Source organism: Thamnophis sirtalis, unplaced genomic scaffold (assembly GCF_051295495.1).
Source record: "Thamnophis sirtalis isolate CommonGarterSnake01/CBP01778 unplaced genomic scaffold, rThaSir2_p1.2 scaffold_7, whole genome shotgun sequence".
In the NCBI taxonomy this organism is placed as follows: Eukaryota; Metazoa; Chordata; class Lepidosauria; order Squamata; family Natricidae; genus Thamnophis; species Thamnophis sirtalis.
Genome location: NW_028261387.1, coordinates 73,095,348 through 73,167,436, shown reverse-complemented (window position 1 = coordinate 73,167,436; position 72,089 = coordinate 73,095,348). Strand labels below are relative to the sequence as shown.

The window sequence follows — 72,089 nt, the reverse complement described above, 5'->3', positions numbered from 1 at the left end:
CTATCCGTTCTGAACTGCAGTGCTCACCCTGATCACTTCCAACTTGCTTTTCTCATTTGGGGATGGTTTCAGGATCATTAGCTACTCGTGGTCATCAATATTGTAGCTTAATGCAATCTTTGGCAACTTGGAACGAGAACGCTTACATTCATTTTGACTTTTCTCACTTTCTCCAACCATTTAGCATTCACAGCTCTTGGAGACAGATGCATTAGTTTTCCATATTTGCTTGCTGTTGAAAAAAAGGCCTGCCCTATCATTAAATGAAGCAGTAGATTTTCCATAACCTATTGCTCCCAAGATATGTTGTGCTTTTGGCTACCAACTGGGATTCTGAATATATTTTGATTGCATTGCAGGGGCAAAAATGGGAGGGTATAATATTGGTCAAAATCAGAGGTGGTATTCAGTAGGTTCTGACCAGTTCTGGAGAACCAGTAGCGGAAATTTTGAGTAGTTCAGAGAACCGGTAAATACCACCTCTGACTACTCCCCCACCATCTATTCTCTGCCTCCTGAATCCCAGCTAATTGGGAGGAAATGGGGATTTTGCAGTAACCTTCCCCTAGAGTTGAGTGGGAATGGAGATTTACAGTATCCTTCCCCTGCCATGCCTACCAAGCCATGCCACGTCCACCAAGTTACACCTACAGAACCGGTAGTAAATCTTTTTGATTTTTTAAAATCATAACTTAATTCCAAGGCTAGAAAGTATATAGTTGCAGAAATGTCCAACAGTGAGAATCCATGGACAGGAAACAAAATGATCTTTTGGCACAGGTTTCTGCTAAAAGTGGATCTTCAAATTAGCAGTGGCTAAGAATCATCCACTCAATTTCCAATATACATTTGGAGAAGCACCCAAGTAGCAACATAGACATTTTATTGAATTTATTCTTCTCACTTCTCCCTTTCATTTTTATTCCCAGCTTCCTCCTGGTTAGGTTGTGACCTTTGTTACAAAATTTGTTGTCTCCTACGCTTAGCTTTTAGTGCTTCAATTTAAACAGGGTAGATCTTGTAGCTGTACATATTACAGTTAAAATTCAGTCATGGATCTTTCTCCAACATTTTCTGGTTGCTAGACAATAGCCAGTTCCCCGATAAACAGCAATGTTTCTCAACCTTAGCAACTTTAAAAGTATCTGGACTTCAACTCCCAGATTTTCCTAGAATCCTCCCTCCCATGTTCTCACAAACTGGACCCATTGTGATTCCAATTCCTGCTCTTGAAATGTGGTGCTAATTCTTTGGATATTATCTCTTTTTCCCTGCCCAATGGATTTGCAATACATCCACTGATATCCTTTTTTCATTTTTAAGTTGAGTTGGCATTGGCAGAGCATTGTTAATGAATGCAAAGGGAGCTCTGGGAAGGGCTTTCCTGAATCAAAAATCAGCTCTCTTGAACAACCCAGTCCCACAGGTTGTCTGTAAGGTAAAAGGTAAAGGTTCCCCTCACACATATGTGGTAGTCATTCCCGACTCTAGAGGGTGGTGCTCATCTCAGTTTCAAAGCTGAAGAGCCAGCGCTGTCCGAAGACATCTCCATGGTCATGACTAAACGCCAAAGGCACATGGAACACTGTTACCCTCCAACCAAAGTGGTTCATATTTTTTTATTTGCATTTTTTACATGATATATTGGCAAAAGCTGAGACAAGTAACAGGAGCTCACTCTGTTACGCGGCTAAGGGATTCGAACACTGAATTGCTGGCATTTTGATCGACAAACTCAGCGACTTAGCCACTGATCTACCGCATTCCAGGTTGTCCTTAGTAACTCAGAAGGAGGACATGGAGACAATAGCTATTCCTTTAGTCATCATCATGAGCTGGATGCCTAGATATTCCTTACAAAAGAGAACTCTTTCTTTTAAGGTGGTAATAAGACAAGTGCCTTTGGCCCTTCACCAGAGGAAGAGTGATCCAAAGCAAGTTCAATATTTAAAAGAGTTGGAAGAATTCACATTTTTAAAATGGGAGGCAGAAAAAAACCCGAACATTTCTAATTTATTCCCAGGAGTTATTTCAATATTTTTCATTCTGTCCCATTTACTGGACCATTGATTTCATTAGGAAAAGAAAATAACAAAGAAATAAATCATAGTGAGTGGTGGAAAAAAAAGAGCGGAGAGATGCTCAGATATGTATGCTATTCCTGGGCTTCTCAAAGCCTTATAAAGGCTCTAAGAGAGATGTCTGTAAATTGTTAATATAAGGGATGAAACTCCTGCTTTTCTTAGGTAAAGGTAAAGGTTCCTCTTGCACATATGTGCTAGTCGTTCCTGACTTTAGGGGGCGGTGCTCATCTCCGTTTCAAAGCCAAATAGCCAGTGCTGCCCGAAGACATCTCCATGGTCATGTGGGTGGTATGGCTAAATGTCGAAGGCACACAGAATGCTGTTACCTTCCCACCAAAGGTGGTTCCTATTTTTTCTACTTGCATTTTTACATGCTTTCAAACTACTAGCTTGGCAGAAGCTGTGACAAGTAATGAGGGCTCACTCCATTACACGGCACTAGGGATTCGAACCACCAAACTGCCGACCTTTCTGATTGACATGCTTAGCGTCTTAGCCACTGAATTGTATGATAAAAGCCGAGGTGGCGCATTGGTTAGAGTGCAGTACTGCAGGCCACTTCAGCTGACTGTTATCTGCAGTTCAGCGGTTCTAATCTCACCGGCTCAAGGTTGACTCAGCCTTCCATCCTTCCGAGGTGGGTGAAATGAGGACCCAGACTGTGGGGGCGATATGCTGACTCTGTAAACTGCTTAGAGAGGGCTGAAAGCCCTATGAAGCGGTATATAAGTCTAACTGCTATTGCTATTGCTATTGCTATAATATATATACCGGGACAAGTAATGGGAGCTCACTCCATTACTGAGTGCTAGGGATTCGAACCACCAAACTGCTGACCTTTCTGATTGACAAACAAAGCATCTTAGCCACTGAGCCACTGCGTCCCTGCTTTTCTTACAACTAAGTAAAAACAGAAAGCAATGCTAGATGCATGCCAAAATGTTCACGGTAATAGACTTCTCCTCAAAATCATATGTAGCCAAAGAGTTCAATTTATGCAAACATTTACTGCTTTGCTTGAAGGTGTGACCCTTTTTTTGCTGGCCCTGATCAACATGCGTCACAGTGTCATACATCTCCACTTCTCACCCACTCATCATCTTTCCAGTAGCTTAACAAGCTCTTCTTCAGTTACTACCCTTAAAAGATTTTTTGTCATTTGCAGGATGTCAGCAACCATAAAGGAAGAAAACAAAGACGGCAATGTATGAAGAACCAACTCATCCCCAGTTTATAAAAGTATCTCTGCCCAGTTGCCTGGAGACAATTTTTAATTGCTATTAGGCAACAAGGCAAGGGTTGTTTAATACAACTGCTTCTGAGCAGGTAGAGGACAGAAGGGATGAGTAGGAAGATATTTTCTCGCCTCAGATCATGCTGAGTTGCATGAGAATGGCATAAGAATCTAGTTAAAACTCACATCCATTGCCATTTACTTTTGGGAAGTTGAAAGGTAATCAATTTGGGACTTTTTACATGAAGTTTATAATTTCAGAACAGTGCTAGGGAGAATTGTTGCATTGGAGATAGTACAGATACTTCTAGAAGAATCCAGTATTAATATAATGAGGAAGCAACTAGGTATCATGGATTATCAAATTATTACTGTGAATTGATAGTGGCGAGGATTTGTATTTGGGATCATCACTTGAGTAATTAGCAAAGATTGCATGGTCTTCTTCAATATCAAAAGAGACTCCAGGAAGACTAAAATATCTAGGGCTGTCCCTCATCTTGTTTATTTAGAAGCAGAAGAAGCTGCCTTACATGGAAGGTTGGTTGATTCAGTGTTGGTTAAATCAAGACTGTTGGTTGATTCAGATTATATTATTGATACTGTTGAGATCTTCCCTATCCCTGCAAGAAGTTAGCAAAGTTTGTGCCGGGATATCTACTTGCAAAATGTTTTTTTTTTAAACTAAACTAAGCACTACCAGCAGTGCCTGGGGTTTAGGAGAATAGCAATAGCACTTAGCACTTACTTACCGCTTTATAGTGCTTTATAGTTTAGTTTAGTTTAGTTTCCTTTATTTGTATGCCGCCCTTTTCCCTGGGGGGACTCAGGGCGGCTCACAATTCAAAAAGGGGGGGGGGAAGACAAACAGTAGACAATACAACATGTTAAAAAAAGAGCACAACAGTCACACAGTTCGGGTGGGGCTACAATCTTAACCCCAGGCCAGCCGGGACAGCCAGATCTTTAAAGCGGCGCGGAAGGACTGGAGGGTGGTGAGGGTCCGAATCTCCACGGGGAGTTCGTTCCAAAGGGTAGCCCTCTCTAAGTGGTTTACAGAGTCAGCATTGCCCCCAACAATCCAGGTCCTCATTTTACCCACTCAGAAGGATGGACGGCTGAGACAACCTTGAACCTCGTGAGATTTGATCTGCCAAATTGCAGGTAGCCAGCAGTCAGCAGAAGTAGCTTGCAGTACTGCACTTTAGCCACTGCAACTCTTGTGGAATAGTGGACATTGCTTCTTTAAATCAGGGCAGAGAATATCCTAAGTGAGCATCTAAATTTTCCCCAGTAGAAATAGTTTATTTTGTTCTGAAAAGTTTGCATTAGATATGGATCACCGAAGCCATTATGCAATTTGTTCTTTTATAAACAACAGTCCAAGGCTTTGGTGAATCATGATAATATGATTATTGTTCATCTAGGCTTACTCAAGCGTTTCAACCAGATAGGAAGAAAAGAAAAATATTTTTTCCTCGGCTAGGCAAAGAGTTTGGGTTTGTCTGTTTTCTTTCAGAGGTTGAACAATCCAAGGCAGAAGCCTGGGGCAAAGTAACTATATGGCTTCCCCAGGGACATATCAGGAGGGACTTGTCTTTCCCAATCAATGAATTGTGTTGATCCACACCTCCACAAAAATGCTGAATTTTAGGTCAGCAGAAAAAAGATGGGGCTGCAACTGCACTGCTAGGTGAAAAGCAGAAAAAAAGAATAGCATCACATAATAAAACCATCCTGTGCTTTGTTTAATGACAGGGAGACATGTTTGTGGCTTAACATGAAAAGACAAAGCTCAAAACAAATTAACAAGACCCAATTTAGGTCAACTTTCAATTTAGATGAAAGAGCCAGCTATTCCAGCATTGTGTCTCACACAGCATCCCACACCCTGGAGGCTCACAAGCAGGAGAGGGAAGTGATGGTTTTCAATTGTTGCTCCTCAGAACATGGGATTGTAACAATCATGCCTGTGATTTACAGTTTAGAATGCCAACATTAACACAACAGACAAGTCTGCTTGTGATGTGCTGAAACCTCCTGGCATATGCTACACTATTGGGTAGCATAAATCACACTTGGAATTATTCCCTTATAGAGTTCTGCCGCTGCTATTTTTAATTCTTGCCTAATCATTTTATTATTTCATGATTCAATTGAAAGCTCTAAAACTCTACAACTTTAAATGGCCCTTTCCCAAAGGACTTGCTACCTACCAGATCCTGATGGTAGATTGGATTAAATACAGTGGTGGGTTTCAGGCAGTACGCCCCGGTACGTGCGTACTGTAGCCAGCCTGGAGCACCGGATACCATTCCGGTACGGTGCTCCGGAGGGCCCACCCACCCGCCCAAGCTCCTTACCGGTGTTTAAAGGCTTCTTACATGGTGAGTACACCATCTGCGTGATGCTCCGCGGAGCAGCTGGAGTGTCGCGGAGGTGCTAAGATGTATGCGTGCGCTGCATGTGTGTGCCCACAGGCTGCACGCATCCATGAGGACACTGGCGGCCCTGTTCCAAACATACCAGTTGGAACAGGATTTGAAACTCACCACTGGTTAAATAATAGTATACTTGTGGTAGTAGCATCTATAACATGAAACAGCTTCTCAAGTGGGTTTTTGCTAAAGTATATAACTGCTTGCCTTCTTCAATCAGCAAACTTCTCCCTTCGGTCTTTATTCCCTTCTCTCTCCCTTTCCATCTCCCTCTCCCCCTCTGTGTGTCTGTCTGTGTGTCTGTCTGTGTGTCTGCCTGCCTGCCTGCCTGCCTGCCTGCCTGCCTGCCTGCCTGCCTGCCTGCCTGCCTGCCTGCCTATCTATCTATCTATCTATCTATCTATCTATCTATCTATCTATCTATCTATCTATCTATCTATCTATCTATCTATCTATCTATCTATCTTTCTATCTATCTATCTATCTATCTATCTATCTATCTATCTATCTATCTATCTATCTATCTATCATCTATCTATCTATCTATCGATCTATCTATCTATCTATCTATTCCAGATTTCCCCATTTTTTCATTATCAGCATGACTGGGTTGTTTATAGATAAAGGCATAAAAAGTATATACAAGCCTAATAAATACCAAGTTCAGGAAAATGACAGCCACCTAAAAACCAAGATAAAATAAAAATTAAAAGTTAAAAATTAAAATCGCTTTTAACTTTAATGTAGAGCCATCTGGCTTTGTAAATTAATGGCTCATTCTCTTGATTTTAATAGTTTTGTTCTAATCATGGTTTTATTATCCATTTAGGTTTTGATGGATATCTCGATTGTGTTTTTTATAGGCAGGCAAGAGATAACGTATTAAATAAATGAGTATAATTGCTTTGCCTGCATTTGGGAGATCACAGAAAGTGGCCTTAGAAATTGATTATCAAACTTAACTTCCACCATGAGAATACCAAAGAATGTAGGGATGAAGAATTATTTTATGTAAAGATTTGGGAACAATAGTTTCATACAAAGCAAGCCGTCCATCTTTTTATTGCTATAGTAACACTAACAAATAATTGAAAAAAAAAATTGAAATACTCAGAAAGAATAGCAGAAAAAAAGTGTAAATTATAGAGGGGAGCCTGCACAGGGAAACAAGCTCTATTGATTTGTCTGATTTTCAAGAGTTCTTAGTGATCTTTTAAACTATTCTTTAACTAGTTAATTTTGTTTGCTGTGGTGGTTATGGCTTCTAATCACTGAGGAGAAAATTATAATGACCATATTATAACTTACAGTTCTGTTGGATTATATTTATATAATTTGCCTTTGACACCCAAGGGGGTCAGGTTTATTCACACACAATGCCGTTGTCCGTGACTTATCCCATGACATTTGATTAATGAGGACTGTGCTATTTGGGATATAATGATAACAAGATGCACTACTTATATTACTATCTTGCTCATCCCCCTTATTCAGGCTGGGAAAGCATAACCATGTTTTTCTGGTAACAAAGATCCTGAACTATGGAGGACCTGGTGTGTTAAGGACTTAGGAGACTGAAGAGGCAACTTGCATGAGGAAACTAATGTGATTTTGATCAACTAAGCATATTATTGAGCTGGGTCAAGATGTAGTTATAAAGAGAGTACACCCACTGAAATTGAATTATGGTGTCAGGCCTGCAGTTATATCCCTTTTAGGATCTTTGGCCTGCCACATTCTCTTTTATTTCAATATGCTGTTTCATTAGTGTAGTTGTTGGGAGAGGGGAATAGAAAGGAGTAGAATTGTGGAATGTGTTGTTGTCATTCTTTTCTAGAAGCCCAAGGTCATCTTTTGTCTCTGCACCTCTGCATATGATCGGAACCAGCTGAGTGGAGATGCCAGTGTGGAAGAAGAAGATTGGACCATGTGATGGATTTGTGGGTGTGGGGACAAGATCATGAACTTTCAACTGGGTGGGAATCTGATGTAACTTCCAGAATTGGGATTCCACAGATGTGCTAAGATGTCTGATTTATTACATTGGAACTTTAAGGATCGTTTTGCCTTACACTCTGATTTAATTCTACATGATACTTGGAACGCTAACATATGGATTCATATACTGAGCTGGAACTCATTGTGCCTCACAACCTCAATATTCTGCCTCAAATCATACATATATTGGAATTGTTGTGGCCTGCCAGCAGCCACCAGAGCTGGCAGCAGATTTGGACAGTGAGGAGGTTGGGGAGGAACATGGGCCAGCGTTGGAGTCTGGGGAAGGCTCTGACAAGTGCTCTGCATCGGAGACAGAGATGGGGTCACAGATATCAGTGAGGCAGATGAACAACTGGAGCCTGTTCCCAGTGTGCGCATGCGCAGAGTTGCCAGATGAAGGGAACAGCCAAGGAACAAGTGTCGACATGGGAGTAAGGCCACAGGTGGATGGTGAATGGCCCCTCCCATAGGGAATAAAAGAGTAGCGAAAGGAGAGTGGTGTTTGCAGGAGACAATTAGTTCATTCCTGCATTCTTGTCAAGTATTGTGCCGTCTGAAAGATATCAGCTTGGTTACTCTCCAAGCCTAATAAAGGTCAGTAATTGAGAACTATCTTGAAAGACTGTGGCGGAGGAAAGACTTTGTTGGAGAGGAATTCACCATAAATTAAATAAAAGGGGTTTATAGGGATAAGGACTCTGTTTTGTGCTGCTGGGGAAGCCTAGGTCAGAACAGGAACCATTATTTTCATGGTGGGTGAGCTTATACCTTTTTAATACAACAATGCATTAGAAGGTCCAAAGTGAATACTTAAACATACAAGAGGATTTGTTTGTCTGTGTATAGTCCCTCACATTAAATACACAATTATATTTTTTAAGAGGTAATACAATTGCATGAACCCGGTCTTTGAGACAGCTACCTGGATTATACTATTTGTTTTGCTTCACTCATTAGCCCACCACTAAGTGCTCTTCCTTATTGTTGATATAAAATGCTGATCACCAATTCTTGAGCCAGCAGAAAATCATATTCTCATAACATTTTCTGTTCCTACTGGCAATTCCTCTGCTGCAATAAACAATGCCAGCAAATACAAGATAGCAAATGGTGCTAACATAATATACAGAACATGTTAAACAAAGCGATTGGTGGATTCCCCCAGTTTTATTTTCTTCCCCCTCCACCAAATATCACAAACCAGCAGAATATGGGATGGATGTGGGACTGGAGGGGGAAGCATGTTTTGACAGACAGCTTGGCACCTATGATTGATTAGCTTTTAAAATTAACTCTGTTTTTGTTCAAGTATTTTGGATAGGTGCAAAGTGAACCAGTCAACTGATAGTTGAATTTCCATGTTCAGATTGAGCTAAACATAGATATAGTGCTATGCAGACTACTAAACCTATGTTTCAAATATGAGCAGGTTTGGCAATATTCCAGAAGAGCATTGGATCTGTGCTGAACTTGAGAGACATGGAGCCACAGAAACTAAACCACATCTCATCCTCACCTTCATCTGCTTCTGTCAGGTCCACCTTTTGTCCTGCCATTCTGTTGGAAGTGGGGGGGGGAGGATGGCTTGCTGCCATTTTTTCGCATGCTTTTGCTGTAATTGCTTGGGAATTAGAGAGCGGGATTGTCTTTGGAGATGGAACAGGCTCCCTCCCAGCCAGTTTCCAGTCTGGTTCCAAGGCCGTCATACCCTGAGAGTGAACTATTATCTGTCTAGCATCTTGGAATTCTTAAAACAACCTTACGGCATCACATTGGTTGCTGGTGGACTGGTGTGGGTCTGTGTGTGTTGGGTTTGGGGATGAAAGAATTGCTTTGTACTTTGTTTGGGTTTTTTTCAGATTTTGACTGACTTTACTGCAACCACACTTTCTCAGTAAATGTTCTTTTGATTCAGCTCAATGAAGTCAAGAGTCTTGCTTTCCTGAGGGACCAGCTGCGGCAGGTCCTTACAGCTGTAGTTTAACAGATTAACAGAGTTGGAAGGGACTTTACAGGCCATCTAGTCCAACCCCCGCTCAAGCAGGAGCAATAGCAATAGCAGTAGACTTATATACCGCTTCATAGGCCTTTCAGGCCTCTCTAAGCGGTTTACAGAGAGTCAGCATATTGCCCCCAACAATCTGGGTCCTCATTTTACCCACCTCGGAAGGATGGAAGGCTGAGTCAACCCTGAGCCGGTGAGATTTGAACCGCTGACCTGCTGATCTAGCAGTAGCCTGCAGTGCTGCATTTAACCACCATTTAACCACTGCGCCACCTTGGCTCATTTAACCACTGCGCCACCTTGGAGACCATTTCTGACAAATGGCAGTCCAATCTCTTTTTGGAAATCTCAAGTGATGGCGCTCCCACAATTTCCGAAGGCAACTTCTGTTCCATTGATCGTTCTCACTGTCAGAAAGTTCCTCCTTACTTAAATGACCCAGATCTCCAACCTAGGGAAAGGTTTGCAGAGTACAGAGGGAGAGTCTAGTTTGAAAGAACTAGATTCTCCTCCTGTCCAAATTTAAACAGCCCTGAAGAACAGGGCCTAGATGTCTTAAGGCGGCCCAGTTGAGAATTATGGATAAGATGAAAACAATATTAAGTGAACACGGCAAAAAAAGACAAGACTGCTATGGCACGTTAATAATGTAGTTAGGTGCAAGTGAAGAAAGGCTGTCAGACTGATAATTGGTGAGTATTTTTCAATGTAGCACCAGCACTTAGACTTATATACCGCTTCACAGTGCTTTACAGCCCTCTCTAAGCAGTTTACAGAGTCAGCATATTGCCCCCAACAATCTGGGTCATTTTACCCACCTCAGAAGGATGGAAGGCTGAATCAACCTTATACAATAATACAATAGCAGAGTTGGAAGGGACCTTGGAGGTCTTCTAGTCCAACCCCCTGCCTAGGCAGGAAACCCTGTACAGTTTTAGACAAATGGCTATCCAACATCTTCTTAAAGACTTCCGGTATTGGGGCATTCACAACTTCTGGAGGCAAGCTGTTGCACTGATTAATTGTTCTGTCAGGAAATTTCTCCTCAGTTCTAAATTGCTTCTCTCCTTGATTAGTTCCCACCCATTGCTTCTTGTTCTACCCTCAGGTGCCTTGGAAAATAGTTTGACTCCCTCTTCTTTGTGGCAATCCCTGAGATATTGGAATACTGCTATCATGTCTCCCCTAGTCCTTCTTTCTCTTAAACTAGACATACCCAGTTCCTGCAACCGTTCTTCATATGTTTTAGTCTCCAATGCTCTAATCGTCTTTGTTGCTCTTCTCTGCACTCTTTCTAGAGTCTCCACATCTTTTCTACATCGTGGTGACCAAAACTGAATTCCGTATTCCAAGTGTGGCCTTACCAAGGCATTATAAAGTGGTATTAACACTTCACGTGATCTTGATTCTATCCCCCTGTTTATGCAGCCTAGAACTGTCTTGGCTTTTTTGGCAGCTGCTGAACACTGCTGGCTCATATCAGGATCAAACTGCTGGCAGTCAGGAGAATTAGCCTGCAATACTGCATTCTAACCACTCTACTACCACACCTCTTTGTGTAACTCCAAGTGTAATTCCTCACATGGGTTTATCCTTGGCAACTCTATCCAGCCTACTCTTGTGTATCTTTAACTAAAGACTTTTTCCCTGACAAAGGTTTCTGTCATGGCCCCATTGGATCTTGATATGGAGGAGTTGGAGTTCATCCAATGGGGATGGCACATCTCCCCTAATGTCTAAAAGAGTCCAGGGGCTGAAGACGATGCTGTCCCAGGGCCCTCCAGCATTGGGGGAGATGGTCAACTGGAAGGGCAGCTTCACAAACACAAGGGAAGATTGACTGCAGACAGGCAGTGGTGATGACAGGCAGATCGCCCCTGATGAGGATCAGCTCTCTTCCCCAATTGATCCAAGGGCACAGAGAGAATAGCAGAGGGAAGGTCAGAGGTCTGTGAAGTTGTTGGTGAGGAACATCAACACCAAGGAACATCTGGCTTGAGCTGATTTAATCAGGCTGGGGGAGGGTGACTTCATTGGGAACAATTGTTTTGTTTTGGCCTGCTCTTGCCCAACCTTCAGATCATGTTTCTGTCCTGTGGTCTCTGATTTTGCTTGACCTTGAACCGTGTTTATGACTTACACACCTTGCCTTGTGGATGTTGTGTCTTGTTTTTGGACTATGGACTTCCTCCTTGCCTTCTGAAGCAGCTCTGGTGACTATTGGCTACAATTTGTGGGACTGTGTTACATTGTCTTTACTAGCCATTGTAAGGCCATTTGTTGTGGGATAAAGGACTTTATTGAAGCCTGCATCTGTCTAGCCCCAGGCAACCTGGGTCGTAATAATTTAACATTGATTTTGTTTCTGGCATTTCTCATAAGAGTTTAATCTGTTCCTCTTAACATTGTTAAACAACAGCTTTCCTCTAGTTAAATATATTGAATTAAATAATGACTAATTCTAAATTAAAAATGTGTTGAAAGATGATTTTGCTGCAAATATTGTGGCTGAGACACAGATGGATCAAATATGAAAACAAAAACAAAAACTGATATATTACAAAGCAGTGAGACTGAAACAGAAAACTTACCTGCCAACAGACTGATTTAATTTTCTTGCTGAATTCCTTTTCCTAAGGTATTCCACACATTTATACAACTATTTTTGAACCAATATGGCACCCAGTGAAAAACTGCATTGGCTGTAATTTCTTAGCAACCAGTTGTAATTTGAGGACGATTTGTAACTCAAAATATACTGCACCAAAATTGTTCAGTGTTTCAAGACATATATGACTTCTGTTTTCTGTAAGACTCTAAAAGACTTAACTCTTTGAGGATATCTTTCCTGACAAGTTTTGTCCTCTCAAACTATTATACTCAGTTACTCTAAATTCTCTCTGCCATATACTGTAGCTATTAAAGGCAGAATATTAACCATATCCAGAATGAGACATCAGAGCAAAACATCCAAATGTAAGCTACTAATAAGTAGGAGGCTACCATATGGCTCTTCCATTTCTAATTATTGAGATTGGGAGAGGCCATCTTTTGGCAGGCAATGAGATAGAAAGCCACAGGGAGAAGGCATGTGGTATGTACAGATGGTGGTAGTTTGAAGAAAAAATTATGTGCAGGTTGTTGTTTTTTTACTTTTATCTGTGATACAGGTAGTCCTTAGTTTACAACCGCAATTGAGTCCAGAACTTCGATCACTAAGTGATGCAGTCACTGAGTTCCACCCAATTTTACAATCTTTTTGCTGCAGCCATTAAATGAAACATTGTGGTTGTTAAGCAAGTTTGGCTTTACCCATTGACTTTGCTTGTTGGAAGCTCTCTGGGATGGCAATTGTGTGACCCACAATACTGCAACATATATTCATGCCAGTTGCCGAGCATTCAAATTTTGATCATGTGACTGTGGGGATGTTTCACTGGTCGTAAGTATGACTGGCTTGTAAGTCACTTTTTTTTTCTGCCATCTTAAGTTTGAATGATTGCTAAATGAACGGTCATAAGTCAAGGACTAACCTGTATGTCAATTTTAATGCTCAGGCCTCAATTTGCCACCTCAGGCTAGCAGGAAACTAAATTTTTCATGAATCATGTCCATGGTGTGTTAGCAGGCCTGAGGATCCTAGAGGAGTCTGAAATTTTAAGATGGCCCCATCATTATTAATATCTACTCTTTTCTGAGCCTGGCGGTTTATGTATGTTTAAATTAATGACTGTCTTATATTTTATAAGAGCTGAGGTGGCGCAGTGGTTAAAACGCAGTACTGCAGGCTAAGTTTGTTGACTGCTGGCTGCCTGCAATTTGGCAGATCGAATCTCACCAGGCTCAAGGCTGACTCATCCTTCCAAACTTGGTAAAATGAGAACCCAGATTGTGGGGAGCAATATGCTGATTCTGTAAACAGCTTACAGAGGACTGTAAAGCACTGGGAAGCGGTATAGAAGTCTAAATGCTATTGCTATTGTTATTGCTATTTTGAATGATGGCTTTTATGCATTTGTTTTATTTCATTCTGTTATGCTGCTCAGGGTTACTTTTTGTGAGGTGAGGGGGAGGTTACATAAATGTAATAAAAAAAATCAATCCATAGGGACATACAAAGGAGATAGAAAATATGCAGGGTACATATTTGAACGTCTTGTCAGAGGGGCAAAATATGAAATATCTGAACAGAAATGAAAACACTTATTTTCAGTGGGCAATATGCAGCACGTAGCAATTACAAATGGAGAAAATACTTTCTACTTTGATCAGTAAACAATTACATAACTCTAGGACTCATATTTGTGAAGAGAAACCAAACATCTTTCATCTAATTACCTTTAGTGAAATTGAAACGTTTTCCCCATCCATCACATTGACATAGTTTAAATTCATTAAATTAGCATATACCCTCTAATCTATTTTAAGATTATTGCAAAGGGTTGACTGTAGAACTTTATAACTCACAGTAACAACTTTCCTTTGTTTCCTTCCCTCCCTCTCTCCCTCCCACCCGCCTTGTGCATATTTTTATATAAATATTCAATTTTAGACAAGTGTTCACTTTGAAAATTGTTGGAAAACAAATATGAATTTTGGAGACATTTTCACTGGTAACAGGATAACATTTTTGCAATTAATAAATACCGGATAGCCAAAAGGTGTCTATGGATATCTTGACTTTGATGTCTCCAAAGTGCAGTCTACCTCACTTCTGACATCTCTCCCACTTCCATTGAATGCCCAGGGAAGAAACTAGAACTTCTTTCCTCCCCCACCTTTTTCCCAAGCAGGAAATTTCCAGTATAAATAATGAGTACTGGAAGTTTTAACATCTCCAGTGATGAACTAAATGTATTTCCTTAAGGAAAGGCAGCACCATCACTTAGTTCCTGGTGAATACATGGGCGAGTCCATCTAATCATTTTGGTAATAGTAATGAAAGGATGTGTTATTACTTTTTTCCAGGAAATCTGTGTATTTCTTTATCTATCCTGTGTAGTCTGCCTAGTTTGGTCTAGAGGCCTGGGATGCCTGGAAGTGTCTCCCAATCAAGTACTAACAGGCCTGATTCTGCTTAGCTTTTGAATCCAGACAAGTTGGACAGTGGTGACACCTGCTGAGACTTATCAAGTTATCTTATTCTGTGTAGAATAACAATCAAGTTATAAACAGGAATATACATTGGTGGAGATGATAGATTACAAAAATGCAGAAATTATGTCCTTCTAAATATTAGACTACAAATGCCAGCATTATCCTGATGAAGTAGAATGAATTGGAATCCAGTAACATCTGGGAGGTCCAGTTGTCCATTCCTAACATAAGAGGTGTTGGGATGATCAGTATCTTCCATTCTTACTCTACGTGACTATAATAATGAGGGATACAAGACCAGTTAGATCAAACTAAAGGCTCTTGTCATTCAGCATATTTTTCCTCATAGTAGGCAATCAACTATTTCCAGGAAGCTCATAGTAAATCATAATACAGATAAATCTATCTTGCTATATGGATTTGTCAGCACTTTACTTCTTTTCCAATCACTATGAGTGCACTTTTAGTAGCATCCCATCCCCAAATTAGTGCATCGTAATAGAAAAAGTACATCCTTTTAATCTGTACCCTGAGATTACCATCAAAGAATTTTATTGGATGGCAATGAGAACAAGGTGTGGAGAGGGAAATGGGAGAGCAGGAAATGGAAGGAAAATATTTATACCATCCTATACATCATGCATAGATTTGTTAAGAGTTGGGAGTGCAAAATCAGCCATAGAGAATTATGTAGCATGATCATGACTTATGCTCCAATTCCTCTTCAGCACATCAGTCATTACAATCTCTCCTATTTATCTTCTATCATCATTGGATTAATTTAAAACCTTTCTAGGTTATGCTGGTAGCTTCCATGGTTTCCATCAGACAAACATTTATAAGGCAAGTTAGAAGTTCTTTCACAATTTCAGTTGTGTGGAAGCCACAAACAATATTTGTTATAACTTTACAATCAGTATTTCATTTCTTTGGCAATCTTTGAAGATAAATTATGAATCGGAACATTGAAATGTCTGGGGTAGAAAACAATACTGAATATGAAAAAGTTAACATTCAGTATGAAAATATTTGGTTGCATGAAGACTCATGATATGTGGTGAAGATTAGCTGCAGCTACTGAATGTCAGCTGAAATAAAGCTATGTTTTAAAAGTATAATTTGCATATTTATTAGATTCCATACTTGAGTTTCCAGCCCAATCCAGGTGCTTGGATGTCTGCCTGTAAATTACACTGTGGGAATTGGGATGCTAGGACTATTATTGCCAGCACAATACTCAGACAGAAAAGCTTGTGTGGATGAATCTACTTCCTTTTGTTGCATTGAAGGAATGGAAAACAGATGGAATCTTAAACTATTTTGTCCATTTTGCTCCAGATGTCTCTTGGCAGACTGAGATTTGAATTAGTTATAATGTATACTGGCTTAGAAGAATGCTGAAAATCCAGATGTGTAAGGTCAGTGTGTATTCTGCAATGGCTCAGGAAGAGGTTACTTCATACATGCTTTTGGAGCAGATCACTTGTAATGAATAAATCCATAATGGTGTAGTTAAGGGTTTTGTTGATCATCTTGCTACCAATTTGCCTTTTTTCTGACACCAAATACATTAAGTCTTCAATTCCCAATCAATCAGTAGACTGGAAGGATGTTCCTGGTGAGATCTTCATCTCTCTGGTAAACTTCACTAAAAGCATCAGATTCTTGACTTGGGTAATTCTCAGAGTCCTCTGGTTTCTTCTTGTCACTGTTCCGCACAGCAGCTTCAAGGGCCTTTTGCCGGCGATAGAAATGGGAGAACTTATTGAAGATGATAGTGATAGGCAGTGCCACAACCAAAATCCCACCCAGGATGCAACCAGAAGCTGCTAGCTTGCCGGCGACAGTCACCGGTACCACGTCCCCATAACCTACAGTTGTCATGCTAACTGTGCCCCACCACCAGCAAGCGGGAATAGTGTCAAAGCCAACATCTTCCTCCTTTTCTGCAGTGTAGGCTACTCCAGAGAAGACACACACCCCAACAGCCAAGTATAGGAGAAGAATTCCCACTTCTCTGTAGCTATGCTGAAAAAGAAAAGATAAAAAAGGAAAAAATATGGAGGTAGGTAGTTAAGATCAATAACTAAAAATAGTATGAAAAGAGACCTCATTGTTTCAATGCTGGGTTGCCTCTACACTTTGAGTTTTATCCCTTACTAATTCTATTATATCAGACTATAATTGACTAAGATCATGATTGAAACTTAGAACAGAACAATATTTTGCCTTCACACATTTCCAATAATCTTTCATTTAAAAAATGGCACGAAACAGAAGTACTTTTAACAGCATTATTTATCAAGTTTCTTTCAATGGTATGTGCATAAGCACAACTGGATTAATACCCTCCAGATGCTTGGACTGTGATTCCTAGTCAACGACCCATGTTGCAAACAATGGAGGTTGTACTCCAACACATCTGTATTGGGCACAGCTAGTGTTCATTTATTGTGACAGACAACAATATTCCAGAGTTTGAGGAACAGATTACTTGCAGGTAGACTCTAAAACTTCAGCATTCAAAATAGAGATACCCCTTCAGTGAGTTGCATTAACAAAAGGAAGTCAAGAGATCTTGCCTATATCATCAATTCTGCTGTCAATACAACCAACATTTCAGAGCCAAAATTGAGGGGTAGGGGAAACAGATAAAAATTACAATTGACTCATGTTGTCTTTGCAAGGAAGAATGGCATACAAAATAAGGTTTAAGCATCTTCTCACCATATTTGACCTGTACTCACCACTTCATCTCATATAAGTATTTTTCTTAGTAATATGTGTAGTTCCATCTTTATGATGTGACTCCAAAAACATACTTAAAATGTTTATTAAATTCTTCCTTGGTACTTCCCATATAAACCTAAGTATAGAGTTTCTGCATGTGATATCACTGTTACACAAACTGCACTGCTTGCCAGTTTTCAGGACCCCATTAAATTGGGGGTGCCTGATGGGATAGAGAGGATTCTCACCCCCAGGCTCCCATTCATCTTGGTTTTTAATTTTTAAATTTCTGTTGTACTTTAATTGGTTTTTTTTGCACTTTATAACTTTTATTATATTGTAAACTGCCCAGAGTCACCGTATTAGTGAGATGGGTGGCACAGACATCCAATAAATAAATAAACAAAAAGATCAAAGGTCAGTGATCTCCAGACAGAAGTTACTTTCTAGGCTCCATCCATTCCTATTACTTTCAGCCCTGAAGAGCCTGGGTTGTGATATAAGCACCAGTTATTTCACACAGTTGAAAGTTTTATAATGGTAATATTTGAAATTACTTACAGTGTGTGGGGGTGGCTGAGATTTTTATAGTTTATAGCTTGTTCATCACTGCTGCTCTGTGCCACTTTACTTTGGAGTAACCTTCAACAAGTTCATTTGGTTTTACTTCTGAGCAGATATGTCTAGCAGTGTGCTATAATTCTCATTTAAGTGGGATTCACTCATTTTAACTGAATGGAGGATTGAGACTCATCTGCTCCCTACTGCACCAGGTGATATATTCTTCTCAAGCAAGGCAACTTTCCAGATCAATGACCTTCTTTTAGTATCTCTCAGAATATAAAACAAAGTATTTTTCTGTGCAACATTTCTAGGACTAATGCAAACTCTCCAGATAACTTATTAATGCTTTGGTGCTTCTTTGAGTCCCAAGGACAGAAGGGCAGAATGTGGTGATGGCAATGATCACTCTAATATCTGCTTTTAAGGACAAAGGCTGTTGCTGAACTCTAGACTGGCGCCATCAGTCATATCTCAGTTTGTACCGAGTCAAGATCTGCATCTGGCAAGCAGAAAGATGGATTTCTTAGTGGAAAATAAATATCTTTCATTAGCCTATTTTATAGGTTTAAAGCAGACATATAAAATGGGGATGTCTACTCAGTGCCTTCAGAATGCAATACGATCCCTACGCAGCTGCAAGTAAAATCAAGACATGGACTGATTTCAGATTTAGCATCTATAGTTTTACAAGAGATAAATAACTGAGGAACAAATGTGCTTCTGCTGTCCCCTTCCATAGGCTTCCCCTTTTCCTGGATCAAATCTGGCAATCTTTCTCTTTTATGCAATGAGATTGAATATCCAGAGTCAGTTCTCAGGACACGGGATCAGAAGAAGCAGCCCTTCCAGGTCCTGAGCCAGACAGAGGTATCAAGCTTCTTTAGTTGCTATGGTCCCAAACAAAAAAATTATTTATCACAACTGTGCTGTCATTGGAGATTCCTTTCTATGTTGTTGACAAGTAGTCCGTCTTCTGCCTTCCTTGCTTTCCCTGTAGCATAAAAATCACAACCACCATCAAAGCATGTGATTAGGGAAGACAGAAGAAGCTTTTTAGAAGAAAGCTGCAATTATCCTGGCAAATCACTCTCACGAGCCCTTCAGCTCCAGGCTTCAATCTTAACAGGATTTAAAGAGTCACAATCCTAATTTACTTTTTTATTATTATTTACAAACAGACATTTCCTTTAGCATATGTATAAGAAATCCAGCTCGGAGTTGATTGGATTTGTAACTTCCAAGACCTATTTGGACAAAAATCTGCTATTTGTCCAAAACAGATACCAAACTATAATTGTTCTGAGGATCAGCAGGAAGATGAGACAAACTGTTGTTAGAAGTGAGGCTGATATAACCAAGGCCATTGACAAAAGATACCAAGATGACCAATCAATGTTAGGCAGGCATGGTAGGTGGGAAATGGAAATTCCTTTTCAAAAACATACAAGGAACCCAACAGATGCAGTAGATAGATTCAATCCAGAGTAGAACAAGGACTGTCAGAGCTGGGTATTTATAGGCATGGCACAAGTGACAAATAGAAAGAGACAACACAGTACAGTCAGACACAAAATGAAGCTGCCAAAGAAAACGACAGCCTAGCCAGTCAAAATGTATTCATTAAATTATACGTAAGAAAGAAGCAGAGGAACGTGGTCAAGCTGCAAGAAGAGAAGAAAATATAACTAGCTAAGGACTAGGAAGTCCAGTGCTTTGAATAAAGAGAAAATGATGTGCATAAAGGAATTAGTCACAGACTGAAATGTGCAGTTTACACTTGAATAGAATGGGTTGCAGCTCCTGGATCAATAATACATTTCCCACTTTTCAGGCAAGCCATAACATTTATTTTCATCCTCTCACTTCCCTGGCTGCTTCAATCGAAGGGAAAGAAATAAACCGAAACGTTCTTGCAACATTAAGGCAGCGATAAGAAATGCACTGCCCAGGAAGCCGGTGCCTCATGCATGCTGCATGCTCTCTATTTTCTCTATGAAGAAGCCTGTGGTTTGATCTCAATAGAACTTGCCAGTGGCATCTCCAGCACTCCTGGTGTCTCTAATGAAACAGTTTGGATTATTTGATGAAGCCAAGCATAATATATTAATTAGAGTTAGCAATTTAACTCCCTTTGTTTCTTTATGAAGCCATGTGTTAGTAAGGGAAGGAAGTGGGCTGCTCACTCCTAGCCCTATAGAATCAAAGCAAACCTAACAGCAAACCAAAGCTCTCCCCTTGGCCACCTACTACAGCTGGACCATAAGCAAGTATCAGTGCTAAGATGATTGGCTAGGTCAGTGGTTCCCAAACCTGGCAACTTTAAGACTTGTGGACTTCAACTCCCAGAATTCTCCAGCCAGCAGAGCTTAAAGTTGCCAAGTTTGGGAACCGCTGGGCTAGGTCTAATCCAGATTCTGTCTTACTTACTGCAGGAATTGGAGCTTCCTTCAAATGAGACATTGATCTGATTTGTACAATGCTCTAGTCTATAATTTAACAAAGCTTTATTAAAACTGGATTGCTTAAATTCATATTATAAGCAATATCACCAGCATGTGTTTGTCAGCAAAATGACGAGGTTCATTCATAAAACTAAATTATAGTCAAAAACTCCATAATTTTGCTTAGCGCTGGGTGTGAAATTAATTACTGGAGAAAGAAAAGAAGAAAGCAAAGAGAGCATTTTGGTTGTTTTAGTATTTTAACAATGTGATGGTGGTTTGGGTAACAAATTATTACTCAAACACCCAAATCTATTTTCTCTTACTGTTTTCTCTTTCTCATATACCTCATGCTCTCTCTCATAATCAGTTCTTTTATCCAATGCCTCATATTCCACAAAACCTTTGACTTAAAACCTGTAATTCATGGATTGGCAATACAATGTCTTTTCAGTTTACAACTCCCATCGATCCAGTTAACATGGCCAATGACTTCTGACAGCTGCCCTTCAAAGCCCTTAGCTGCTTACTTGAAATTTAGTTGTAAATAACAAATGAGCTGACATTTAGATTTTTCTAGCTATATTTATATATGTTTATTTCAAATCTATAGACTTAAACTAGTCATAATGCATTTTCCAAAGTGTAAACATTGCCTGCTGCTTAAAAGACAACAAGGTAATTCCAAACAGGTCGAGGAGAAGCCTTTTCTGCTGTGACCCCCTCTCTCTAGAATATTTTCCTAGCAGAGGTAAGATCTGGCCCTGCATTCCTGGTCTCCTGGAATAGTCTAATAACTTGGCTCAGCTGTTTGACCTGCTAAATCAGAGCTGGCTGATGGGGTAGAGAAGATTCTCACCCTCCAGGCTGCCCATCATCTTGATTCTTAACTTTGAATCTTTCTATTCTAATTTTAATTGTTTTAGCATCGTTAACATTTATTATATTGTAAGCTGCCCAGAGTTGCTGCATTAGTGAGATGGGTAGCATAGAAATATAATAAGCAAACATTTTTGTATATTACATTTTTCTGGGAAGCCAATTCAATAACTGGGATGTTACAATGAAGAGAAGACATTTATCTTATTATCCTTAGCATCCTTTTCTCTTCTATTAACTTTCTTCCCCTTTGAATTTATATTGAAACCATCAACACCGATTATGTAAATACTGTGTCCTGATTAGGGTTGGAATCAATGTACTGCACCTTTCTTATATGACTGTTTACTAAGTATTTTATCCTCTTTAGGAAAATGAAAAACACAAAGAAAAAGGGTCTTTGTTAAAATATGAGGAAGCCTAATATGAGTATTATTGACAACCTCATATTTATACATGGGGTATTTCTACTTACCCTTACTTAATCTCCCAACAGTATTTTGAATATAACTGATGATTCTACTGATTTGCAGAGCTGAGTCCAAGGAGCAGAAATTTCTACTCTGCTCTAAGTGAGCCGGTCTCACAATAACAAAATAGTTTGACTTCTAATCTATGCAAAACAAATACAATAAATAACTTGCGTTGCTTTTCCACATCCACATTCTTATTTCACATTATGTGTATTCATATGATCATGTGCCACTATATATTTGGTTAAATTATTTTTAAACCTGAATGGGGTAAGAAATTGTTATTGTTTTAAAAATGGATACACCACGCAGTTTGTACGTGTGCCAGTCGGCATTTAAACTATCGTAACATGTATTTCATTTTGTTTTAGTTATATGTAGGAACTTATCCCATAAATTCTTCACAACCCTTGTCAGCTCCTAAATGATCTTGCCTAGTTCCTGAAGGACTGGATAGAGAAACAACTGGGAATGACAGAGCTGTCAGAATGAGAAACCCAATTAAAAAAATAAGTAATGGCAAATCACTTCCATAATTCTGCATGAAAAATATACAGATATGTTCACTAGGAGCTGAGTTTGATTTAATGGCTTTTTTTACCCCAATCACAAAGTGGTATTCAACCAAATTAATGTGTACATGGTGTGTTTAGTGCAAGATGCACAGTCATTTAAAGTATTTTGTTCTGCTTCCTTATTCCAAAACATGTAAAGCAGCTCACAGCTCTTGTAAAGAAACAGAATCAAGGGAGACCCATCCTTCTTACTGAATTGAGAGGGAGAAAACTTTTCATTTTCTATTAAAAACCAGGATTAAAGAAGGAAACATTTTCAGTGTTGAGGTTTATCATTAAAAAATGATTAAAAGATGTTCTTTTTCTCATCTAGGCAGTTTCGTTAACGACTGATGAATGAGGATAATGGCTGAGAAGTAGATTGATAGGGTATGCCACTCAAATTCCCATACTATAACTATCCCCCCTCCAAATCAAACAAAGCAGAAGCACTAATCACTTTCCATGAACACATATGGATCATGCATGATTTAAACAGAGGTGGCATGGCTTCCCATTTGTTCCTTTTCCCATTCATATCACGCTCTAGATAGCCTATCAAACAGACATTAAGCTTGAGGGTGTTGATTCCATCTGGTTTGTGAAAACCAACTATTGGAAAAAGTTAGTTTAATAAAATTTAACAGCCTCACTGGGGGAAGTGAGTTGGGAAAGTTAGGCCTGACTGCCCTCTTCTTTCAAGAAGGGCAATGAACATTTCTAGTTCACAGTGGTCTGTGACATTTTTATGAATATTTACTGTAATTCTAAGGTCCCCTAGCATTGTGGCCCACCAGTGGCCAGTGGAGCTGGTGGCAGATTCGGACAGTGAGGAGGTGAGGGAGGAACATGGGCCAGTCCTGGAGTCTGGGGAAGGCTCTGATGAGTGCTCTGCGTCAAAAGTGGAGATGGGGCCAGGGCTGTCTGACAGTTATCAGCTGCCTTTGGTGTCAGGATATCAGTGGGGCAGAAGAACAGCTGGAGCCTGTTTCCAATGTGTGCATGCACAGAGCTGCCAGGAGAAGGGAACAGCTAAGGAACAAGGGCCAACTCAAGAGTAAAGGCACAGGTGAATGGTGAATGGCCCTTCCCATAAGGATTAAAGAGGTTTGAAGGTTTATTTTATTTATATGCCGCCCTATTCCCTGAGGGACTCAGGGTGGCTCACAAACCCAAGGGGGGGGGGAAGGTAAACACAAGGAAACTACAACAGAAAAGGTACAGGGGAATTTAAAAGACAACCAACAGTCACACGATTCGAGAGGGGAAGGAAACTCATCAACCCCAGGCCTGCCGACACAGCCAGGTTTTAACGGCTTTTCGGAAAGGTGAGAGAGGTGAGGGTCCGAATCTCTGCGGGGAGCTCATTCCAAAGGGCCGGAGCAGCCACAGAGAAGGCCCTTCCCTGGGTAGTAGCCAGATGACATTGGCCAGTAGATGGAACCCGGAGGAGGCCTAATCTGTGGGATCTAATGGTCCTTTGGGAGGTAATTGGCAGCAGGCGGTCTCTCAAGTACCCAGGTCCAATACCATGAAGGGCTTTATAAGTGACGACTAGCACCTTGAAGCGTATCCGGAGACCAATCAGAAACCAGTGCAGCTCGTGGAGGATAGGTGTAACGTGGGTGTACCGAGGTGCACCCACAATCGCTCGCGCGGCTGCATTCTGGACGAGCTGAAGTCTCCGAATGCTCTTCAAGGGCTGCCCCATGTAGAGCGCATTGCAGTAGTCCAGTCTTGAGGTCACAAGGGCATGAGTGACTGTTGCGAGTGCCTCCCAGTTCAGGTAGGGACGCAATTGGTGCATCAGGCGAACGATGAGGTCAAGAAGCACTAGGACGGAGGCATGACCTCTGTCCCTGGCTCTCCAGAGATCATCGGTCAGTGCGACCAAAGCAGTTTCTGTGCTGTAGCCAGGCCTGAATCCAGACTGAAAGGGATCCAGATAATCGGCTTCATCCAAGGACTGTCGGAGCTGAAAGGCCACCACTTTCTCAACAACCTTCCCAATGAAGGGAAGGTTGGAGACTGGACGGTAGTTATTCAAAATGGCTGGATCTAGAGATGGCTTCTTCAGGAGGGGTCTCACCACCGCTGCCTTCAATGGCGGGGGAAAGAAGCCCTCCCAAAGGGAGGCATTCACTATCGCCTGGATCCAGCCCCGCGTCACCTCCTTGCTGTTCGCGACCAGCCAGGAGGGGCACGGGTCCAGTGCACACATGGCGGCACTCACCGCTCCCATGGCCTTGTCCACTTCATCAGGAGCGAAAGGGGAGGCGAGTTTGCAGGAGACAATTAATTCAATTCATTAGGGTGAAGATCTGTTCCTGAATTCTCGCCAAGTAATTGCTACAGAGTGGCATTTGGAAGCTATCGGCCTGGCAACTCTCCAAGCCTGATAAAGGTCTGTAGTTGTGAAACACTGTTGTTGGGACTTTATTGGAGAGGAATTCCCTTTAACCTAAATAAAAGAGGTTTTATCAGGATGAGGAGTCTGTTTCATGATCTTGGGAAGCCTAGGTCAGAACACTTAGATAAGGTTGTAGCTCACCTCTGGACCTTGAGTTCTTTGAAACCAGGCCATGGAAGCAGTGGGCAAGTGTGCCTCTGGACATCACAAGCAGGCAAGGGAGCGTGTGTGTGCACACACTCCATTTGCACAAGTGGTAGACATGCGAGCCTGCCGCTCGTGCAAATGGAGCTACGAGTATGTGTGTGCTCGGCACTCATGTGGAAACATCTCCTTCCCCCAACACCAGTCCACAAAGATAAAAAGTTTGGGGAACTCTGCCCTAGAGAAGGAGAGATTGGCTTCCATTCCCATATGAGGGTGGGGCATTTAAAGGGGAAGCAGTGTATGCTGCTTGCTGTTTCACATCCTGCTTCTATATTCTGGCTCAGGGGTGAAATGCTCCAGTTCAGACCGGTTCGCCCGAACCGGTAGTAAATAATGCTACTGGTTCGGGCAAACTGGTAGCTCCAACGATTGGCTGTGCGACAATTAGCTGTGCCACCACGATTAGAAATTGTGCGGCACAGTTGATCATCGCACAGCTGATCATTGGAACTACCGATTTGTCTGAACTGGTACCATTTTCTTACTACCGGTTTGGGTGAATAGTGCACGTGTGTGCACAAAGCAAACCAGTAGTGAAGCGAACTGGTAGCAGACTTCATAGCATTTCACCCGTTATGGATGCATTTTGGAAATGATGTTCCACTAAGCTTCTTGGGTAGGAAGGCAATGAGAATGGCAAGTATATATGGTGAGAGAAAAAACTAACAAGAAACATACATATAATAAACAAACAAACAAATAAAAACTTTTCTGAAGGGCCTGAAACCTTACAAGGATTTTTTGTTGAAAGAAGGGAAAAAATGTTATGATGTTATTGATTTGAGGATTAAAAAGATGTGGACAAGTTGGAAGTTCAAGGCATTTGTGCAGCATTCAAAGCGGAGAGAGAATTATAAGACTGTAATTCTCTGTTGAAGAGAAGATCAGAAGCCATTACATTTTGTACACTCATTTTCTTTTCTTTTTTCTTTTCTGGTACCTTTTTCCTTCCTTCTTTTCCCTTTTTAATTTTTTTCTTCAGATTTGACTTTTACTATATGTAAAATTTTAATAAGTAGAAAGAAAGAAAAAAGAAAGAAAAAAGAAAGAAAAGAGAAAGAAAGAAAAAAGAAAGAAAAAAAATCAATGAATCAATTTCAGGTATATGATTGGGTGAAAGAAATGGCAGTTCAGGTTATCAGAAACTACACAAAGGAGAATATTTAGTGGGCATTGCCCAACAAATTGCACAAAGTAAACATAAATGTGAAGTAGCATAAAACCAATTTTCCCCCTTCATCAAGATTGGAGGCATCTCAGAGGCTAAGAGAGAACTTGTGGAGTTGAAGTCAGAAGGAAGACATTCATAGTTACTATCTTCAGCTATTCTTTCCAGTTGTTTGATGCTTATAGCCTCAGACTACAGCAATCCCTTGGGACTTTCTGGAATGCCAGATACAGCGTATTAGCCTTCTAAGCATAATATCTGGATTCTATACTAGCTAGAGCCTCTCTCTCAGAATTCATTAGCGTTCTTTGAAGCAGATATGACTTTTCTAGACTTACTGAACATTACAAGCAAAGAGTAAAAATAAAGACACCAAAATTAATTTCAGCCCCTTAATATCTGCTCTGTGCCATAGGAGATCACCCTTCTCAATCACCTGTTCTGACAACCAGTCACATGTACACATCAGCTGGCCCTGAAATTTCTGGTGCCAGATGGTGCTCTTGCAGGTGAGCCTTAGGCTGCCTGGCAGCAAGCTGATAAATAAATGAGCTACAATCAACCAAGCTGAACAAATAACGTAAGTTTTAGGAATCAAGATGGAAAGTTCAAGGTTTGCAAGATTTTTCCCCCCCAATGCTGTCTGCTTTCTTCCTCCAAATCTTCTTTTTTTACGGAAAGGAACAAAAGCCTGAACATAAACACAGCAGAGGACCACAACAGAAACCTGTCACTGAATTCTGCAGGGTATAGGAGCTCAATATGTATACATACTGCATTTAAAACAGGCCATGTTAACCCATATTCCATGCCAAGAGCTTACTTTTGCCATTACATAAATCAAACAAAGAAAGCTTTTGGAGGCCAGACAGAATACAGGAATATTTCACATTAATTCCATATATAGAGGCAAGGAGAGATATAATTGTACAGATTGCTATGCTATGCTATGCTATGCTATGCTATCCTATCCTATCCTATCTCATTCCATTCTGTTTTGGGAAGTGTTGCAGTGGAGATGATGCTAGATAGATATAAATAAAACTGAAGGAAATATAGATATTGAGAATAGGTGGGAATTTTTGATAGGAACAAGGTTTACTATGGAAACAGAAGATAGTTTTGTCTCTTTGGCAAGGAATATTGGATTTCCAACTCAATTGGGCTTTCTAACTCTGCATGCTAATTTGCCAGTAACTGCCAGCAAATTCGGAGAATGACATAGCAGCAACTGATTGGAAGAGGTCAATCTAAATACCAATACCAAAGAAGAGACTTAACAGAGTATGTACATTATCATACAATTCAGTGGCTAAGACGCTGAGCTTGTCCGTCAGAAAGGTCGGCAGTTCGGCAGTTCAAATCCCTAGGGCTGTGTAATGGAGTGAGCTCCCGTTACTCGTCCCAGCTTCTGCCAACCTAGCAGTTCGGAAGCATATAAAAAATGCAAGTAGAAAAATTGGGACCTTTGGCGGGAAGGTAACAATGTTCTGTGCTCCTTTGGCATTTAGTCATGCTGGCCACATGACCAGGGAGACGTCTTCGGACAGCGCTGGCTCTTTGGCTTTGAAACGGAGATGAGCACCACCCCCTAGAGTCAGGAACAACTAGCACATACATGCGAGGGGAACTTTTACCTATAATTTCACGTACTAGCAAAATAATGCTCAGGATCATTCAACGTAGATTAGAGCCCTACACGGAAAAAGAGAAATCGAGCATTTGAGCTGGAGTTAGAAAAAGTCAAGGAAGATGAGACATTATTGCTGATTCATGCTGTATAATTAAGAAAGGCAAAGAATACCAGAGAGAGATCACTACGTGCTTAGAAAAATGGAAATCCCAGGAAATTTCATTATGCCCTTGAGAAATCTACACAGAAGTCAGGAAGCCACAGTATAGACAACACATTGCAAAACAGACTGGCTCCAAGGTGACAAAAGAGTGGTTATAGGGCTGTATACTTTCTTCATTTTATTCAACCTGTTGAATAAGGGAAGATGGATTGAAAGAAGATGAGTAACTTCAATAGCTTGTGCGATGCTGATGACATCACTGTAAAAGCCCAAAGTCCAAAAGGATCTAAAAAGTCTAGCAATAAAAGTCAAAGAGCAAAGTGAAAAATATGGCTAACAATATAGAGAAAGAAAATAACCTGGTACTACAACCAATATTTGAATTGATAATGAAGAGTTAGACAACTTCTACCTTTTAGGAGCAACAATCAACAGTAAAGGGATCAGTCATCAGAAAATATACTACAGCGTAGCAGAGCAACGATGAAGGCCCTGAAAAAGATACCCAGGTGCTGTGATGAGTCTATACCTACAAAGATCAGAATAAGCAGGCAATGATATTCCCCGTGGCACTCTATGGAAGGGAAAGAATTGGATTTTGAAGAAGCAGGATAGGAAGAGTATTGATGCTATTGAACTTTGGTGTTGAAAAAGACTCCTGGGACTATTGTGGACAGCTAAGAAAACAAACAAATCAACCCAGAGTTCTCACTGAAGGCACAAAGGACCAGGCTCAAATTATTATATTTTGGAAAATTAGCAAAAATCAAGTTAATCCTGGGAAAAGGGGAAAGGGAAAAGGAAAAGAGGAGGACAATCAGCAGCAAGGTGGGTGGACTCAAGAGTGGCCATGACTGCAGAATTGGAAGATCTCAAAGACCAGGTGAGGGCCAGATCATCATGGAGAATATCTATGTGATCACTAAGAGTCAACATGATTTGATGGGACATAATCACACAATAATTCATTATTGTAATTGAACTTTAAAAAGTTCAAAAGCATGAGTAATTTCACCAGGTTGAAGTCAGACACAAGCTTAAGATTGAAACAAGACAAAAGTGCTTTTGACTACTCTTTTGATTATTTTTTTCTTAGAAATATGAAATAATAAAAATAAATGAGCTGAAACTCATTTACCTTCAAGGTAGCTCCTAAAGACCTCAGGCCTGTTGAATGCCTTGCCAGCTTCAGCACTCGGAATATCCTCATAAGACGAAACACTTGCACCACCTTTCCCAAATTTCCCAGTTCGGAATCTGTCTTCGTGGTCACATCTACCCAGAGCGTGAAATAGAAAGGCAACACCGAGACAATGTCAATCAGATTGAGGGGATGCTTGAAAAACTTCCTCAAGTTTGGAGCCAAAAGCAAGCGGGCAGTGACTTCAAATGTGAACCAGGAGATGCAGAAATACTCCAGGTTTTGCAACACAGAGTCATCCTTCAACTTGCCCTCCTCGTCAAGCTGCTGGTATTCTGGCATGCTGTGAATACACATGGTAGCTATGGAAACCAGCACAACACTGATAGACAGAAAGCTGAAGAGTTTGCTTGGGATGGAGTATCCTGGATTTTCCATGGTGAGCCAAAGGCGCTTGCGCAGATTGCCACAGCGGAGTGTACTATAGCGAAGCAGGTCATGATTGATATCTAAGATCTCATCTGGGGACGATTCCACACTGCTAACTTCACTTTCCTCATCCCAGTTGTGATGATGCCTCTCCAGTTTCCGTTCATGGTAGCGATAGCTGCAGCAGGAATCCAGAAAGAATTCATTAATGCCCCAGTATTCTATCTCTTGGCAAAAGGAGAAGACACACAGTTCCTCCATAATGTGTAACTTGCCAGTCTGGTAAAAATGGAGCAGGTATAGGAAGAAGCCAGGATTCCGATCAAAGTAGAACTCCCTGGCACTCACATCATAATCATCACACAGCTGTAGGATGGACTCTTCAGAGTCGCAGGAAAGCAAGCGCCCAAGCCGAGTGTCAGGAAATTTGGAGAGGGCACTCGAACTGAGTCTCCGTCTCAGGCCCCCAACATTGATGTTGATGACCTCATCCTCAAAATCAGAATCCCAATAGTTTAATCTCCTGTTGACCATGATCAGTAGAGATGGGGCTAATTTGGTCTGCAGACAACACTGAAACAGAAAGAAAAGAGAAGATTCTTTGCTTAAGCTAATTGGCAAAAAAAAAAAAAAAATCAATTATCCAAAACATCTAAAGATAGTTTTGTGGCTAAGAATCCCCTAGCTGTTTAAACTATCTAACATTTGTTATAATAAACAAAGGTAATAAGTTCTGCAGCTAGGAGTGTACATGTGCTTTGATCATGTAGTTTAGAAAGAACCCCAATACACTTTTCAATTAAAGAGTTTTTTTTAAAAAAAATCCAGAGCAAAACTGCAAAATTTGAAATCTGTGTTTTTCATGGAACTACCAACAGTTTTCTTTCCCTACACAAAAACAGAAGGGAGGATAATTTTGAATGGAAAAACAGAAGGCACTTCTTAATTCCACAACCTTGCTGCAACTTCTTTCACCTTGAGATCTGTCTATAATCACAGGGAATAAAATATATGTCTCTGTTTTCTCAATGGAATTACAGTAAAAAGTGATGGATAGAGACAAATTATACATATCCATCTGTTTTTGCCAGGATGTGATTCAGGTGCTAAATGTTGATAAACCTCACCTGAAGGTTTTCATATTGAGGACCAGAGAAAGCTACCTTATACAGTCAGATTCTAGGTAATCTAGCCCATAATTCTTGCCAGTTAGCAGCAGTGACTCTCTCCAGGATTTCAGGCAGGAATTCTGCCTAATCCACTTGGAAATACCATGGATATTACATGCCAAAAGGATGCTGTTGGATCAACAGCCTACTAATAGGTTTGGTTTTTATTTATACAACTGACATCTTACTCCTTTAAAACTTGAACTAATTGTTCAATATTGCAAGAATAACATGCTGTCTGAGAAAATTAAAACCCAAACCCCCTGAGGATCATAGAAAGAAGCTTCAGGTGTCTTTACAACCTGCTCACACATGTCAGATAGCAGGGTCCAAGACACAGTTCCACAAAAATGAATGTACAGCTGATTCATCTAGCTAAGACCCAACAATTTTGCCCAAGATGAAAAGTCAAGGGAACTGACAGCATGTATAGCTTTAAACTAAACTGCTGATGATTGCAGATCTGGATGAATATAGGTTTTAGTTCATATCAAGCATGCTACCTTCATCAGTGAGTGAAACTCTATGTCAGGGCTGTCAAACTCCTGTCCCACAGTCCGGATGTGTCACGCACTGGCTATGGCCACACCCGGTTTAGCAAAGGGGAAAAAAGTCCTGATACATCACGTGCCGCCACCATGACAACGTGAGTTTGACACCCCTGCTCAATGAAAATAATGTAAACAAACAGATCAAAATGGAATTTTCCATCCCACAAACTCTAGATCCGTATCTAAATCAGAAGATCTTAAAATATCAATTTTAATATCAGTAGAGTAGGTGGCAGGACTTCTACAACAGACCAAGGATGATTCACCTTTGAAAAAAACTAAACTTGTATTACCACACCATTTCCGACACTCAATTATCCTTTCCAATGTTTCTCGGCCAAGTTGTAGGTAGTAGAAAAGATCTTCTTTGATTCTACTTGTCTTGCACATTTTTAATGACACCTCTAAGCAATATCTTAAAGGCAATCTGATTAATCAGATCCAGGTAATATAAGAAAAGAAGATAAATAAATATCTAGATGCTTTCACAGAGAGCATCTTTACCTAACTTAATGACTCCCCGATTTTCTAAATTTGGTTAACCATGTTAACCGTGCCAGTTGGGAGATGAACAGGAAAAGAAATTATATTTTTCAGAGGGCACCATGCTGGAGGATTTCACTTAAAATCCAGTTTATGATTAGGTGCCAGATAGATATATTTTTTTTGCCTGATTTTTCAAGGGTATTGTGTTTTCAAAGCAGACAAAAATAAATGAATAACCAGAGAACAGAATTAAAGAATAAAATATACTAAGGTTGTAAATGCTGCAAATAAAGGCATATGCTTATTGGTATAGATAGCATAATGACAAAATCAAGCTGAACCAATAAAAGCTATTCCTAAATAAAATTTAAAACTTGACAAAGGAAATAAATCAATCTTAACCAAATCCTAAAAAATAATAATGAGAATGTCTGGAAAAGTCTAAAAGCAAAACCTGACACCTGTATTTGCCCAAATGCGTACAGCATTACCCCTAAGAGTTAATTTACCTTATTCATATTTGTCTCCAACTTCCCCTTACTGAGTGGGAAACTACACAAGGACTATATATGTTTCTGTTTGAATGTAGGAAAAAAAATCATATACAATCATAAACTTTGCTTTAACACACATTCTCTCTTTCAACTGGAGAAAAATGTCTGTGCAAAAAAAAAATGTCTGTGGCTGCACATAGTTCTCTAAGATAGATACCTGTAAGAGTTACCTTATTTAGGTATGATACCTGCAGTTGACTAAAAAGCTCAGATCATACCTGGAGTTTCTGACAGGTTCATATAGGAAACGCCAATCCTTCGGATACCTTATTTATTTTGCTAAATAAATAGCTCTTTTATTCGCAGGATGCTAATCCATGAAAGAATACAAAGACAAAATCTAAACACATTAGAAACTGAAATGTATGACTAGGATTCCAACTATTCAAAAGAATTCTAGAGTTTGAAATGCTCCCAATTTTATCTTCAGCATGTTCCAGAATTGTTTCAAATTCTACAGAATGCTTGTCTATTCCACTTCATAAGCCACCCAGAATTGGTCTGGGTAGTAAGATGGGTGCCATATAAATGTAATAAAAAATAAATAAAAGCAGTGTCCCTTCAATACATTGTTAAAATCAATGGCAGTTAAGCATAAAGTCTTCTGGAAGATCTGAAGTTCTATCCCTTGGTCTCTCCTTTCTACAAGGATGAACTGGCTAGTGATGAGGAAAGATGCCAGCTGAAGATTTTGGATAACTACAACTGACCGAACTAAATATATTACTGGGCTGAGTGACAAATAACTTGACAACATCCTATCTTGAAATCTTGTCTCAGATTTCATGTTTCACAAAGCAACTCTTTTGTTTTGCATTGAATTATGTGTTATAGCCACTTAACCTGGAAAAGTCAACTGGAATATTTTTGTAGCACTCATGAGCTACTTGAAACTGGTGCTCATTCCCCAACTACAAAATGCTAGAAGATGGTTATAAAATCCAGCTTGAATCATTCTGAACATATTTAGGCCAAATATTTGTTCATATAAATAAGTAAGGATTTACCAAACAAGCCTATGCACGTGTCCTGCTAAGTCACCATTTGTTTTAAACGTGGATATAGAATAATCCCGAAGTAACAATATGATTCAACATGAGCTGAAATCCTGGTATCATTTAGAACAAGATTACAATTGTTCTATCCAGACAAATTTGAATGAGAAGTGTTTGAACAGCCATTCAGCTATTCTCTGATTTTGTTTTGCAATCGTGCACAATACTCACGTACCACTTCTACACAATACTCACTTATCACACATTTGTGTGTATCAGTACACATATAAATACAGTGGCATAATGCAGTTTAGGGCTTTTGAAACACAGCTACAAATACTATGAGCTTCTTCCAATTCTCTGTGAAGTGTGTCAACTGAGATAAAATGAAATGTTAATTATTAAACATCGGAGAGAATCCATTGAGAAGAAAGCATAAGGATTCAGATTATTTTTTTGCTGAAATTTAGCACAGACTTTCTCACCATAATCAGTGCATGTCACTTCAAGTAACATGACAATATCTCAACAGCACTGAAAAAAGATTATATGTATTTGGGCTTCACTGACTGCTTTTTGTGAGTTTCAAAATTATTCTGAATTTAGTCTAGGCAAAAATAGAATCCCATTGCCTTTTGCAAATGAAATCTTATTGAAGAAGGTAATCTTCCTTGATTATTTTGCAAACAAATAAATGACTTCAGTAGGTCATTAATTTTTCCATGTGTAAATTTAAAGGTTTGGATCTAAGCTAGCATAATGAGAGCAGACCTACTGAAACCATCAAGAATTCAATTGAATCCAATGGACTACTCCACTTGTGAAAACTCATCTTCAGTCACATTACCCCATGCCATGGTTTAAAAAAAAGATTAAATAAATCACAGCAGGCTAGTTTATACAATATGTAACAACATACATTTACCTTGATTCATAATAACTATATGAAATTCATGCAACATGTAAAATGAAAGCCAAACAAATCATGCTTAGTACAATGTGTGAAACAAGCCAAGATTTACAATACAATAATCTACGTCTAAACGTTTTATTGACGGAAGCATCTTCTTAGCTTGCTACATAATAATTTTATTAAATGTTATAATTACAACAATAAAAACTAGATTAAGAAAGACAGAAGAATAAAGAGCAGAAGATGCAAAGAAAAAAAGAAATAGAAAGCAAATTAAGAATATAGTAAAGAGAAAGAAAAAAAATTATAAAGACTTCCCACTTTCATCATAAGTATAAACAATTTTAATAACTTATCACTTCCTCTTAAAATACAACAATCTCTTCTTCCCATATTCCGTCCCGTACCTATAAAAAAATCCATAAAGCATTATCATTTTAGTTCTGTTGTCAGCAAAAGTTTATTAACTGTTGCCAGAAATAAAATACATCTATTTTAAACTTACTCAGATAAATCAACTTTGTATTCCTTTCTTTTATGTCTAACAATCTTAATCTTTAGTCCATTCAAATAATATCATGGTTTGATTTTTCATTTTTTTATTTTGCAAGATTCTTCAAAATATCAATGAGCCTCACTCTTTTGCTATTACAATTTTTTTTAAAAAAAAGTTATTAAACTTGTTAAAACATTCCCTCACTAAGGATTGAAGGAAACTCATCCGCCGTGAAATGTGTGGATCAAATTCTGCTCTTCATTTCACAGCAATCAATCAACTTTTCATTCTGTCAGCAGTCATCAGAGCTGATGATTGCTGTGGGGTGAAGCGCAGGGAATGGGCTCTTTGGTTATTCCTCTCCACACAGGGAGAGGACTTGAGATCTCCATAAGTGTTGGAGTGATGCTGCCTTTGGTCCATTCCTTCCTCTGGAGAAAGGATCATTGGTTTGAAATAAGGGTACAGAGCAGTGGTGGGATTCAATTTTTTTTATTACTGTTTCTGTGGGTGTGGCTTGGCTTGGTGGGCATGGCTTGGTGGGTGCGGCAGGGAAAGGTTACTCAAAATCCTCATTCTCTCCCCACACCACTAACCTGCTTTCCAGCTCAGTTCTGTGCAGGACAACAAAAGAAGACCCAGCCTGGGAGGCAGCAATAGACCAATCACACCGATCAACTGGGAGGCAGCAGGGGCGGGGCCAGCCTATTTGCAGGTTCTCTGAATTACTCAAAATTTCCGCTACCAGTTAGAACCGGTCAGAACTGGCTGAATACCACCTCTGGTAGAGAGGCCATTTATGAACAGCCCTCTCTCAACAGAGGGGGAGGGATAAGACACCACCTCTCTCTAGTCTGCAATGCAGCCCTTACAATGGTTCTAAGAAGATTTCACAACCAGTTGCACCGTGATTCAAGTGACCCTGAGGGCAAAGATAAACCTACAAGTGCCTTCAAGAGCTCTCAGGGAGAGTGCTAACTAACACTGGATGACTGCAAAGAAATACAATCCTTCCATCTCCCCACCATCCAGTCTCAACTGTCAGTACTTATCCTTTCATTCCTACTCTCCCGCCCGCTGCCATCACAACTGATGAAGCTTCTTGGATGAGAAACGAAATGTTTTGTTGTTCTTCCTCAGGGAAAAAGCAGCCCAGTTGCCTTTTGAGAGAAAAAAGTGCCCTTGAGACTTCCTCTGGAAGCCACATCTAGATAGCTTTCAATGTTCGCTATGGGAAAAAAAACCTGATCTTTCTGTAATATTTTTAGATTTAGAAACATTTTTTTTGCCAGTCTTTTCCCTTCTTTCATTACATAAATCAGGATGGAACAGTAAAAATTCCAAATTGACATAATTCAGTATTGCTGTTTGCTACAATTAAATCCATTTATGTAGGAAAGCAATAGAATGCGTAGATAGTATAGTATAGTATAGTATAGTATAGTATAGTATAGTATAGTATAGAATAGAATAGAATAGAATAGTATAGAATAGTATTGTATCGTATAGCCTTTATTGTTATTGTACATCATGTATACAACAAAATTAGTTTTAGCGTCACTGGTGCAATCCATGACAAAAAATGCAAACAGCATAAATAGTATAAAGAATAATCCCTATGCAAGTAATTAGGAAGAAAAATAAAGAAAAACTAGTCATATGTTTCTGCGTGTACATGAAGTGATTGTGGTTGTGTTTAAGAGTCTGACAGTCCAAGGATAGAAACTATTTTTAAACCTATTTGTCCGGTTGGCTATGATTCAATGTCTTCTGCCCAATGGTTAGAAGTGCAAAGAGACACTGACCAGGGTGTGAATCATCTCTGAGTATCTTCCTTACTCTGCTAAAGCAGCGAGAACTGGCAATGTCATCCAGTGATATTATAGGGCAAACAATGGTTTCTTGTGGCGAATTGATCACTCTGTAGTAGATTATGTATGTTATATCTTCTTTTTTTTAAATTAATTCCCTGGATCCAGTCCTAACTCTAACCCTTATTGCATGTTTCAGGTATTGACCATTTGCAAAACAAACTGTAGTACTGTGGACAGTGGAGTCCCCATGTTTTCATATTAGAAATCAAGGATCTCTAACACAACATCCAGACCTGGTGCATGCAGGATTTGTCATTAAATCTTTATTAATGCTTTTCCCTCTCTGCCCCCACACACACTAACAAAAGTTATTGCAACAATTTCTCTGAAAGGCCATTATATTTGTTATTGATTTTTCCTGTTGCTTTACAGGAGTTGTCATGATTGTGGTATTAAGTTGAAAGAAAAAAAATAAAACGGAAATACAAGAAACGGGAAGAAAAAGATCTCATTAAATGAGATTCAGTTGCAAAGACTTAAAAATAGTTGTTTTTTAAAACTGATATTTCTGCAGGAGAACAATTCAATTGCAGTATATGCAGAAGTGATTCTTATTTAAGCAAACATTCATCCAGCCACTTTGAGAGAACAATTGTAATGTCAAGCTTACAAGTGCTGTAATTTGTCTATAGGAGTAACACGCAGCTATTAAATCCGAATTTACGTATTTTTACCTCCCCCATCCCTGAGTCTCCCTGACATTCCAGCACCTTAGTTATCTAATTAAAAATGACAATTTCTGTTTACTTTTTTAGGATCAAGTATTTATACATTGCCGTCCATCAATGGGGAATCTCTGCAATCCAAGTTTAACCAAAAGTCAGATCCCAGGACCTGAATTGGCTGTTTCAGATGCAGAAAGGAAAAAGACGATGACGGCCGAGAAAGGATGGAATGAAAATGACATGTGATTATATTTGCTCATGGAACCATCTTATCATTTCTCAGAAAAACATCCTTGGGAGGGAGGATATCACTCTGCAAACTTGTAGAGGAAAATCCAGTTTTGAATTCTCTTTCATTCTGGTTTCCAAGTCTTATTATTTGCAAGAGTGAGTATCTAATGTTATAAAGTTCCCCCAAAATGTAAAATGGGTGGAACTGACTGGATCCATAATTATTTGCTCTACCTTACACTTCTTCGCCATAATCCAAATGACAAGTAAATGTAGAACAGTTGGAAAATTGGCCTAAATGAATTTATTTCCATTTCATTTACAATGAAAGTTTTGTGTGTATTTATGTGTATATGAGCCTAGCAATTACAGTCGTATGTCTTCATGGTTATTAAATAGGTCATCACATGACCAACTCAATTTTACAACCTTTTTTGTGGCAGTTGTTGTTAAGTGAACACAGTAATGACACTGGTCATTAACTGAATGCTATGGTTGTTAAGCAAGCCCATTGTTTGCAATGGGCTGGCTTTTGCTAGATACCAAAAATAAATACCAGTTTCTGGAAAAACCATCATAAATCACATTCACACGACTTAGGGGAACTGTAAACAGCTGCAAATGTGACCAGTTGCCGAGCCCCCCCCAAATGCAGTCACATGACTGTGGGGGAGGGGTGACACTGGAACTTAAGTAGTTTTGAGGAGAGAGGTATGTTGTAACTTTGAATAATTGCTAAGTGACCACTTGTAAATTGAGTACATCTACCTGTCCTGTAAGCTTTGCAATTGGGAAAAAAGGTTGCTGTATTTTTCGGAGTATAAGACGCACCTTTCCCCCCCCAAAAAAGAGAGTGAAAATCAGGGGGTGTCTTATACACTGAATACAGCATTTTTGGCCTCCTGAAACCCTGCCCGCTTTGCAAAAATGGCCATGCATAGATTTTAGGAGGCTTCCAAAGTGCTCCTAGGGGTGGGGAGGGTAGAAATGAGCCGAGTTTCGCTCATTTTTGCCCCCTCAGCCCCCAGAAGCACTTTGGAAGCCTCCTAAAGACTATATATGCCCTTTTTTTACATAAAAGGGCTGGTTTTTTTGCACATTTTTGCCCCCCCCAGCCCCCAGGAGCGCTCTACAAGCCTCTTAAAGGCTACGCATGCCCTTTTTTTGACAAAAAATGGTCATTTTTGGGAGGTCTTCAGAGTGCAAAAACTTTTTAAAAATTTGCCTCTTCAAAATCTTGGTGCGTCTTATACTCTGAAAAGTATGGTAATTGAAAGGGATGCTTCAACTTTGGGACAAACCCAATCATTTCAGGAAAAGATTGGTTTAATGGAAAGGCTCAACAAATTGATTAATCTTTCTTTCTTCTGAGAAAAGGGGAGACAGAGCAGGGGTCCCCAAACAAGACAACTTTAAAACTTGTGGATTTCAACTTGTGGAAGTCCACAAGTCTTAAAGTTGCCAAGTTTGAAGACCTCTGGAATAGAGGATAGCAAAAACCACCCAGAGCCCAATAATTATCAATTTTCTGATATACTATTTCTGTGTTTATGGTTTATTCTGAAATTCTTAAATGTGTGTACATAAAACAAATAAAATATTTCAACAACTCCAAAAGTTGGCTGTTTTACACATTTTGTTTCAAAGTTCAAATAGCCAATGAGAAAGCAAGATAGCACAGAGCATAAGTACTGATTTGCTTACCATTTTTTTGCAAGGCATTCTAGATTAATAGTAGGAGAGATTTTTTTTTAAAGTAAGTAAAAGCAAAATAAAGCAATAGCATATTAATGCTGAATGATGAGACAGGTCTTAGTGACATCTGTAAGCCAGCTATCTAAAAACTCTACGGGAGCTGTTTATAGAGGTTTTCCATTTCCTAGACCTGTACCTGACTTTTTAAAATGTCTTTTGTGTCCCTTTACTTGTTGCACTTTTAAAAACTGGAAAGTACAAAGAAACATTTTTCACCCAGCAAAGGCTCACAGTATGGGAGATGATTGAAATTCTGATCCACAGGCTGCTTAGATTTTTAAAGGTCAAATCCAGCTCTATAAATTGAGCCTGGAATTACATCCCTGACTCTGGTTACCAATCACAATAATTTGATTTAGCCAAGTGGTTCTGCTCAAAGCAATGATAGCCGCATTCTGGGCAAACTGAGGCCTCAGAACAGTCTTCAAGAACCGTTCCACATAGAATACATTACAGTGAACCATTGAGGAGATGATTACAGGTCAAACAAGAGCTGGCTGTTTTGTTTGTGAAACCATGTGGATGAAGATGATGTTTTTTTAAAGATGATGATTAGTCCAGAAGTTTCAATTAACTCTGTAAGTAGATTTTGGCAGAAGAATAATTCCAATACGAGAATTTGCTGCTTTGCAGGATGGAATATAACATTATTCAAAATGGGATGAATAGCTAATCTTAGATGAATAGAATCCTCAGACAACCGCATATCTGCCTTATCTTCAATGTGCTAAAGATACCAATAGGTTTGTACCAATTGATTTGGGACACCCATTTCTTTCCTAGAAGCAGAAGATGAGAAGAAGAGATATAGAGGAGAGCCAAGAGATACAGAAGATAACATTCCATAAGTTGAGAAACCAAGGGATAGAGTAGCAACTTCTAGTACAAATTTCTGTTGCTTCCCACAGATGTTGGTGAATATTGTGCCTTTGGGTAGCACAGATGTTGGTGGATATTGTGCCTTTGTATAGCAAAAACTGACTCTCCCTCATTATTAGAAATAGCCAGATGCAAACAGCCTTCTAAACCATAATTTCTTCAGAAGTTATTTTGTAAACAAGGTGAATAAACTTTAGAATACAAATTAGTACTATATATAAATTTGGCCTTTAACCCCAGCTAAGATTATTGTATACCTATACTCTTATTTCAATAATGACTCCACTGTGCAACCACTGTCTACAATGTCTTCATAAACGATTTAGATGAGGGAATAGAAGGGGAATTTATCAAATTTGCAGATTAAACTAAGCTGGCAGGAATAGCCAACAGCCTACATGATAGGCTCGAGATCCAGATGGGTCTTGACAGACTTGAACACTGGGCCGTAACTAACAAAATGAAAATCAATGTAGAGAAAAGTGAAGTCTTACACTTAGGCAAGAAAAACCAAAAGTACATATATAGACTGGGAGAAAACAGGCTTAACAGCAATAACTGTGAGAGGGATCTTGAAGTCTTAGGGAATAACCAATTAAATATGGCCAACAGTGTACAGCAGCAGCCAAAAAAGCCAATGTAATCCTAAATTGCATTAACCTCGAGATTCAGTCAAGATCACGTGAGGTACTAATACCATTCTATAAAGTCTTAGTAAGACCACACCTAGAATACTGCATCCAGTTTTGGTCACCACACTATAAAAAAGATGTTGAGACTCTAGAAAGATGGCAGAGAAGAGCAACAAAGATGATTAGGGGACTAGAGGCTAAATATATATGAAGAATGGTTACAGGAACTGAACATGGCTAGTCTAGCACAGAGAAGGACCAGGGAAGATATGATAGCAGTGTTCCAATATTTGAGGGGCTATCACACAGAGGAGGGGCATAACCTATTTTCCAAAGCACCTAAAGGGGCCAGACAAGGAATAGTGGATGGAAATTGATCAAGGAATGATTCAATCTAGAAATAAGGAGAAATTTTCTGACAGTGAGAACAATCAACCAATGGAACAACTTGCCTTCAGAAGTTGTTGGAGCTTCATCACTGGAAGCTCTGAAGAAGAGACTGGATTGCCATCTGTCAGAAATAGTGTAGGGTCTCCTGCTTGGGCTGGGGGGGTGGGTTGGACTAGATGACCTACAAGCTCCCTTCCAGTTCTGGTATTCTGTCTTGTCACTATCATATCAAGGTCACAGCAGACTTTGTACCGCACACTGAGGTTTGCACTATTTTCAAGAGAGGGCTGGGGACTTAGAACCTAATTATATATGCCATCCAGGTTTAAAAGAGTGATTTTTTGTCCCTTAAAGGTCCTTTAATCCTCAAAAATGCCAAATGTTTTTGCTAATGCCCACTCTGCAGCTACAAGATCGTGCTAGTAGAATACAAGTGATCCAAGGGCTACCTCTTTTTACATCTGGTTAAGGAAGACCAGGAGGACAAAACAAATGGAAAATTTCTTCCTTGCATTTCGATTTCATTCTCAAGGACAGACTAGGCTGCAATCAGAAACCATCTGGTGCTCCAGAGATTTTTTTGCATCAAAAGACAACTACACCAGAGGTTTAAAAAGCTGGAACTTTTCTCCACCACCGTAAATAGATGGAGATATTTCTCTTTTGGGGTAATAATCTTCACATCCAATAAAATAAATTATTGCCTGCAAAAAGGTTAGATTGTATTAAATATACAAATAACTAATAAATAATCAATTTCACTGTATTTAATTACAATGACAATAAAGATTATACTTAACTTAACTCAAATATACCAGTCTATTGCAAATAAGTAGTCTTAAAGGCTAATATGGCTACTGCTGAGCTACAAAGTGATGAATCCATCACTTGATAAAAATGTTTGGGATTGGAAGGATTTGGATCCCCTTCAGTTTCTTTTACCCCACGAATGAAAAACGAATGTGAATAGAATGTATTCCAGTTTCTGCTTTAGAACAGAAAATCAAGCAACTAAAAAAGCTTGTGCATACCACATCTGGGCTGTATCATCATCATCATCATCATCATCATCATCATCATCATCATCATCATCGAAGCTTCTTTGCTGTCTGATTCTAAGCAACTTTAACAATCAAACAAATAAATTACAATAAAATCAATGGATAAATAAATGAGAATAAGGAGATACAAAAAAACCCCTCCCTTTGCTTCCATCTTTCGTCATAAAGTATTTGTATAAAAGGTATAGATTAAAAAGCACTCACCGTCCATTCAACTTCTTCCCTCTCAGCCCCATACATAAACTGACTATCAACTTGCAACACTCCTCCCCATTCTGACATCTATATGGTATCAATATGCTTTAGACGGTACCTTATAATCTCCAGGGATGTTCTACCACCATTATCATAGCAACCTTCATTCTTCCAAGAAGTCAAACTGTACAAGATGTTCTCCTGCTTCTGTTTAAGCACAAAAACAGAGCGCAGGAGCTCATACCTGAATCTATGTGAAATCTGCTTATGCATTTTTCTCTGGAGTGATCTCTGTTGAATGTACAAAAAGACTGTCTCTACCTAGACCGTTAAGAAAAATAGTGTGGGTGGATGTAGAAGAGCTCCCACATGAGGATAGAATGCACGAGGTTGGTTTTCTCTAGCCCTGGACTTCCCTTGTTTAAAATGGCAAATCCCATCATGCCAGCTACAAGTTTGTGTAAATGGCTGTGGGTAAGGGGCTGTGCAACCTCACAGAGCCAGAAAGAACCAAGCTGGCAGAGATTGATCCAGGTCAAAGGAAGATAAAAAAGGTCCACATGGAATTTTGAGTCAGCTGTGGGCACTCTCACAAAATGGCTACTATGGTAATCATATAGTCACTCACTGAAAATCCTTTTCATCAGAGGATGAGGGGGTAAAATTGCTTCCTACCACTTCTTCTAGCTTCTTTGGATTCTGTTTTAGCAGCTTATCTTTGGGGTTTCCCCCTTGGGCACTTCCAAAAATAACCCTGGGCTGCAGCAATTCACTGGTTTTTTTATTCAAATAATGTTTATGGGATTTATTTGACAGACAACAGAATGGAATAGAACGGAATGTTATCATGGTCAGATGCCAGTACAAAAAGGGGGGGGAAAAGAAAGCAAAATATTTGTATCCATATAGCTAATGAATAAACTAAAAATAGCCTAAAAATAGACATAGAGCCTCTAAAATCCATTAAGTATTAATGTTCTGCATATTATTTACTGCTTTCAGTCCTTGATTAGATTTATGTAAAAAGTAAGAATAATGGAGTGGAGGAAATAAATAACTTTATGGCATACAATATTAGAGTATGATGAAATGTAGAATTTTGCCTTGCTAATCCTGCTGATTTTTTTTTAAACTATAAGGCGCTTATGCTTTTTGTAGATCTTTGGTGCAAAATCTTGAACTTGTGACAAAGTAGTAGAGGCTGTATGTGAAGGTAAAATTCAGTGAACTAGTCTTTAAAACTTAAGTGGACACCTTGTTCGAAGGAGTCTAGCTTTCTCGCAAAAGGGGAGTGATAGAAACAAGCATTTCTGGTCAATGAGGAAGATGCTAGGGGGACGGTATTAAAAAATCTATGTATTTATATATGTATAATATACAAGTGGTGTCTTCAAGTCAGTGTTGCCTCCTGGAAACTGCCTGGACAGTAATTTTTTTTTGGCAAAATTTTAGAAGTGATTTGGCATTGCTTCTTTTTCAGGGATAAGAAATTATGATTGGCCCAAGATTATCCAGATGGTTTTGTATCTAAGGTGGAATTAGAACTCATGATCTCCTAGCTTCCTGATTTTTAGCTAATGCCTTAACCACTACACCAACTGGCTCTCTCTTTAAAGTAATCTAAAAACATTGAGGAAGCAAGGAGCCTGGAAAGAACACAGGTGACATCCTTTGGGACTTTGCTCCAGCCAAAAATCATGCTGTCTCTTCTTCATTTAGATTAATAAATAGCTGGGTCAACATTGTCTTCACTTGCCTTAATTGCAGGACTCAGTTTGACTCCTGTGACTTCCAAGATTCCTAGGCAGCATGACCATCAATTCTCTGGAGGGTAATTTTGTGAAGCTGCATTTCCATGTCCTCCCGGAGGGCACCAGAGTGGGGAACACTGCGCAGTGAAGGTCATGGTTGAGTTAAGACCAGAACTTCTTCCTTCTATGGCCACATTAAAATTCCATTTGTTGCACTGCTTCTCCAAACTCTGTCTTGAAAAAGGTATTTATGTGCTATGCCTCCTAGCTAATTAGCATCAGATTTCCTCTGCATCAATTCTGATTTGACATGTTGGGGTCATTGACAAAGAATGCCTTCTTCCCAAATAATCTACCCCTGTGGAAAATTTAGTCCTACAGATGCTTTCAGTGACATTTGAATAAGGCTGCCTGAAACTTAGCAACTGTCATTTTATATTTATATCCTACCTTTCCCTAAAAGCTCAAGAAATGGCTTATCTTTCACAACAGCCTTGCTGGTTATATTACGCTGAAAAATTCTCCACAGTCACTTCCAGCAATACGGCTGAGGGAGATAGGAACCTGGTATCCATTTATTCTGGCTCTGAACTTAGAATTTGCACAATATGTGAAACATATTCTTTTAAACTCTGAATTTGTGTTTGTATATGTATGTATGTGTATCTAACCCACATGATTTGAACAGAGAAAGTGGGTTAATTTAACAGCAAGGGGGAAAAAAAGTGTTGTGCAAATAAAAACGTTTAGAATCCTGTTTTTCCCACCTGGCAATCAGTTACTGCCTCTTCGTGACCAGTAAAAACCCACAACCGGCTGCTATGTTTACAGAAGTGGAGAGCCAAAGCATTCCAGAACATCATTTGCCAGTTTCTGGATCTATAACATGACAGCCTGTCTTTTCTTTTGCACAATAAATCTTCTTTAGGCATGATGGTCTGTGCTGTCTGGAGTTCACCACCATGTTCACATTCTCTCAGTCTCAATCTCTGATGCCTGACTTGATAGCTAGGCCTATACTTCCTGCCCACCTCCTCCTCAGCTATGCTGGAAAAGTTTACCGGAGGTCTCCCCCAAACTGCTGCTAGCCACAGCACCAAACCTGCGGGTGTTTTGGAGGTCATATGTTTGCATACAAAATACTTAAAAATCAAGCCCAATCATAGACAAAACAGCCTGTCCTGGAAAAGCTAATCAATATGATTTGGAATACTTGGATTCATAAACACCCTGCATGTTTACAGGGACACAAAGGAATTGCTTATTTACAATACAATAGCAGAGTTGGAAGGGACCTTGGAGGTCTTCTAGTCCAACCCCCTGCCTAGGCAGGAAACCCTATACCGTTTCAGACAAATGGCTATCCAACATCTTCTTAAAGACTTCCAGTGTTGGAGCATTCACAACTTCTGGAGGCAAGCTGTTCCATTGATTAATTGTTCTAACCGTCAGGAAATTTCTCCTCAGTTCTTAGTTGCTTCTCTCCTTGATTAGTTTCCACCCATTGCTTCTTGTTCTACCCTCAGGTGCCTTGGAAAATAGTTTGTCTCCCCCTGAGATATTGGAACACTGCTACCATGTCTCCCCTAGTCCTTCTTTTCATTAAACTAGACATACCCAGTTCCTGCAACCCTTCTTCATGTGTTTTTGTCTCCAGTCCACTAATCATCTTTGTTGCTCTTCTCTGCACTCTTTCTAGAGTCTCCATATCTTTTCTATATCATGGTGACCAAAACTGAATGCAGTATTCCAAGTCTGGCCTTACCAAGGCATTATAAAGTGATATTGATTTCCTGGAGTGTTTTACCTTGTCTTATTAAAATTTGAATTGTAATTGGAATAATATTCTAATCTTCTTTATTATTCAGAATAGGTCCTGGAGTGAAACACTACAACTCAGCCAGGACACAGCTTTTCCTGCTAATACAGTTCCAATTCCCTGCTCTCCTGCTATTACATAAGGGGCCTCTCCTGCCAGTCGCTATCATGACTATTGTCAAACACTCTGCACATGCTCAAGGGCACTCTTCTTTAGCAAGAATCTGCAGTAGAACAGGAGAGACTGCTTGGGCACTAGTGAATTCAAGGGCAAAAGATGCCCCAGATTTCTGGAGAAGGAACTTCAGCTGAGCGTCTGGCTAGGGCTGAGTTTCGAGGGTGGCCGTCTCTTTCACAGCGAATGCCACTTACCTCTCTAAGGCACGGCAGGTGCCTTCAGCCGCTGCGCCCCGGCCAAGGACTCCGGACGCAGCGTAGCGCGCACATGCCGGGCGGCAGCAACAGCGACGAACTCACCCCGCCAGAACCGCACTCCGCCTGAGCCATGTGCGCTTTGGCTGGGAGGCGCCCGGTCCTTTCGCTCTTCTCCCGGATCCAGACTGGAAGCGGACTTAGCGCCTAGCGCCCTCTTTCTTGATGCCGGAGGCGCCTGCAGCTCCGTCTTGCGCGGCTTCCGTATCACCTCCAGCCATCCCGGGGGATCCGCACCAAGTGCCGGTGCCGCCGCTCTCAGCCGCTTCTGGAGATGTGAACGGCCACTCCGCCGGAGAGGCAGCTTCCCGTCGCCACCCCGTCCAGGCACCGTCTACAAATGTTCGCTTTGTGGCTCGCCACAAAGAGGGAGGGAGGGAGAAAAGGAGGGAGAAGAGGCCGCGGTGAGCCTTGCGCGTGGCTTTTCTTCTTTCCAAATCGGGGAGGTTGTAGCCGGATGGTGACTTACTCTCTGGAACCCAGGAGGAGGACGGGCCAAGCGCGTCGTCTCTGCCTCCGAGGTCTCCGGTTCCTCCCGCGCGTCAAAGGCTACTCGGGAGGCAATTAATTACGCGCGTCGCTTGGCCTCCGAGATGAGACAAAGACGCAGAAGAGGAGACGGAAAAGCCTCCGACGGAACCTCGGCTGCATTTGTGTCTGGCCAAGAAATCAAAGCGCGTTTCTCTGGGCGCTGAATAGTTGCAAGGCAGAGAAAGCTCAGTCGGGAATACAGATAGTTCTCGACTTGCAACAGTTCATTTAGTGACTGTTCAAAGGTACAAGGGCACCGAAAAAAGTGACTTATGCTCAACACCTGGAATGCTCTACCTGACTTGTTACAGCTTCAATCTCAAACTATCTACTGTGGACCTCACCCCATTCCTAACACATCCGTGCATAAGCGCACCAGTGTGCCTACCGTCCTTGTCCTATTGTCACCATTTATTTGTATTCATTTCTTTCATTCATGTCCATGTTACAATACAATAGCAGAGTTGGAAGGGACCTTGGAGGCCTTCTAGTCCAACCCCCTGCCTAGGCAGGAAACCTTATACCGTTTCAGACAAATGGCTATTCAACATCTTCTTAAAGACTTCCAGTGTTGGGGCATTTACAACTTCTGGAGGCAAGCTGTTCCACTGATTAATTGTTCTAACTGTCAGGAAATTTCTCCTCAGTTCTAAGTTGCTTCCCTCCTTGATTAGTTTCCACCCATTGCTTCTTGTTCTACCCTCAGGTGCCTTGGAAAATAGTTTGGCTCCCTCTTCTTTGTGGCAACCCCTGAGATATTGGAACACTGCTATCATGTCTCCTCTAGTCCTTCTTTCTATTAAATTAGACATACCCAGTTCCTGCAACGGTTCTTCATATGTTTTAGTCTTCAGTCCCCTAATCATCTTTGTTGCTCTTCTCTGCACTCTTTCTAGAGTCTCCACATCTTTTCTACATCGTGGTGACCAAAACTGAATGCAGTCTTCTAGATGTGGCCTTACCAAGGCATTATAAAGTGGTATTAACACTTCATGTGATCATGATTCTAGCCCTCTGTTTATGCAGCCTAGAACTGTGTTGGATTTTTGGCAGCTGCTGCACACTGCTGGCTCATATTTAAATGGTTGTCCACAAGGACTCCAAAATCCCTCTCACAGTTACTACTATTGAGGAAGGTACCACCTATACTGTATCTGTGCATTTCGTTTTTGTTGCCTAAATGTAGAACCTTACTCTTTTCATCATTGAATTTCATTTTATTAGATAGTGCCCAATGTTCAAGTTTATATTTATGTTTATATTTATACCTGCTATCTTGTACCTGTTTATGGCCACTTTTTCACACTTAACAACTGCCGGATCCTCATGGTTACAAGATCAAAATTAGAATGCTGAGCAACTGGTTCATATTTATGGCAGTTGTAGTGTCCTGGGGTTGTTCTGTGATCATCTTTTGTGACCTTCTGAAAAGCAAAGTCAGTGGGGAAGCCAGATTCACTTTAACAACTGTGTTATTAATTTAAGAACTGCAGTGATTCGCTTAACAAATGTGGCAAGAAATGTAGTAGAATGGGGCAAAACTCACTTAACAAATGTCTCACTTAGCAGCATCAATTTTGGGCTCATATCAACCTGTAGTTTGTGAGCTATCCAACAGGGACGTGGAGAAAAAGCGAGAGACATTTTGACCTTCTCAGAAAGAAAGTGTTGGAAAAAGAACAGCCCAAAGCAGGAAAGAAGCGGGAAGTATCCTTCTCTAAAAGAGGATTGTTTCATACAGTTGTGAAAAACCAAACCACCAGGGAGAAGTTGGGTTTGACAGTAGACTTTAGAATTAGCTCTTTTATTAGTTAAATGTCCGGCTTGCCTTTTCTCCAGCAGTTCCAACATCTTTGATTTTCGCCTCATAACCACAATCTTGCAATGCAGGTTAAGCTGAGAGAGAACAACTGGCCAAAGCCACATGTACATTTCTGTGGCTGAGAATAGGCTTGAATCTGGCTTCTCCTAGGCCTTGCCCTTTGGGGATCATTGGACATGGGAGCCCAAGCAGAAAAGCGGTTTACTGGCTAAGGAGTTATGGCCATGTTAACATGGGCACTTTCGCTAGCATAATACCCTGCTTTTGTAGAAACGTGGGCATTTTTAAAATTTCACAGGAAACATGTTTTACTGTGTTAGGATCCAGGGCCCAAAGAGAAGATGAAGCAATAACAGTACCCGGCCTGCTGTCCTTACCAAACCTCTATGCAGATCGGCCATTACAATAGTCATCTGCCAATTTAAAAATATGTTAGATTTTAAAATAGTTTTAACATGGCTTCCAGTCACAACATGTAGACTAATGTATCCCCTTGCACAGAAGCAAGCTAGAGGCACAGGGAGCCCTCATTCTCACAGCCCTTGATTTATAGCTCTGTTATTTTACAGTGTGGTCAACATGACACATGGGACATGCCCTGAAGGACTAGCATATTATGGGCTGGATAACACAGCTCAAGTAGTTTAATATCTCACCCACTGTTATAACACTCTTGCCCTGAAATCTGATTAATAACCAATTGAGATGGATTTGGAATACTGGGGCAGTCAAGCAAAATAATAAATGTTTTAGTTTTCTTGGATATAGCTCTCTTGGAGGAAGATCAAGGGGAGGGGGAGCTTTCAGAAGAGAGGGGAGATCCCAGTTGGCTTGGAGTGTGAGATGAAACAAAAGTTATTTCTTGTTTATGGTAATTAGGAATAGATGGGATCAGCAACAAGGAAGCCAAGATGTAAAAGCATATGTTATGTGGAGCAAAGGATGTGTACAGATTTCAGGGTTACTTTGCTCCAGGAAAATGATGTTTTTAAATGATTGTTTTTCTAAAAATGCTCACCAAGGATTGACGTCATTATTTGCATATTTTCCTGGGAAAGCATTCTTCTGAGGAAAAAGAGTCCTAAGCAAAACAGCTCAATAGTATTTAGAGAATATCAGATTAAGGCATTTAAAAGAAAACCATTGAAAACACATTTGAGGTGAACAAACTAGTATGGCACTTATATATGACGCAATAGAGACAGGACAGAGAATAATTTCATGAGAGATGATTTAAATATCTTAGTGGTGAGAAACGAAAATGATATAGTTGTAAGTTTGTCAGTATTGCTGAAATAAGTATTTCTGATCATTGTTTTTTCTTTACTTGGAATACAGAAAACCTCCATTTCTGCTTTCTATGTAGGTAAAAATTGTTTGCAGAAATAATCAACGGTGTGGTTCCTCAGTGTAACATTACTGTAATGAATTGGAAGCATGTAGGAGTGTTACAGTTGGACAGTGCCCACTCTTTTTGAGAATATATTCTCCTTTATAATCTATAGTTTTCTCTCATAAGGGTTAGAATAAAACATGTTCTCATCCTAAAGCTTGAAAGATTCAGTATTGTGGAAAGAAAAATTGATACATGGATCCCTGTAGCTTTTTCAGCCCATAAAAGGTTTAACATCAGAGGCGGGTCTTGATGTCGCAATGATACGACATGTAATCTTGAGGCTCCCTTCTTCCTCTATACTTTTCCCATTTTTGTGTTTGTGGATTAAAAGCCTCTTTCCTCGCAAGGCTCAGCTGGATCGTAATCTTTAAACATTTTTTTTTCTTTCCGGAGAAAAACTCTTTTCGGAGTTCAGAGTTTAGAAAAGAGAGCTAAAAACAGAGGGAAAAGATGTAACACTGCCATCTAGTGGCTAGAGGCTTGGAAGCATCTGATATTAAAAAGCTATCGGCTTGGTTTACTGAAAGGGTCAGTGGAAAAAACTTCACTGAATTTGTTTGAAACCTAGCAAAAGACTTGGATGTTTTAGTGGCAGTTTATATAACTTGGAAAAATGGCACTATATGAAGAGGAAAAGGAACTAACATTGAAAAAAATTATGTTAGAAATTCAAAAACTCTTAATAACTACAGAGAGAATTGAAAAGAGTCTTTATAGATCAAAATTTAGAGATCAAAATACAAAATATCAAAATACAGAAAGTACGGAGGGAAGAGTTGAGAATACTTATAAAACAACAATGAAATTTGAGGACAGTTCAAAAAATTACAGAGACATATGAAAATGATAAGAAAATTGTTGACATTGACATCAAATCAAGTGTGGAGGGAAATGATAAGTGCGGAATACGGAAAGGAAAGATCGATGAACTGGAACTCTATCTCAGATGTCAAAACATAGATGAAGATAGGGGAGAACATTTGGCAGAAACAATGAGAGTAATTTTGGCAGAAGCACCAGTGATAACAAAAGTCAAGCAGATGAAAGGAACAGATGGAGGGTTTCGAATTCTTTTAAGATAGCCAATGAACAACAAGTTGTCAAGAGAAGCCCACATAAGACTTATCAAGAAAACGCTTAAAATACAGATTCTACAAATGGCAAGAGATATTGGCTTGCACTATTTCTGGAAGGATACAAGATGATGAAATGAAATGTCACAAAAAAAATTAGTTAAATGTAGTTAAAATTTGAATATTATGTATAAGATAAAGTAATAATAGCTATAGTCAAATACATGATCAATAATGATAATAAAGCATGTATATATACTAGATTGATAATATGAAATTTTATACCATGTTTCCCCGAAATTACGACATGTCCTGATAATAAGGCCATACCCTATTTTTCCTGTGGGCAAAAATATATGCCCTCCCCCAATAATAAGCCCCCTGGACAACCCCCCACTCCAGCCAGGCAGAGCACCACTCACCAACCTAGAGATATCCCGAAGGCGCAAAGCTGCATGAGCAGGGGGGAGGGGGCAAAGGCGCCCACATTGCTTGACACCTTTGGGATACCCTTTGGTTGGTGGGTGGCACTGTGCCCAGCTGGAGTGGGGGGTTGCTGGGCAGCTGCTCTCATGAGCAGCCACCTGGCAACGCGCCTTTCCAGCTGGGCAGAGCACCACTCACCGACCCAGTAATATCTCAAAGGCGCTAAGCCACATGGTGCTCTGCCCAGCTGGAAAGGGAGGTTGCGCGAGCACTTGTTCTGCCTCCAGCTTGCGTGCCTCCCAGCCTCACCATGCCCAGCTCTCCCTGCAGGGCCAGGCCAGGGTGCCGCCACCGCCGTGGCCCCACTGCTGCCACCGCCGCAGCACCACTGCCACTGCCACTGCCGCCGCAATGCTCCAAACATAACTGGCTTCCAAATACCAGAGATCCGCTGCTGAGTCTTCCGGCAGCAGCCGCTCTGGGACTACGCTCTGGGACAGAGGCTTCCTGCAGCCAGCCCACAACCATAGAGTGTAACTTTAACCTATGTATTCCCATTCTCCTTACACAATTTTGGCTGCTGATAGCCATCTTGGAGGCTTCCTTGAATAGGTGATTGATAAGATGGCCAGGGATTGGGATCTGCTTAGCTCTTACTGCCACAATGGCTGCTGGAGGCACCTCCATCCTTTCCAGTTGCAGGACATTTTGCAGGTTTAAAAGAGTACTAAATAAATGCTTATAGAGTGTTAACCATTATGCTACCCAGAAGATAATGTTAAACAGGGAAAGAGAGCTGACTTCTTAGCTGCTTATTCCTAGTTCAGTCATCATTAGGTACATTACAGATTTTTGCTGCTTCTGCTGAAATTCTGCTGAGTGTTGGCTGTATTTTCTGTTTCTTATACCATTTTATTATTTTAGTTGTGAAGACTACAAGTGCTATTTAGAACACTTCATGTCCTAGGGACTAGAATTACACAGCAGCAATCCTCACAGTACTTTGAAATTACATCGGTCACACTCTGTGAGGAGGGCAATTTTGTCTACCCCATTCTATCTTTGGCATCTGTTTTTATTATGTGTAGCCCAGTAGCAATTGCATACCCCCCCCTGCTACTTCTGAGTACTTCCAACCAGAGGGTCAGATCTGTAGTTCTTGGTTACTTGATGCCAAGATTTCCCACTCAGCCTTTGGCAACATTGGTTGCTGTGGAGATCACTCTTGTAATTACACCTGTGGTAAACACAATTGCACAGTTCTGAATATGGGTCAGCTATATCAGCTCTTGTCCATGTCTTCAATACTTGTTGTTTGACAGCAGATATATGGTCTAAACTGGAATCCTAGCTGCTGGTACTAGCATTCCTTTGTAGCACCAGCAGGTCAGGGAACCTATTTGTTTATTTCCTTCCTCTTGATCTTACCTTGAAAGATCATTCCATATTCATATGCAAGCTGGAAGTAACCACCTTCTCAATCGTGTCCCCCCAAAAGGGAGGATAGAGAATGTTGGAAAAAGCAGATTATTTGCATCCCTTTCAGTTGGAATTCAGGCTTGGCTTTGGGATGGAAGCAGCATTGCTGGCATTTTTCTATGACCTCAAGCAAGGGCAGAATGAGGGTCATCCATGCCCTACTTGACTTCTCTGCAACCTTTGAAACCATCAGCCATGGTATCCCTCTGGATTGGCTTTGAGGATTAAGGATAGGTGGCATAAAGTTTTACTGATTCTCGTCCTTCCTCCAGGGACAATTCCAGTAGGTATTGATTGAGAAGGAGAAGTGCTGTACTTGGCCCCTATTGTGTGGTGCTGTCTCCTCTCCTGTTTAACAACTACATGAACCTGTTGGGTGATTTCATCCATTGCCAACGGTTTGAGGTATCAACAGTCTGTTGATAATGTGCAATTATCAGTGGTGAAATATATATATATTTTGCCACCGGTTCTGTGGGCGTGGCTTGTGGGGGGGTCATGTAGCCAACTTTTTTCTACTTTTTAAAGCATTTTTTTTCCTGCCGATTCAGGTAGGAAAAAATGCTTTAAAAGGTTAAATAAAGAGGGTTTGATGATTGTGCGGCTCACAGCTGATCCACGTGATTGTCGATACCATTTTTTTTGCAATTTTTAAAACATTGTTTTACTACCAGGTCTGGTGAATAGGTAGTAAAAATGCTTTAAAAAGTGAAAAAAAAAAGGTTCTGACGATCGCATGGCACAGCTGAATGTCATGGAAGCTCCCCCCCCACTTTTTAAAGGTTTTGTTTTTTAACTACCGGTTTCTGGTGAACTTTAGCATTTTTTGCTACTGGTTCTAGAGAACCGGTAGCATTTCACCCCTACCAATTATATATCTCTGCCCCAGGAAAATTAAGTGAAGCCATGATGCCAGCAGGCAGGGAGAACTTGGATGGGGAACAACAGGCTTCAGATGAACCCTGGCAAGTCCGAGTAGCTCTGGGTTTTGAAATCTTTTAGTTCTGGGAACTACACCATCTTTGATGTGAGATGGGGTGGCACTGCTCCAGACATATCCAGTGCACAATCTGGGGGTTCTCCTGGATTATGACTCCTGCTCAAGGAGCAGTCACAGTTGTGGGTAGGAGGGCCTCTGGATGCTTCATGTTGTGAACCAGTTGTACATATTCCTGGATCAGGAAATTCTGCTCACATCATTCATACCCTACTCACCTACACATTTGTATTACTGTAATGTGGTCGGAGTTGTCCTTGAAGAGTATTCAAAAGCTTCAGATGCAGAATGCAACTGTACTGACAGCTAGCTATGTGTTGTTCCAGAAAGCACATGTCCCACCTCTGCTCTGCAAGCTGCATTCCAGGTTCAATTCAAGGTGCTGGTTTTAACTTTTAAAGCCCTTCGTGACATGGAATTGAATTACCTGTCTCTCCCCAAATACCACTACCTGTCCCATTATGGTTTATTATTAAACCGCCCTATTCCCCGGGGGGACTCATTAGATGTGGCATATCATGTTGGGCACCCCTGTTGCATCTGTTCAGCTTAATTCCCACCATACAACTTTGGAAAAAGACATTACTTCTATAAAGAATTGATTCTCCTTCAAATTCAGATTGCCTTACATGCTGATCATGAACTTTAAAGTCTTGAATCTGAGTGAATAATAATTAGTTTAGTTGAAGGATTGCCTGAATCCTAGTGGAGACTAATTTTTATATCGTGCGGACATTACTTTAATTGTATTTAAATTATTGGTATCCTCATTTTAACTTTTGGTGTTTTCTTGGGAGGGCTTTTTATCTTGAAATATGGTCTATAAATAGTTCTAATTAAAAATTAAGTGCAACAGTCAGCTTTTCATGGTGTTCGGATAAAACTAGTACTGTAAAAAAAATCTACCAGGCTGCAAGTAAATACAATAAGCACCAAGAAAATAATAGCAGTTTCATATTATGGAAATAAATGCCATAGGCACTGTATTGGAAGTTATGTCATATCTCTCCTTCGGCTGTATCCATTAAATTATTCATTGTGCCTTTTAACTCTCCAGTTTCAATCATTTTATTTTACTAATACCATAATTATCAATGTCTTATTATTGCATACATATTTGCATAAAAGTGATGCACGCATGTACTGTTTCTATCCACCCTTGCTTTTTGAGAGGCAGCATCTTTAATTCATGATGATCTTCCTTTTGAACATATACATAAATAGTACATATACATAAACATATTTCTAGAAATATAACCAATGCATGCAGTTGAATGTATAATTACCTGAGATAAGGCCACTTGGAGCTGAACAGCTGATTTATAGATTGTGGTTACCCATGATATGTTTAAAAAAAGTTTTTTTGAACACTATGCCACTGTGATATGATTCTTGAGGGGATCAATCCATTTTGTGAGATTAATTTCTAAGTAAATCCACATGCCACACCGCAAGATTGTAGTATTATAGCAAATGCATTCATATAACTCTGAAGGTATCATATTAACCCTTTTTCTAGATATATACAACTCATTAGATTAAATGAGGGAGCTAGGCTTGCTCAATTCATCAGCCCACAAAAACAGTCTGAAGTAATTAAACCACACATTGTGCAAATTGCAGACACCAGATCTTTACCTCGCCTATGGAAGCATGCTGTGGGAATCAATTGTGTGAATAGAAGAGAAAGAGAAGATTTTTAGAATCACAAGTATCAGGAAAGGATGAAAGTAGCATTGTAATGTTATGGCACTTTCATTCCTTTCATATGTGTATTGTGATATTGTACAAAAAGGGCAGAACTTGAGCTGTGAATCTAGAAAATTCTTTTGGACATTTTGACAAAAAAAAAATCTGTGGATATCATTTGAAATTACTAGCAACTCATTACAACCATGAAGCAATGTGATTTTTGTTATCTCCTCATCTGATTCTTTTTTCTCACTCCCCTTCTGTGGTCAGTGTTAGGAATATAATCTAACGGCTGGGTTGGCAATATATAAATCATGTAACAATGCTATACCTGTTTTTTTAAACCATACTGTAAAATGTGATTGGTTGCTGTTTTCCTCAATTGGCCATAAGAGGGAGCCAGAATGACTGTTAGTTCTCTGTTTCGTTAGATGCTAGGCTGATCTGATCTGGAAGTGCCGTGAACTATTGTAAGTTTTGTAACTGTTAGCAAACCTTGATTACTGGACTGATTATATGTTACTGGACTATGTTATTTGAATTATCCATTTACTGAGAGACATTGATGACTGACTGACTTATCCGTGTATAAGTCAGTCAGTATTGGACTGTTTGATGGACTCTGATACTTCTATTTCCACGAAAGTAAAAGTCTATATAAACTGCAATGTCTCTGTATGCTGGTTTGTGTGTTCTCCAGCACAACTCTAACAATGCTTCGCTGAACATACTCGCTCTCCCAACGGGGAGCTTACCTAACAGTCAGGGAGAAGGAATTATCTAAAGTTGCTCCTGGACTAGAGTAACTAATGGCTTCCTAGGCCACATTAACTGAGGAATAAAATCAAGATCATGTGTTAATAACACTTTATAATGCCTTGGTAAGACCTCATTTAGAATATTGCATCCAGTTTTGGTCACCACGATGTAAAAAAGATGGAGAGATTCTAGAAAGAATACAGAGAAGAGCAACAAAGATGATTAGGGGACTGGAGGCTAAAACACATGAAGAATGATTGCAGGAACTGGGTATGTCTAATGAAAAGAAGGACTGGGGTGACATGATAGTAGAGTTCCAATATCTCAGGGGTTGCCACAAAGAAGAGGGAGTCAGCCTATTCTCCAAGGCACCTGAGTGTAGAACAAGAAGCAATGGGTGGAAACTAATCAAAGAGAGAACCAACTAAAACTAAGGAGAAATTTCCTGACCGTTAGAATAATTAATCAGTGGAACGGCTTTCCCCCAGAAACTATGGGTGCTCCAACACTGGAGGTTTTTTAAGAAGACAATGATTTGTCTGAAATGATATAATGATATAAGGCAGTGATTGTGAACTTTTTCCGCACTGAGTGCCGAAAAGGTTGTGCGGAAACATCACACGCGTGCACACTCATTGGGGCTGCGCTTTGAAAAAGCTGAACTTCTGGGTTCTAGCACATATCTGTGCCTGAAGATCAGCTGGCCGGTGCACATGCGCAGGCCAGTTTTCAGCAATGCTGCACAGGCAAAGGGATCGCACTCCAGAAAAGTCAAACTTCTGGGTTCTGGGGTTCATGTGCACCTGATAATCAGCTGGCCAGCGCACATGCACACACCAGTTTTCGGCCCTGCTGTGCACATAAAGGACAGCTGATCGTCACACGTACATGCATGTCAGAAACCCAGAAGACATATAGGCAGGGCTGTGCATCCCGTACGACTTGGCTTCTCATGCCACTGGGCACTTATGCCATAGTTTTGCCATCACGGGTATAAGGTTTCCTGCTTGAGCAGGAGGTTGGACTAGAAGACTCCAAGGTGCTTTCCAACTCTTGTTCTGTTATTCTGCTTTGGAAATAGGAACATGTTATAGTTTCAGTCACCTGATATGCCAATGCAAGCCCTTCATGGACCCCACAAATGTGTACAATGCTAAAAATGTGCACACAATGTGTGCAATATTAAAAATGAAAACAGGTCTCTCTTGAAAAAGTAGCAGTCACATGAAATTCATATCGTTAGGTATTACAGAAACATCTATAAAGATTCTTCTTTTAAAAATAAAACAGTTATGGACTGTGCCGAAATGGACAAACTAACTAAAGAAATCCAGGGAAAAGAAGAATCAGAATTCTACCAGATATGGGATAAATGGTATAGGTGGATAGAGGAAAGAAACAAAAATCAATGAAGGAATATAACAAAACTCAAAAAATAATAGTTATGAGTAAAATAAGAAGGTTAAGAATGGTGGAATCCAAATGAAATACAATAGAAGGGGAAATAATATAAGGTGAGCGGTATCGATTGATAATTGCTATTATAAAGAACAGGAAGTTCCTGTTCGTATTGTATTGTATAAACGTGGTGTACGTCTAAATCAGGGGTAGTCAACCTTTTCATACCTACCGCCCACTTTTGTATCTCTGTTAGTAGTAAAATTTTCTAACCGCCCACTGGTTCCACAGTAATGGTGATTTATAAAGTAGGGAAGTAACTTTACTTTATAAAATTTATAAAGCAGAGTTGCAGCAAACCCCTACCGCCCACCATGAAAGCTGGAACGCCCACTAGTGGGCGGTAGGGACCAGGTTGACTACCACTGGTCTAAATTTTGTGTGTGTGTATTTTACATGTTTATTAATAAAAATCTTTAAAAAAAACCAAATTCAACTGTTATAGAAGTCCTGCAAGCTTTTGTCATAATAGTTCTTAATAATTAAGAAGTCTTTAATTATTTGGAAGGAATTTTCACATTAGTCAACACTTTAGTGCAACCAATGTTTTGCATCAGCTATTTTTGTTAGTTATTCCTGTAACTACAGTGGACATTTATCCTTTCCTGTCCTCTCCATCATATCTAGTATTTTATATGATTTATACTAGGTTTCATTTCCCAATATTCATCTATAAAGCAATTTCCTTTCTCTGATTCTTAATTATTTATTTCATAATAAACATTGATTTCTCTCTCTCTCTCCTTTTTCATTTCCTACTGAGTAACCCCTCATAACTTTCAATATCTTCTTTCAGATATTTCAGGCCCACAGGAACAGGTCAATGAAGGCATCTACGTCTTTCCCATCCTGATATTTTACGAGAGTTGTTTTTTTTTTTAATAATGAGAATTCTCTGGTTCTAGTCCAGAATTTTTGGAGCAGGGAGATATATGGAGTTTGAGGAGCACTTGATGAATAGCATCACAAAATAGCTACTGTTGTAATATGGCCAGTTACAAAACACTCACCAAAAGGCAAACTATACCCCACAATCCTAATAGAAACCTAATGAGGCTCAGCAGTATTATTGTGAACAAATAGTTTAAAAAACTGGTGTTTTACAGCATATTAACTTTATTCATTATTTTTATTAACATAATAATTTTAAGTTGGGTGGAAGAGAAAGACTGGTGGGCAACAGGTACCTAAAAGTACGTTGATATATACAAATATATACAAATGATATATACCAATACTATATTGTCTAATTCTGCTCTAACCGGAAGAGCAGCAACCTGAGCATCATTAGTCAGCTGGTGTAAGGCAGTTCACCCCCTGCGGTGCACCCAGGATAGACACACAAGCACTGAACAGAATGAACTAGCAATTTAGGCTGTCAGGACTGCGTTGTGTCTATTTCCCTGACATTGTATGCAATGTGCTAAATAAATAAATGAAAGCTATTGTAAATAAGAAACACTTTTGCATCTACACTGAGGCGCCATTAAGATCATTAAATCCAGGACCTAAAGTTTCTTAGTTACATCACTGTTGGCAACTTCACCATGATTAATATTTCAGGCTTATTTAAAGCACTGAACAGAAGAAGGAGATAAAGCGGTAACTTTCTACATATTAATTTTGAAAAGGTGTATCTTCTTGCAACCATTGCTTGTATTGCCAGAAATTTCCTTCTGTATAAATAAACCTCTTCAAATGCATATCTATCTATCTATCTATCTATCTATCTATCTATCTATCTATCTATCTATCTATCTATCTATCTCTATCTATCTATCTATCTATCTATCTATCTATCTATCTATCTATCTATCTATCTATCTATCTATCATCATCGGTTCACCGACAAATGCACGCTCAACAAAAGCGCACCGACAAAACCACGGGGAGAAAAGCGCGAGTTCGAAATCGTGCCAACGAATGAGCACAGAAGCGCGCCGACAACAGCCCGCTGACAGAACCCTAAAACTAACCCTAACCTAACCCTAAACCTAATCCTAAACCTAACCCTGAACCTAACCCTAAACCTAACCCTAAACCTAACCCTTAACTTAACCCTAAACCTAACCGTAAACCTAACCCTAAACCTAACCCTAATCCTAAACGTAACCCTAACCCTTACCCTTACCTAACCCTTACCTTAACCGTCGGCGTGCTTCTGTGCTCATTCGTCAGCATGCTGTCGACATCGTGGTTTTATCGCCACAGTTTTGTCAGCGCGCTGTTGTTGGGCGCGCATTTGTCGGGTCATGCTATCTATCTATCATCTATCTATCATCTATCTATCATCTATCTATCATCTATCTATCATCTATCTATCTATCTATCTATCTATCTATCTATCTATCTATCTATCTATCTATCTATCTATCTATCTATCTATCATCTATCTATCATCTATCATCTATCTATCTATCTATCTATCTATCTATCTATCTATCTATCTATCTATCTATCTATCATCTATTTTCTATCTGTCTATTTTTGTCTGTCTGTCTATCTATTATCCATCCATCCATCTATCCATCCATCTATCTATCAAAATTGAGCTTCCAGTCTTTACATCCTGAACTGATTTATCTTACCATGATTATTGGATTCTTTAAAAAAAATATTTGCACTGGATAAAGGACCAATCAGGTGCAAAGGGATTCCATGTCACCTGATCCCGAATAAGAAAGATTTGGTAATATGCACTATTATTCAGTGGACTCTACCACCGGAATCAATGTGCCTTTGATTGGAGAATAAAGTTTTACCATGTTTTCTAGGGCTACCTTATGCAAAACTTTAATTTAGGCACAACTAAATCCTGACGTTTAACCATGATGTGAAAAGGCCTTCCACAGGAAGCTTCAACATTCAGTTATTTATATAAAGACTAGAATAGGGAACTATGAAGTTCTATTACTAGAGCAGGGAGACATCAAGGTTCCTGCTTAGAAAAGTCACTGTATGCCTTTGGATCAGCCATCAATTCTCAAGCTATTTCACAGGGATATTGGAAGGGTAACAATGGAAAGAAAGGAGAAGCACATAGATCACCCACATCCTTGGAAGAACATCAGTAGAAGCAATAAATAATCAAGGCCCATACATTTACTGTATATGCTTTATGGTTTCCCTATTGTCACTTAGGGTCTGCTAGAAAGCCACTAATACTCCATATAAACAGAGATGAATTTGGAACCACTTAATCTATCTTGCTATATTTTTGATATGGGGTTTTTCTCACACCACATTATACCTCCTTGTTTGGCTTGGCAGGGGACCGCCGAATATCTGCACTTAAAAATTACAGTGTTTTCAAAAGACCATTTCTCTCTTCTCTGTTATCCCCATTGGGAATTGCTAGAGAGAAAAATGAATACGGGGTTAAATCTTTCAGAAGCCCAAGAACACAAAGCTTAAAGATCAGCCCATAAGACATAACTGCTAATTAAATGACTCTGATTTTGATATTTGGAAAGTGTAAAATGCCTCAGTGATTTTAACATTTTTCAATAAACCTCAGCTTTGACTTGCAGTTTGCCTTCAATTAACTTTCTGCCTGACAATATGTTTTGAATACAGAATCAATTAGAGTCTGAACATTTGTGGCTATGCAAAGTAGGCTGTGTACACTAGAAAAATACACCCAAGAGGAAAGACATATTGGCATAACGTTGCTGCTTGGTTATTCAAAGACTGCCTATACTTTTGGCATGGCTGAATCACTGGAATACATGTTCATTAGTAGACAATCAACGCCAGCCAGCAAGTGATAATGTCAGGGTTCCGACCAATGCCCCAATAAAATCGGGAGCCTCAAGCCACTTAGCAAGGAAAATCCAGTTGTTTATTAGGAGCGCCGTGTTAGCACGAACAAAGTGAGGCCAGCTCTGACTTCATCCAGGTCATGCCTTGCTTCTGACCCTGTTTCCCCCTCCCCTCAAGGTATGTCACCAGTCATATTCCCCAACGAAGCAATTTCGTGGGTCGTAGAAGTCACTTCCAGCCGTTGCGGGTCTCTGTGGAGATGGCCTTGACTTCAGGGGGCTAGGTTGTGCTTTGTTTTGACTGATGTGTGAATTCCTTGGGGCAGTTGCAAGACCCGATTTCCCATCCCCCCTGCCTATGGCAACTTCGGAGCAGGTCAGGAAAGCTTCACGGGTTATAGCAGGACAGGAGCTGAGGCACATTTGGACTGAACCACTAGTTTCTGGCTATGGGAAATTGGTTGGCAAGAAGTTAGGAGAGGGTTATAGTAGTTATGATCTTCATATAAAACTTAATCATTCTTTCTGGTCAATTCTAAAAATAAATAATTCCCTTTTTGGCTAGGTTGATTGGAAATTGTGGGAATAATATTAATTGGTTTGTTTATTAGATTAGTGTGTCATCCATCTTGTCTATGGGCAATTATAGCTTAATACAAATCAACAAGCTGAAAATACTGAATTCTGACGATGACAAAGAGCTGGTAGGAAACAGCTAAGGTTTTTTCACACATACAGAATCTCTCTCAAGGAGAGATAGATTATTGAAACTAGGCTAAGGAGCTAGCAGGAAGAGACTTGTGGCTACTGGAGTCAGAGAATGAGAAAAATGTTCCTAGCAAGCAAAAGTGGGATTAGGTAATTTCAAAGTGCTAAAGAGAAAAGCGATGTAGGTTACTGATAGGTTTAAGACAACAAATATGGGTTAGTACAGAGGAAGGAAAATGGTGCAATGTAAGATCAGTCTATCCAATACAGATGCCACGAAAGGAGAAGTTACAATTGAGACTGTGTATATGGAGAGAAATTATCTGGTAGTAGTCCAGATTTGGCAGCTCAAATACAGTAAACTGAGATTAAAGTACCGTGTTTCCTCGAAAATACAACCTGTCCTGAAACTAAAGCCTTGCCACATTTTTCATGTGGGCAAAAATATAAGCCCACCCCTGAAAATAAGCCCCCCCGCCTCTGGCCAGGCAGAGCACCGCTCACCGACATAGTGGTAACCTGAAGGCGCCAAGCCGCAGGAGCTGGGGGGGGGGGGAGAAAGGCGCTCACCTTACCGCTAGGTTGGGGAGTGGCATTCTACCTTGCCAAAGGGGGGAGTTGCTCAGCTCTCCCTGCAGCAGCCGTCGCTGCTGCCACGCTCCGAACATAACGTCTTCTCCGGTTCCAAACTCCAAAACTCGGCTGCCAGGTCTTCCAGCAGCAGCTTCTCTGGTTGTGGGCTGGCTGCTGGAAGACTCTGTAAGAAAGTCTTCCAGACAGAGAGTCTTCCAGCAGCTAGCCCACAACCATAGAGCACACTCCTAGAGCGGCCGCTGCTGGAAGACTCGGCAGCCATGTTTTGGAGTTTGGAACTGGAGAAGATGTTATGCTCAGAGCACAGTGGCTGGGCCTGAATATGTTGAGGCTAGGAGGCATGCCTGCTGGGGGCAGAATAGGCGCTCACGCAACCCCCTTCTCCAGCCTGGCCTAGGGGGTATCCCTAATGTGCCAAACCGTGGGAGCTGGGGAGTGGGCAGAGCACCACGTGGCTTGGCGCCTTAGGGATACCCCCTAGGTCAATAAGTGGCACTCTGCCCGGTTGGAGAGGGGTTTGCCGGGCGGTTGCTTGTGAGCTTGATCATGGCTGCTTCGCCCCTGAGGCTGTGCCCGGCTCTTCGGGAGCCAGTTCACAAGGGAGCAGCCGCCCGGCAACCCTAAAACAATAAGCCCTCCCCTATAATAAGCCCAAGGCCATATTTTGTAAGTAAAAAGAAAATAAGACCCTGTTGTATTTTCGGGGAAACACAGTAAATATAAATGTTAAAAATATAATTTATTTTTAACACATTCTTGGTTGATGACTTCCAAAGAGGTAGAGCTAATTTGAGATACATGAGGTAAAATGGAGAATCTGTTCCTGAGCTTCACTTGTAAATATTTACATTGGCTTTAATTGATTCAGCCCTGTGACTCTAGAAGAATTTATTTAGGAAGAGGTAGAGGTAAACTGAAAAGAAAATCAACCACATCTTGTTTTGCATAATTCTCGCACATGATTAAGTTAGAATTTGCTGCTGTTGCTTTCTGAAACAGTGTGCATCCCTCCCAGGCGAACTAATTATTATGTACACTACTTTCAATTGGTGCATACTGTATTATTTATTTTTCAACATTCTGCAACTTACGCCTTTCTTGAATACTTGTGACAATCTTCCAGAAAAGAATTTCTTTATCTTGACAATTGAGAAGAAGGTTCTAAATAAATATATAATGTGCTTAACAGCTGAAAGAAAACTGGGCAAGATATAAGACTTGGTTGCCAGTGAATTAGATAATGTTTGGGGAAAGTCAGTGCCCCATTATCTTCCTGTTATTTAGTCTCCTGACTGCCTCCCCTAAAACTTAGTCTGTAGGGAATTATTATTTGCACTTCAAAATGAATACCTGTTCAACTGTAATCCTCCAGTTCAGTTATTCCGAATTGGAGAGGAAAATTGCACCATTGACTGACATTCTAGTTAGATTTTTTCAGGGATATTCTTTGCTGAAACTGAAAGTTGCATTTCAGCATGGCAAATTTATATAAACTGTCAGTTTCAATTTGTTCTAGAAAAACAACAACAACAACAACAAAAAGGTTAAATTAACTAGTTTGAGAGTTGGGGTTCAGAGAAAGAAAGACAGAATATTATAATAGAACTCACTTAGCACGGCAGTTTTGCATGCAAACCAAATGTAAATTCATTACTTTCCTGCTTATTGGACTTTTTAATGTTTGGAACCATTGTTGGTTTTATATTAAACAATCAATCTGGATTTTTTTCCCTTTCTTTATTGCTACTTTTCTTTTTTTGAAATAAAAATATGCTTCCCTAGGGCTCATTTTCATAGAGATCATATCCAAAAGATTCTAGCTAGCTAAACAAATACATTAAATACATAAATGTTTCATTTATAGTAATTTGCCATATCTCAGTTGAGACTATTCTCTCCCTCTCACTTTCATTTAAAGTACTTTTTAAAAATCTTCAGTAATATAATTTCCCTAGTGACATTACAGACAAACTGTTGGTGCTTCTCAGATTGCTATCATGACATCATGAATAGTGGTGGGATGTTGCCGGTTAAACAACCGGTTTGGTGAGCTCCAGTGGTGGGTTTCAAAAATTGTTGGAATCTACTCTGTGGGTGTGGCCTCCTTTGTGGGAGTTGCTTGCCACCCATGTGACCAGATGGGAGTGGCTTGTCACCCATGTGACCGAATATGAAATTATGAATTAGTACTTAGGTCAGTCCAAGTAGCTATTCAGAAACTCTGGCATTGAAGCATGCAAGTCTTAAAGCTGTCAAGTTACAAGATCCTTGCCAGTGGTGGGTTTCAAAAAATTTTTGAACCTCTTCTGTAGGTGTGGCCTGCTTTCCGGGTCCACTGGTGGAACCTCTTCTAACTGGTTCGGTAGATTTGACGAACCGGTTCTACCAAATAGGTGCGAACTGGTAGGAACCCACCTCTGGTGAGCTCGCACATGTGCCTAAAGCACTTTTGTGCAGTGCTGAAAATGGAGCATTTAGAAGCTTAGCTGCTTACCTTCCAAGTCAGCAATAGTAAGGGGTGGGAAATCAGTTGTGCCATGCAATTGAGATGAGCTAGAAAGCAGGAAATAAAGGACAGGTTAGGGCTGGTGCCGGTAGGCAGGGCCAGCTGATTGTCGGAGCTACCAGTTTGCCCGAATTGTTCCGAACCGGCTGAATACCACCTCTGATCATGAAGACATGTCTAGAAGAGATAATACAGAAGTAGCATCCCTGATTGTGTAGAGTCCACTATGTAAAGAATCTTGGATGAAGGAAGAAAGTGCATCTAGTGCAGTGGCCCCAACCTTTCAGTCACCAGGGATTGGTTCCATGGAAAGAGGTTTTTCCATGGACCAGAGGGGGCATGGTTTCACATGTTGCCTGCATCCCGCGGATGAGGCTTCACTTGTTTGCAAGGACGGGTTTCTGGCATGCAGGGACCGGTGCAGGGGATCCCTGATCCAGTGGAAGGAATTTACTCGCCAGTTTTGAAATGAACAAAGGGAGGCTGTATGCACCTGTATATAAAACTGGTAATTGCATCATATTATCAAAAAGTCGTGTAAGCTCAATCTTTCCAGCCTTGTCAAAACCCTACGATATGAGAAAGGCAGAGACAACTGCAAATTAGTACAGCAATTGCCATGTATGGAATATGGAAATAAATTCAATATTCTTTTAAAGACTATAACTATCTGTCCATATACAGAAATACATTTTCCATTCTAGAAACCTTTCTATGTTGCACAGGGTACCATATTTTTTTAATTGAATTGCTTTGCAAATCTTAATTAGTTTTTGGTGTAAAAAGACATACTTGAAAATAAATTTAAATGTTCAAAATCAATTGTAAATAACACATAAAATAAATCTTTTTTTAAAATTAATAAAATCTTTCAGGTGCTAATATTAATGAGACTAATTTAAAATAAGACATTCAACGTGATCTATTCCAAACATTTCAGAGTTTCTCTTTTGATAATTCCCTTTTGGTAACACTTTGTATATTTATATAGTTTTTAAAATTAACTTCTCAAAATGTGTATGGTAACAATTTAAAAATCATAACAAAATAATATTGAAATCACTAGATGAAACTAGATACACATCTACAATGTTCTCGATAGTATCCTAACTTGATTAAAGGCCATGGAAAATGGATTAGTCTTTAGAGACAGGTGTACATGAGTTTGAACATGTCTGAAAAATATCAACTAGAACAATATTTCCCAATTAGACCATAGCTTAGAAGGCCCAATGTCTCCTAACAAGTAGAGTTAAGGTTACTGGCAGTTTCCAGTGATGATCTCAAAATACAGACAATTTGATGTAAGTGCAGTGAAATATCTCCCCCCAAATGCAGTTAGACCTGTTAAAGAGCAATAGGAACACTTTGAGAAGTATTGGAAATATGTACTAATGCAACTATTGAAATGTAATTGATATTATGGTTATTTGGAATGAGGGATGTATACATTTGGTAAAAAGATTTCAAATGATTTAAAGGTAATCCCACTGAAATCCAGCCTGCGTATCCACTGCAGGTAACTAAAACAAGGTTTCTTCTTTGCAGACAGTCTGACAGTTGACATTCCAGTCAAAGCAGAAGAATGGTACCCTGGGGTACAACTGCCAAAAAAAAGAGCCACAGAGGTCATTGATACCAGCAAACAGCTGCTCCCCTGCTAGAGGACCTGCCAAAACATGGCTGAGCAATTTGTCCTCTGGACAGAAATGGATGTGCGTCTTCAGTTTTATTAGCTGAACTTTTGCAACAGTGAGAAGTAAGTTTTTCAGGGAAATGTGTAGGCAGCTAGAATATATATTCTATAGGGGGCCATAAACAGATCTGAGAATGGCTTGCATAAAACTAGATAAGCCTTGTTATTAACAGAGAACCCTCGCTGGATTTAGGGGTCACTCTTCTCATTAGTGCTCATCTAGCAAGTAAAAAAATATATTTTTTGCAGCAGCAGCAGTAGGGACTGTATGCAAAAAGATATTTATATTTTAATATAAAGTTTGCAAATTAGAATTTTAAACATTTAAAATAAAACAGCCTTGGGACAGAATGCAAACTCAACAATAGGAATGCTGCATCCTTAAGTATCTCTGAAATGATTATTTTCCCTCATAAACAATAAATTAATATAACAATAAAATATTATTAAGGATAATAATTTATTCCTAAATTGGGTAGCTTTGGAACACCCTGGTATAGACTATCTTAATGTTTTATAGCATGTAGTATGGCTGGCTGGGGAATTCTGGGAGTTGCAGTCCACATGTTGCTTAAAGTTGCTCAGGTTGAAACGCATTGTTCTATATAGTCTCATATGACAACCAATCAATTCTGGGTGAGAAAGTCTTACAAAATGGATGCTTAATGACGCCTCAATTTATGTCCTACAGCAACAGTCCAGAAAGTTTGCTGATGGCATACAGAGTGTAAAAAGCAAGTAACAATATATCTTGGAGCTTATTTGTTAGGATGACACAAGCTGCCTGTTTTTTTATTAATGGGTTAATAGATCCTGCTATTGGCTTGGAAAATCATTTAGATGATGGAGTATGCATTGTCTAGGGTTGAATACTTCTGGCTCTGATGGCAGTTTATTTGCCTGTCTGCTTATAAATTTACGGTGATTTTAAATTTCTCTGAAGAATTCCAGATTTAATTAACGGATACTGCTGAATGCAAATACCAGATGCAGTTACATTTTTAATTCATCTTTGCATCAGGCATATTTTGGGCCTTTAAATAATTAAGGACTTTTCTCTTCTTCCATCTTTTTCATAGTTTGGGCTCTGCTGAGTTTGTTGGTAACTGGAATTGAATCTTGATTCCCAAGCTGGGTTTTCTCCTTGAAAGACTCCCATACCAACTCAGATCGAGGAGCTGAAATCCAACAGGAGTAACAAATTTGTTGTGTTGTGCAATTAAGTACGAACATATAGTTTTCTGGCATTCTTTTATCAAAAACACATTCAGTTCAGGGCCAATTGTGCCTGCCGATTTTAGGTTTTTGTTTATTTTACCTAAAATATTTTTCTGGCCACTCATCTTAAACAATTCTGGATGGCTCACAACTCTGGGCAATTCCAGTGTCACTCTGTCAGAAAAAAGTACATATGTACAAAGAAAACTATATTTTTATAGAGCAAAACATGGGGTGATGGTTCAGGTCAAAGTCTTGAATCTGTGAATAATTTTGTCATCTTGAAAAATCTTTGTATATAGTAATTCTGTTAATAAGTTGTTCCAATAACATACATTACTTTAAAGCTCACATGTTAAAGAAAGATAATCAGTACAGGTTGCTTGAAAACAAGGTATCTATGGTTTCATGACAATCTAGAAAGGGGTATAAATGCATTTTTGTGTGGCTATGCATGTGGCTATGTCTCTATGCATTCATGTCTTCAAAACAGTTTTTGACCCCTGGAGATTACCTGGACTAGTTCCTGCAGTTTTCTTGGCAAGGTTTTTCAGAAACAGTTTGCCACTGTCTTCTTCCTAGGGTTGAGAGAGAGTGACTGGTCCAAGATCACCTGGCTTCCATCATGTATATGGCAAGATTGGAACTCATGGTCTCCTGTTTTGTAGCCCGATGCCTTAACCACTACAGCCTCCTCTAAATGTATTTAGTTAAGTATATTTACAATACTGCCAGGAAATCTGCCTTATGAAGCCCTAAGCAAAATGAACACTTACTAGATGAGCACTTGATGAATCTTCTAAAGAGTTGGACATGTGGGGATGTTACTAAGGGTTTGGAATGTTATGTGTGCATATTCACTTTCTTCTCATTCTAAATGGGGTGAAATGAATAAATGCAGAATGTGATTGGATTGAATCAAGGAGATTACCTGAATTTTCTTGGAAGAGTTGTACATTGTTATGGCGGCGACAAGGGCATGGTAAGAACTTATTCATGCAGACACCAAAAATCAAGATCAACTTGACAGTTAAGTTAAAAAAAAAACAATTAAATAGGAATACTTGCACTATAAACTGGTGTACTTACTTATTTGCTGATTCCCCAAATGAATTTTATTTCATTTTTTAAAAAATTGGTAAATTGTCCTACAGCCACAGCAGAGCATTCTGCACAATTTATTCATAAATGAAAAAGGCAGCATAATATAATTCAGCTAAATATAATAAAAGATTGTGAACATCCACAAATCTAATTTAAAGCAGCAACGATTAAAATATAAAAAACTTCAGAAGCTATGTCAACATAAATAGCTGTAGGAGGATATAAGCATGAAAAATATGTCAGTAGTAGACTTGCAAAGATTAAAAGGTCTGCTTGGCATAGAAAAATCAATAATGTAAAGCATATAGTGACTCAGCAGAGATGCCTGGTTCCCTTCAAAAGAGACTTCAGACCCAGAATTCCCTAAGGAGAAAGAAAGACTATTTACAGTACAATAATTGGTACCCCACTACATACTGAATCTTGATATTGGCATGCACTAAGTCCCTCATTTCAAAAGGGCTCTGTGATAAATTCTCATTCACATGTGACATTTTTAAAAAATTTAGGATATTAATTTTAACAGTTTAATAAATGTTTATGGTCTAGGGCAGGGGTGTCAAACTCAAGACCCGTGGGCCGGATGCAGCCTGAGGGGTGCTTAGATCTGGCCTGCGGGGCCACCCTGGAAACAATGAAGGACCAACCTGTGGTGCCTCTGCTAGCAAAAACAGAACTGGCAGAGGGCTGCAAGATCCCATCACAGCCAAAAACAGAGCTTGCAAGGGCCATGTGTGGCCCTCCTGAGTTCTATTTTCACTGGCAGTGGGTTGCAGGAGGCTGTTGCAGCCAAAAACAGAGCTCGGAAGCTTGTTTTCACTAGCAGAGTGTCCCCGACATGAGTGATGTTGAGCTGACCACACCCACCTTAGTCCCCTGAGGTCAAACACAACCCTGATGTGCCCCTCAGTGAAATCAAGTTTGATACCCCTGGTCTAGGGCATTTCCCCCTGATTGGGACCTATAGTCCATAGCCTTTAGAATGCCCTGAGTTGAAACTGTTTTTTTGTTTGTTTGTTTGCTATAACTCTGCTTTTGAAATGGCCCTGATTTTGAAGAGAGAGTTGAACAGAATAACAAAATAAGAGAGTTGGAAGGGACCTTGGAGGTCTTCTAGTCCAACACTCTGCTCAGGCAGGAAACTCTATATCAGTGATGGCGAACCTTTTTTGGCTCCCGGGCCAAAAGCGGGGGGAGCGCAGGGAGGATCGTGCGTGGGCGTGCCATACCCATAATGCTATATAGTCTGGTTTTTGCCTTCTGGAGCCTTCAGGGAAGCCTCCTGAAGGCTCATAAAGGCTCCGGAGGGTGAAAAATGGACCTATGGCCAAACCGGAAGTTTGTTCCTGAACTTCCGGTTTGCCCGCGCTCTGGAGGCTTCAAGGAAGCCTTTGGATGGGTGAAAAATGGCCTCAAAAGAAGAGTGAAGTCAGCTGGCCAGTTCACACATGCATGCTGGCTAGCTGACAGGGCAGCACCTCGCATGCCCTGACAAATGGCTCCACGTGCCACCTGTGCCATAGGTTCGCCATCACAGCACTATATTGTTTCAGACAAATGGTTGTCCAATCTCTTCTTAAAAAGCTCCAGTGTTGGAGCACCCACAATTTCTAGAGGCAAACCGTTCCACAGATAAATTGTTCTAACTGTCAGGAAATTTCTCCTTCATTTTAGGTTGGTTCTGTCCTTGATTAGTTTTCATCCATTGTTTCTTGTTTTGCTTTCTGGTACTTTGGTTAATAGGTTGACCTCCTTTTCTTTCTGGCAGGCTGTGAGATACTGGAACACTGTTATCCTAGTCCTTCTTTTCATTAAACTAGACATACCCAATTCCTGCAGCCGTTCTTCATATATTTTAAACTTCAGTCTCCTAATCATATTTGTTATTATTCTTTGCACTGTTTTTAGAGTATAGATAGATTTTGTAGCAGATATTAAATATCATATTAATGGTCTTTAAAAATCAAAAAGATACAGAATCTGATAATCCCAAGGGAGATGTCTGTAGGTATTATATTAGGCATCCTGGATTCCTGAAATTTGGAAGTAATGGGAATGATTTGCAAATTGATTGTATATATTATGCAAATTGAAAGAGATTTGGGTGGTCCAGAAACTGGAATGATTAACTTAGAATTATTTTCTTTGTTTAAGAGGTTGCTAATCTGCCACTGCATAGTGATTGACCAAAGCTCTGTAAAGGGTCTTAATTTCATCACAATTATATTAAATAAGCATCCGAGGATAAGACTTTAAAATAATGGTCTCTGACAAACCACTGGCTTGGAACAGTAGTTTGATGTGGGCTCGTTAAAAAAGAGACACTATTTTTTCAAGAGCTGCTCCAGTGAGGTTTGCGCATAGCATTTTA

At 39.9% G+C, this 72,089-nt stretch overlaps 1 protein-coding gene across 1 annotated transcript; it reads right to left on the bottom strand.

Annotated features, from left to right (window-relative positions):
* Positions 1-15,394: 15,394 nt before the first annotated feature.
* On the bottom strand, positions 15,395-46,958 carry KCNS1 (potassium voltage-gated channel modifier subfamily S member 1). Its single transcript, XM_087720396.1, has 3 exons — positions 46,439-46,958; positions 29,220-30,224; positions 15,395-16,887 (listed from the first exon to the last, which is right to left on the bottom strand). Exons 2-3 carry the CDS (start codon positions 30,183-30,185, stop codon positions 16,453-16,455), a joined length of 1,401 nt encoding a protein of 466 aa, XP_087576522.1. The 5' UTR covers positions 30,186-30,224; positions 46,439-46,958; the 3' UTR covers positions 15,395-16,452.
* Positions 46,959-72,089: the final 25,131 nt, after the last annotated feature.

Excerpts from the sequence above, each read along its gene's own strand:
- KCNS1 (XM_087720396.1), bottom strand. The coding sequence starts at position 30,185 with ATGGTCAACAGGAGATTAAACTATTGGGATTCTGATTTTGAGGATGAG. Across the intron at positions 16,888-29,219 it reads CTTTAGGAGCTACCTTGAAG|CATAGCTACAGAGAAGTGGG; the intron begins GTAAATGAGTTT and ends TTTCTTTTTCAG.